General features: G+C 35.3%; 2 protein-coding genes and 1 pseudogene across 3 annotated transcripts; 2 read left to right on the top strand and 1 right to left on the bottom strand.

Moving 5' to 3' along the window:
* The first annotated feature begins 15,425 nt into the window (after nucleotides 1-15,425).
* Nucleotides 15,426-18,678, top strand: LOC141670594 (serine carboxypeptidase-like 40). Of its 2 annotated transcripts, none has more exons than XM_074476528.1 (8): nucleotides 15,426-15,976; nucleotides 16,438-16,545; nucleotides 16,718-16,992; nucleotides 17,094-17,351; nucleotides 17,791-17,906; nucleotides 18,031-18,123; nucleotides 18,244-18,349; nucleotides 18,472-18,678. In XM_074476528.1, the coding sequence occupies exons 1-8, from the start codon at nucleotides 15,604-15,606 to the stop codon at nucleotides 18,625-18,627; spliced, it is 1,485 nt and encodes a 494-aa protein (XP_074332629.1). In that variant the 5' UTR covers nucleotides 15,426-15,603; the 3' UTR covers nucleotides 18,628-18,678. The 2 variants fall into 2 exon arrangements, with proteins under 2 accessions (XP_074332629.1, XP_074332630.1); XM_074476529.1 differs by lacking the exon at nucleotides 15,426-15,976 and adding an exon at nucleotides 16,234-16,276.
* Nucleotides 18,679-21,291: 2,613 nt separating this feature from the next.
* On the top strand, nucleotides 21,292-58,952 carry LOC141674419 (serine carboxypeptidase-like 40; annotated as a pseudogene).
* A 4,001-nt stretch (nucleotides 58,953-62,953) lies between these two features.
* LOC141674420 (uncharacterized) lies at nucleotides 62,954-63,526 on the bottom strand. Its single transcript, XM_074481128.1, has one exon. It carries the CDS (start codon nucleotides 63,524-63,526, stop codon nucleotides 62,954-62,956), a length of 573 nt encoding a protein of 190 aa, XP_074337229.1.
* Between the last annotated feature and the right edge of the window lie 8,563 nt (nucleotides 63,527-72,089).

The raw sequence follows: 72,089 nt of genomic DNA on the forward strand, positions 1-72,089 counted from the left end.
GAAGAGATGATGAAGCTGTGTGCTCTTATGGTGAAAGGAATCACGAAGATTGCATACAGAATTTTCAGGAAGGGAAAGAAGTTTTCCAGAAAAGGTGCAAGTTCTGATAAGAAGAATTTCAGAAAATCTGAGGGCAAAGGAGGAAAGTCTGATAGAGGAGATTATACAAATGTCAAATGCTACAACTGTGGTGAGAAAGGCCACATATCTCCTGATTGCAAGAAAGTGAAGAGTGACAAAGGCAAGGCTCTTGTCACAACGAACAAAAGCTGGACAGACACCTCAGATTCTGAAAGTGAGGAGAATTATGCCTTGATGGCAAATGCCGATATGGCAAGTGCTGAAAGCAGTTCTGAAGCTACTGAGTTAAAGGTACCTCAAACTACTTATGTTTTTCATACTGATGATATTAATGAGTTGAGAAGATATCTTAAAACCATGTTCATTAGCTATAGAGATCAAACTTTAACATGTGAAAGATTAACTTCTGAAAATCTTGCTTGCAAAAAGAAGAATGATTATTTAGAAAAAGAGTTAGTCATGTTCCATCAAACTCAGAAAGATAGAGATGATGCTTTCTATGTTAGGGATGAAGTGCTTAAAATGAATGAATCTCTAAAAGCTGAGTTAGAAAAGGAAAGAGAGATTATCAGGACTTGGACTAACTCTGGCAGAACAACTCAGAATTTGTTAAGTAGTGAAAACTGGAAAGAGGGCTTAGGTTATGGAGAGGATAAGAATGATAAAGGAACTGTAGATATTAAGCCTATAGTTGTTAAACAAAAGCCAAATTTAAAACCTGTTAAGTTTGTAGCTGTAAAATCTGATACTGAGAAATCAGAGGTTAAAAAGGAATTAACTTCTAACAAACTAAAACAGGAAAAGACAACTAAAGTAAATGTAGGCTTAATGACAAAGAAGCAACTTAAGCATAAGCTGAAAGATGTTAAGAATGCAAACAAGGTAAAATCACCTAGGAAAAATAGGAATGGAAAGGAAGGTGTGAATAAAAGCAATGATTATAAACATGTTCCTGATGCTCCTAGAAAAACATTTCATAACTGTGGAAGTTCTAACCATCTGGCTTCTTTCTGCAGGAAGAATAAGAACATAAACTCCTTACCTTCAAAGTCAGGAGTTAAGAGTCAATCTATTAGATATAAGCCACAAAATCCTTGTTTTCATTGTGGTAGTTTATGGCATTCCATTTATACTTGTAAGGAATATCATAGTATGTACTATGATTATTATCAATTAAAACCTTCTTTAAAGAAAGTTAGCATTGTTCCTTCTAGTGTAAGTTCTGATTCAAAGTCTGATAGTGTAAATTCTGATAAGAAAAATGTTAACATAAACTCTGATGCTAAATCTGCTGTAAATGTTAACAAACTTAATAAGGCCAAATGATCCAAGCAAGTCTGGGTCCTTAAAACTAATCATTAGTGGTCTTTATGATTGCAGGGCAACAGGAAAAACATCCTAGTTCTGGACAGTGGATGTTCAGGACATATGACTGGAAATAAAGCCCTGCTATTAGACTTTGTGGAGAAGGCTGGCCCAAGTGTTTCTTATGGAGATGGCAACATTGGAAAAACATTGGGATATGGAAATATCAATCTTGGTAATGTCATCATTAAAGAAGTAGCTCTGGTCTCAGGACTTAAACACAATCTGCTGAGTGTTAGTCAAATCTGTGACAGAGATTATCATGTGGATTTCTTTGAAGAACACTGTGAAGTTATTAGTAAATCAACAGGCAAAGTTGTTCTGAAAGGATACAGGCATGGTAACATCTATGAAGCCAAGCTTTCAACAAGTACTGATGGTTCTGCAATATGTCTGATGAGTAGAGCATAAATTGAAGAAAGCTGGAATTGGCACAAGAAACTCTCTCATTTAAATTTCAACAATATAAATGAACTAGTCAAGAAAGATCTTGTGAGAGGACTGCCAAAGTCAGTATTTGCTCCTGATGGCCTTTGTGATTCTTGGTAGAAGGCTAAACAAAGGATATCCTCATTCAAGAGCAAGACTGAATCATCAATTCTTAAGCCTTATCACCTACTGCATGTTGATCTATTTGGTCCAGTAAATGGCATGTCTATTGTAAATAAGAAATATGCTATGGTCATAGTGGATGAGTTCACCAGATACACATGGGTGTATTTCTTGCACACAAAAAGTGAAACTGCATCTATCTTGATTGATCATGTCAGGCAACTGGATAAATTGGTCAAAGATTCTGTGAAGATAATAGGAAGTGATAATGGTTCTGAGTTCAAAAATTTGATAATGGAAGAGTTCTGTAAAAACCATGGAATCAAGCAGGAATTTTCTGCTCCTGGAACTCCACAGCAAAATGGAGTTGTTGAAAGAAAGAATAGAACTCTCATTGAAGTTGCACGTACAATGCTTGATGAAGCAAAGCTTCCAACCTATTTCTGGGCTGAAGCTGTGCAGACTGCTTGTTTTACTCAGAACGCAACACTCATTAACAAGCAAGGAAAGACACCATATGAGATGGTGAAGAAAAAGAAGCCTAATCTGAAGTATTTTCACGTATTTGGATGCAAGTTTTGTTCTTAAGACTCATCCTGAACAGCTATCCAAATTTGATCTAAATGCTGATGAAAGAATCTTTGTTGGATATCCACTTTCCACAAAAGCCTTCAGAATCTATAATTTGAGCACAAGAGTGGTCATGGAATCTATCAATGTCTCTTTTGATGATAAGAAGATTACTGGACTTGAAGATTTCAATGATCATGATCAGCTGAGATTTGAAAATGAAGACTTAAATTCTGATACTGAAAATCCTGACAGTCTAAATCCTGATACTGCAATCTCTGATGGATTAAACTCTGATGTTATTGAAACTATGGTGACTACGCCAAAGGAAGATGCACCTATGCAGGGGGAGCATACTCAAGATACAACCACATCTCAAGAAGCATCAGAACATACATCTGGCTCTTCAAGTTCTGATTCGTCAAGCTCTGATAAGCCAAGTTCTGATAATTCTGAAAACTTAAATTCTAAAGAATCCAACTCAGAGAGCATAGTTTCAGGGGGAGCATCAGAAAATGTTGATGAAGATAGCATGGATCATGGGGAAGCATCCAGTTCTAGAGAAAACCTTCCATCTGCAAGGAAGTGGACTAAATCACATACTCCTGACTTAATACTGGAAATCCTGATGCAGGTGTCAGAACTAGAACAGCTACTTCAAGTGAATGTCTTTACAATTCTTTTCTTTCTCAGACTGAACCAAAGAAAGTGGAAGAAGCTCTTCAAGATGCTGATTGGGTGCAAGCAATGCAGGAAGAGTTAAATGAATTTGAAAGAAACAAAGTCTGGACCCTAGTGCCAAGACCAAAGAACAGATCTGTTGTTGGTACAAAGTGGGTATTCAGAAACAAAACTGATAGTGATGGCATAATTACAAGAAATAAGGCAAGGTTGGTTGCAAAAGGATATTCTCAACAGGAGGGAATTGATTATGATGAGACATTTGCAACAGTTGCTAGATTGGAAGCCATAAGGATATTTTTGGCTTATGTTGCTCACAAAAAGTTTACTGTCTTTCAAATGGATGTGAAAAGTGCTTTTCTCAATGGATAATTGGAGGAGGAAGTATATATTGAACAACCTCCAGGCTTTGTAGATTCCAAACTTCCATATTATGTCTACAGGCTTGATAAAGCACTTTATGGACTTAAGCAAGCTCCTAGAGCATGGTATGAGACTTTAGCTCAGTTTCTTCTGGAAAGTGGATTTAACAGAGGAACTATAGACAAAACACTGTTCTTCCTCAATCATGGAAAGGACTTACTTCTGGTCCAGATTTATGTTGATGATATCATTTTTGGGTCTACAAATGACAGACTTTGCAAGAAGTTTGCCAAACTGATGCAGTCAAGGTATCAGATGAGTATGATGGGGGAACTTAGCTATTTTCTGGGCCTTCAAGTCAAGCAGAATGAAGAAGGCACTTTTATTTGTCAAACTAAGTACACCAGAAACTTGCTGAAGAAATTTGGAATGCAAGATTCTTTAAGTGCATCCACTCCCATGGGCACTGCAACAAAACTGGACAAGGATACTGGTAAATCAGTAGATATTACTGATTACAGAGGTATGATTGGCTCTCTACTCTATCTAACTGCTAGTAGACCTGATATCATGTATGTTACCTGTCTTTGTGTAAGATTTCAAGCAGATCCAAGAGAACCTCACTTAACAGCTGTCAAAAGAATTTTCAAGTATTTTAAGGGAACAGCTGATCTGGGATTGTGGTATCCCAGAGAATCAGATTTTAAACTAATAGGTTAATCAGATGCAGATTTTGCAGGTTACAAAATCGACAGGAAAAGCACAAGTGGAAGCTGCCAATTTCTTGGAGGCAGATTGGTTTCTTGGTTTAGCAAGAAACAAAAGTCAATTTCGACATCTACTGCAGAAGCAGAATACATTGCTGCAGCAAGCTGTTGTGCACAGATTCTTTGGATGAAGAATCAGTTACTAGATTATGGGTTAACATATTTTAAAATCCCTATTTACTGTGATAATCAAAGTGATATCGCTATGACAGGTAATCCAGTTTAACACTCAATGACAAAGCACATCAGCATTAGGTACCATTTCATAAGGGAACATGTGGATGAAGGTACAGTGGAATTACACTTTGTTCCAACAGATCAACAACTAGCAGATATCTTTACAAAACCACTATGTGAAGCTACTTTTACAAGATTGGTAAATGAACTTGGAATGGTTTCAGGTTCTTTCTCTAAATCTGCTTAGCTTTTGTTCTGATGCATCAGACTTTATGATCAGTATTTACAGAAATTACTCTTTTGTGTATTATGTGCTTAATTGAACATTGCATAAGTACTGACTGTTGTTTGATGTAAATTTCTAAACTCTGATAGTGAACTAACTATTTTTGTGACTATTCAATCCTATGAGGATAACTGTGCTAGATGCTGACCTAATAGTCTTTAACATACTAGAGATCCCATATTAGAAGTATTTATTTATGTGGAAATCTATTGACACAAGCAAATTCTGATATTGAGCTTAGTCACGTTTACTTTGTCTATCTTATTACTAAGTAAAAAACTAGAATAATGCTTCTCATCTGTTAAGTTCTGATGTTAGTAAATCTGATGAATGTACTAAGTGCTGATAAACCTCACTCATCAAAAGAAATAGTAAAAGAAAAGAGACTAAAAATCAGGTACTCCTTTGCGATCTAGAGTTAAAATGTGGAAGGGACGACCCAAGTGCATTGCTGGTATTAAGTAATATGTATCAGAAAAGTAAATAATTATTTTTCTTGGTGACTTTTCACACTCTATGATTACTGGAGAAATACTCTGATAATAGCATAAATTCTGATAAGCAGTCGTGACTCACTTGCACTGAGAAGCCACTGTAAAACGGAATTTCAAAAGATGCATAAAATAAGCACAAAACAGTTGAGGTGGACTCGTACATGACCTCATTCAACAGTAAACTTCAGAATAATGACATATTTTTTGTAAAGTTCTTAGTTATGCCTTATTTCTAAGATGTACTGAAGTGAATCAGACTTTACTCCTTGTATGATATTTTGCTTAATGCACATACTTACACTCCTTATGAATGATGAAAATTACTGTGGCGTTCAATGTTGTTTTGGATGAACAGTTTATGTGTCAGATTGCATAAATTTCGAGGACAAGTTCTGATGGAAGTTCTGATAAATAAGTTTTGAAGAACCGAAATCAGAATTTGTGTGAAGAATCACAAAGATAGGCATTCATTTTTCGAGTTAAGAAATCATGTTCTGATGACTGTTAAGTTCTGATATAAGTCTAAGTGCTGATATTAAATTCTGATCCTCTATTTGACTTATTTGTGGTTAAAATCTGAAACAGTCCTATTTTAAATCAGAATATGTACGAGTGAGATATTAACAGTCAATACAATTAGGGTTAGTGGAACACGTACATGCACAGTAATTTTTACTTGTTTATTGTGCGCATTAAACCCTGTTTTACACTTCCAATGACTGTTTTTCTTCTTCCCGGTCTAGGGAGACGAGGTAGAATTATTTCTACCTGTCAGCATTAAATTTCCTTGCGTCTCCTGGCATTCTCTTGCCTATATAAACCAACACCTCAAATCAGCCTACACATCATTTCTTTTCTCACATACTCACTCTCCTTTCCTTAATACAAACACAAACATGGTCAACTACAATATGTTTTTGAACTATGAGACCTTCAACATGGAGCTGAGCTGTGAGGACTAGCAGCAGGAATGGCACGTAACTGTCATTCCTGATGAGATTTGGGACTTGGTTCACCAGGAGGTTCTCACACACCTCCTGTTCTTTTATATGGACTACCATCGCCATCTGGAGCGATTGGAAGAGGAAAGGTTGGAAGCTCTCCGCCAACAAGAGCGAATCATACGACTCGCTATTCTTCTTGTAGAGAGTCGGAAGAAGAAATAATTTGTTTTCTTCTTCCTGTTTTTCTTCATCGTTAGCTTTGTCCGGCTTCTTAGCCAAGGACAAAAACTGTTGATGTTAGGTTTAGAAGCTTAGGACAGTCTTTTAATGCTCTGATGTAATTTCAATTTCATGGATGTATTCTCTTAATATATTAATGGAATTTCTTATTTTTGCAAGATTTTATCTCTGAGATGTTGTAAATTCTGCTGCATTTTTAAATCCTGATAAATCCATATTCTGATGACCATTTTAATTATTGATTTAAATTAAGTTCTGATTTTAAAATATCAGTACTTGTTTACTTGATTTATTTTTTTTTGGTCATTCTCACACTTGAAATTTTTTACAGAATATTGGTTTTGCAGTGAAAATGATTAAATAAGTAGGAACAGTTTAAATTTTGAATTAAAACTGACTTACCTCAATTAATGGGATTACTTGGTAAGTGGAACGGTTTTTCCTTGAAAAACTGCATGTGATAAGTAATGATTACTGTTTTCCCGTGCCCATTAACTATTCATTATTGCTGCATGTCTGACAGGTGTCAACGGTTATTTTTTTTCCAAGTATAAGTAAGAGAAAGAGAAGATTATACAATCTTTTATTTACTTTTACACTTTATCTCTCTTTCTTTGCTTTTACTCTCTCTCATCTCCTGACATTGGTTTTTCATACAAACATTTTATCAAACACCTTACAGGAAATTTTAATTTTCAATTTTTCTCATGGCACCTAAGGATTTGATCATCGATGGAGCCAAGTTCGTTCCCAAAAACTATGTTGCAATTCTAAATCATGATGAAGCTCCGCCTGAGTTGCATTTTGTGCAAGATCTTCTTGCACATAGTGAAATTGGGTATGCATTGACCCAGCCTTTAGTCTTTTCAAGCCAATAAGTTCTGACGTTTTGGCGGACTGGGCATTTTGATAATGGTGGTGCAACTGGTACTCCCAGCATTGTTTTTGAAGTCAATGATGATGAGCATGTGGTAACTCCTGGAACAGTTCGAAAGGCTTTACATTTACCAGAAGGCTGCATTTTCTCAACACCGGAGGAACCAGCTCTACAGCAGCTCATGGCCAATTTGGGGTATGAGCAGAGTTTGGCTAAGCTTGGATAGTTGAAACGAGCACATATCAGAAAGGAATGGAGCTTTTTCTTCGACTGCATCACTAAAGCCTTCGGGAATAAGTGTTCCAACTTTGATGTTATTCCAATAATGAGTCAGCACATCGGGTATGCTATTATTAACCAAACTCATTTTGATTTTGCAAGTGTTGTGCTAGGTTTTATAGGGGATAGGATGACAGAGGATAGGAATGTTATCTACTTTGCTAGATTCTGTCAGCTTATATATAATTTCTGTTGTGCTGATGAACCCCAACCTACCACTGACTTATTTCCACCCTTTAAACTTGCAAAACGGGCTTTTAATGACTTGGTAAATGCTGACCTTAAGAAAACGGTGGTTAGACCTTTACAGATTCCTCAGTCTGTAAAACAGATCCTGGTAAATGCTGATCCTCAAACCTATAGATCTGTTTATCCTGATGTTCAACCTACCACCACCTCCCATATACCACACCAACCATCAGAACATACCATACATACATCTATACCTCAACCCTCTCTCAGAACATATCTCAAAACTTATCTCACACCTTCACAAACAGCTCAACCTTCATCCTCAGCACCTACTGTGAAGCCTTCATCTTCCAAGCACAAGAGGACAAAGACTGTTCCTCAGACACCATAGAAGAGAAGGAGGATTGTTCTGAGAGATGAGTCTGATAGTGAGGAACAGGTTTCTGCATCAGAACCGGTTGTAAAAGAAGCTGAGAAGGTTCCTTCTCAGAAGGATTGTGGAATTGGGGGATCTAAGCTTCTCAAAAGGCTTAGAAGAATGACTTCTGCTGAATCTCCCAAGGAATCCCCACCTTCAAAGAGATACAAGAAACAGAGAGCTAAAAGGCCAGCTTCAGATGATGAGGAAGCAGTAGCTAAGGAAGGAGATCAGGAATCTCTGATCTTAAAAGAACCAGAATTTGCTAAAGCTACTGCATCTCCCTCGCCATTGTCCCCAACTCAGGAAGCTGCTACAGACAAGGCAAACACACCATCTGTGTCTCCTGTACATGAAACTGTATCTCCTGTAGACCCAGGCACAAGTGCTGAAATTGATATTCATAACCTTGTTGTGCCTGAGGTTCTCTACTTAGAAGCTCCAACAACAATTAATCCATCAACAACACATGTTACTGATGCTACTCAAACTCCAGAATTGTCTACAACACCTTCTCTGCATCTAGATGTTGATGATCAGAATATAGGTGAGCATCAGGATATGGCTGTTGATCAGAACTTGGAAACAGATCAACACTTAGAGGATGATGTTGAAGCCTCGATTGCTTCTCATACTGTTGTTTTATCAGAAGATGCTGATTTTGTAGGTTCTGATGCTTCACATGCGGATACTACTGGTGATGCTGCTCCTAATGCAGATGCTGATAAAGCTGGTCCTTCAGGACATGCACCTCAACAAACTGTTCATAAATCTGAACTAGTTAAGAAGTTTGTTACAAGAGCAGCACCAGTACCTTAGAGTGAAACTCCTAGAGGACAGGAGTGGACTAAGGAATGGAACTCAGTTACCTTTGTTCCATCTGACAAGATTCTTGCTGAGCACTTGGCAAAAGCTGATGAAATATTAATTAATGATGAATTCAAGACACAGCTTCGAGTCACTGCATTGAGTACTAGACATCTGCAAGGTCTACATTCAACAACTCATGCAGAGTTACATAAAATTCAGGAAGAATTGCTCAAGTAAGAAACAGTTAAGAAAATTGAAAAGAAAAAATTCTTCCAACCTACCTTTGACAGAGTTGCTTACATTGAGAAGTCCCAAGAGAAGCAACAGTCTCAGATTGATGATATTTTGAAAAATCAAGCTTCTCAGCAATCTCAACTTGATGAAATCCAAGCCTCAATGGAATTGCTTGTCTCTCTTCTATTACCTGCTGATGCCAAAAAGGGGGAGAAAGTAATTAAGTCCAAATGCAAAACTGATCAGACACTGAAGGGGAAGGATGAAGAAAAAGATGACCAGGGAAACTCTAGAATGGGTGGAGGTCATGGTCAAGGTAGAAGTTTCTCATCAAGAAGAGCTGAAATTACAAGTCACAGGACAAGTTCTGATACTGGAAAAAGAATTACTTCTGCTACTGGTAAAAGGATAAGTTCTGATGAACTTTTGGATCTTGATGAAGAATTATCAAGACAGTTATTTCTTAAGGAGAATCCAGGAATGGACTTTGAGAGTCTGATGGAAGAAAAAGCTAGACTTAAGTCAGAAAAAGTCAAATCTAAATCTGAAGCTTCTGTGGGTAAAAAGAAACTTCCAAAGGTCAAAGGAATTGTGATAAAAGAAAGAACAAATCCTGAAGCAACCAAGGTTAAATCACAATTGCAGATAGATCCAAGGTCCAAGGGCAAAGAGAAAGTTGGTGAACCTATCAAGGTTTATGTGCCTCCTGTGGATGAAGAAATTACTGTTGAAGATGCTGATCTTGCTCTGACTTCAAGAAAATTTTCTAAGACAACCTCTGACATTGCTCAAGTTGTTCAGAGTCAAGATATGGTTAGTTCTGATATCTCAAAGAAGCAAGTAACCTCTGACATAGCTCAAGTTAACTTGATATCAGAAGATAAATCAAAGGAAACCTCTGACATTGCTCATGTTAAACCTTCAAAGATACTCCTACCAGGATTCACCAAATCCAGACAGACTCAACCTTTGAAGACTGCTGTAAGTGATTTTGAAGCAAGAGTGGTTACTGGAAAGGAAGCAAGAGATAAAACTGGATTGGGTAGTGCTGATGAAAGAAGAATACAGAACACAACCAATGATCCAACTTCCTTAAGTGAACCAGGTATTGGAGCAACTCCTGAAAGATTGAATCAACTAGAATCTGTACAGATGGTTTACCATACCTACTTGAAACAACACATCTTGTTGTACTTCATGACAGATGGTAGGGTTTATCATATAAGGGAAAATGCCATTCCACTGAAGTATTTTGAAGAACTGGAACATGTATTATTCTTACTTCAAGTGAATGACAAAATAAAAGAAAGTGCTGCAAACTATTTGAAGAGTCAAATTCAGAGACAGAAAAGGTTTTATTCTGTTAAGTCTGACAGCACATATCTTCCAAAGTACAGAGATCACAAGGGTGATATTGTTGAGATGAAGCCTAACTCTATTAAGATCATAACTACCTTTCTGGGTTACAAGGCTGTGGAATTCAATCTTGAGTCTGACAAGGCATATTTGATCAGATTGGATCAGGACATAAGGAAATCTAAAATTAATGATCTCAGGGCTGCAATTTTTCAAACTGGTGAAGATTCTGCAGAACTTAAAGATGCTAAAAGGAGGATGATTGATGAACTCAGATATGCTGAGAGATGTTTGTTAAAGAATTATCTCAGAACAACTCCTGACATCAGAGAGATCAGAAAATGAAGCCAAGTCAAGATCTACAATTGCTCAAATCCTGATATGAATACATACTGAAGTTGTTATCAGAAGTTAAAGTTGGTAAAGCTTTAAGGACTGTAAGTTGTAGTTATCTAGTCAAATTGTCATGCATTTGTACTTAATGTTTTTGACATCATCAAATATCTGTTAACTTGTGTATTATGCTAATTTACAAGTTGGGGGAGATTGTTATATATATTTGATAATGTCATGTATAATATGATTTATGTTTAGTTTTCAGATCTTACTTAAACAGGACAAATCAGTACTTAACTGAAATCAGCACTTATACTGAAGTCAGAACTTAAGTCATCAGTACTTAAGGTTCAGGAGATATTTATCAGAAGATAATATCAGGACTTAAAGGAAACGTTCAGATAAGGAAGGCAGCTGATTGAAAGGAAAAGAAGATCAAGACAAATGTAAGAAGAGATATGCATGAAGAAGAAATTCTATGAAGAATAGAATACTTGGAAGAAAAGATATCTGATTGATATATTTTAGGAAGCAGAATTATATTCCATATCAATTAGCGATTATCTTGTAACTGTGTAGTATATAAACACAGACATAGGGTTTACACTATAAGTGTTATTATTATTGAGAAGATTATTCATTGTAACCCTAGCAGCTCTCGTGATATTTGTTCATCACTGAGAGAGGACAATTCCATACTGTAATAGAGTTTATTGTTTTGAATAAAGTTTGTTTTCTATTACTTGAGTTATTAAAGTTCGATTTGATTGTGTTATACACTGTATTCACCCCCCTCTACAGTGTGTGTGACCTAACACTCCAGGACAAGTGATCCCAAGAGTATAAGTACAAAGTACAAATAACCCAAATCTCCCGGCGAGGACAACCCGACTAATGGAGAGACCGGGCTCCCAGAGCACACACTAAGTATTTATGACTGTTTCTCGATGAGGATAACTCGCAAAACTATAGAACAATGCCTTCAACATGTTTTCCGGGATGACGGGTTCTCTAGGAAGAATTGGAGTCCTCCGGAGGCCCCCATTGTGCCTAGGTAGCGCCCTAGGCATGGGGAGGTCCTCTGGGGATCCTCTTCTTCTTTTGTATGATTCTTATGCTTTGTTTACTTCCTAATTTAGTTATGGGAGCAACCTACTTGCTTTTTTTTCCTTGTCATCTCACTTGCATCGCGGAGCGGCCATATAGCACGGGACGCTCCCTAGGAGGGTCCGGGGACATTTTCACGGAGCCCGGATGATACTCCATTCCTTGATCGTTTCACTCTTTCTCCTTGACTTAAAATTATCTTTTATAGACTCATTTTAATACTTGTTCTTCATCATCGTCTTCCACTATAGTGACCGTCATGGGATCGTCGTCGTAGCAGTCGCCGCACACTTCTTTCACTATGATTGTTGTAATCTCCCGTTGTGATGGTCGTCATAAACCTTCATATAATACTTCACTAATCGTCATTATAACTTCTCGTCGTAAATAGCTTTCGTAAGCGATTTCCATATATGGTGAGATCTATAGGGGGCGCCTTAGGCTCAGAAGACTTGTTCTCCGGAACTCGTCCATCTTCATCCTCGACGGTGATCTGACCCATTTCCTTAAAAATTCGATAAAATACCCATGACGATTTTTTGGTATAACATAAAGCACTGGTATTTATTGGTATTTATGTGCCCGTGATAGATTTCTTAACAATTATTTATTAATATTTTAATTTATCTTTTTTAGAAGATCAGAACTTTTTTTGGAAAGGTGTTAACAACTAATCAAATTAATCATTTATAACTCATTTTGCTTATAATGATATAGTATATAGAGATTTGCTCATAAAATTTTAATTAATATACATGTAAATTATTATTTATTTATATAGATATAATAATCTGAGTTCAATGTCGGGGAATGGGACAGAGATACCCTAATCCCTGAACCCGCTCGAATGCACGATTTTTTTTTATAATTTTTATATTTCATGTCGCACATTCGAAAAATCCCCGAATCCCCGGTCAGTTTGATACAAGACGGATAAAATGACCCCCCCCAGCCGGAAGAGTGTAGGAGAAATCAGAACCCCGTCGCTATATGTCGTTATTGACAACAATTTATCGGCAAGTTGCAGCCACAAATTGTTGGTAACGTCCTTGTACTTTATGCCATGCAGTTGTTTCCTGATCAATTGATTTCCAAACGATAATTCGAAGTTTGCACGCCAAAATTTTATTTTTCTTTTGTTAATTTTTTTTTTCTCTTAAAAGCCGAAGGCATTGTCATTATATTATTTTTTTTATTAATAATTGTCAACTTTTAGTTTTTCATATAAATATTGTGTTTGAAATCAAATAAAACTGAAATGAGTAATGTTAGAGATATTGTTATAAAATGACATGAAATAAGTACTATATTGTGATACTATAGAATAATTTAATTGATATTATCAATGTGAATATATGAAATTTATTTATATTTAATCAATAAAAATTAAATATGTGTCATTTTGTAATTATTTTGAACCCCTAATATGTTCGGATTGAAATAAACTACATTCTAGATTGAAATGTTAGATTTTAAATTTTTTTTAATAGTAGGGAACCCGCAAATCAAAGTATACCGCATTTAAGCGAACAAGCTCTCGGGAGTCATAATCATAAATTCTCCTCCCGTGAAATTTGATAAATATAGAGATGGACTAAATTGTTAGTTAAGGAAAATGTATTATTGGAGTAAATAATTGTTTACATTATATTTAAAATGTATATTTATGGTGTGTTTGAGACATTTTTAACTAAGAAGTGCTCATCCCCATTGGAGATGTCTTTTGGACTATTTGTTATACCGACGTATTTGATTATTTCTTTTTAAAAAATAAGTTTCAAAAAGTTTACATAGTAGTGAATATAAGTAATTACTTTAGAAAAATAAGATAAATCGAGCATCCCATTTTTAAATTATTAATTTAACGAAAATATTGCAAATTAAAATGAATCCAAGAGTTACATTTTGCTATTTAAAAAATCGATTAGTAATATCAATTGAATAACTGACCAGTTACGAAATGTATTATATTTAACTTAAGAATATAATATAGACTATAGAGATTAACTTTTTAAAAAAATAAGAGTACTAAACTCCTTGGCCAAAAATATAAGTAACATATCATAAATATTAATTATAAAGATTTTGTAAAAAACATGCACTTCAATGATACATTTTTATTATCTAAAAATATAGCTAATCTTTTGACCTTAACCATATTTGTTAAACCTTTACAAGACCTATAGCGAAATGCCTCAAAATAAAATATTTTATTTATAACACTTGGAATAATGATAACATACCATTTTCAACTTCATTGAAAGAAAATTTCTTACATATTAAATTTTAGATAATTAATATTTCTTATTATTTAGCTAATCATTTTAGCAAACAAGCATCGGAGATACTCTATCACATTTTTCAACAAAAAAATGCCGAGAATACCCCATTTTCCAATTTCAACTGCCCAAAATACCCAGATGTGCGCGGACTGTCCAAAATACAGACGGATTACGCATTATAGAAGTGTGTATACAACCTTCAATTTTTTTGTAAAGAATACGCATGTGTGATATGTGTATTCAGTTTTTGAAAAATAAGGAATATGCATGTCGTACATGCGTATTCACTAAAAACAAAAAACTGAATACGCACGTCAGACATGCATATCCTTTATAAATTTTTAAAAAATGAAATTCGCATGTTAGACATGTGTATTCAACAGATAATTTGGGCACTCCGCTCGTCAAATGATATTTTGAGCACTAAGCCCCTAAATGGTGTGTATTTTGATTTTTCACCCTTTTTCAACTTCATGATTATTTTCATAAAAAAAGCAAACAAAAATGTAAAGAGTAAACAATTTAAATTCAATTCATCTTGATCCCCAGTTTTTTTCTTTATTATCCTGATCCGGACAAATCAAATATTTGTATTTACGGTAACCGTTTTTTTAATGGTCACATTATTTCTAAATTGATAGTAGACATTATTGTGTTTGATCTTGATTCGATCAATCAATTATATATAAGCTAATGGATCAAATTAACTATATTATATATCTTCCGTTAAACAAATGGCTTCCAATCAGTTAATTGTATATAAGCTAATGGATCAAATCAACTGTCGTGTAAATCAACTAATGATTCAAAATCATTCATTTTTATTCCTGAAATACTCAAAAATCAAAATGTATCTTTTTACCTCCGGAAGAAAATATGATATAAGTCAGCCTGTCCAAAAATAAAAGATAGATTTTAATATTTCTGAGACAAAAAGGTATAATTTTCAAATGAATATATTAGCCTAAACCTAAGGATTAAAAAAGGTTATTAAACCTATACAAATGACAAGTGCTTGTATCCAAAATTGGCAGAGAAATCTGCTACTAGGACTCTCTGCTTAGCCATAATAAACAAGAACTCCTCTCCATGCAGTACTATAAGTCTAATACAAGTCATCACTTATGCACACAACTCTAAATAAAGATTTGTGTTCCCTCAAAATCTCTTTATTTTTACAAAAGCCAAAACGATGGCAAAACACATCTTACCAGTCCTATTGCTTCTCATATTGTCTCTTTCATTAGTTCATGCCCATAGGAAAAAACAAACTGGTGCTCTTAACAATCTAGTCAGAACTAAGCTTAAGAATAGAGAATTCTCGCTTATTGACACGAGCAACTTTGAGCCATACTTGCATGTTCAAGATGTTAAGGGTGTTTCAATTGATGATTCCGAGGAGAAAGACAAGATTGTGAAGTTGCCAGGACAGCCACCTGTTAAGTTTGATCAGTATGGTGGTTATATTACTGTTAATCAGTCTGCGGGTAGAGCTCTCTATTATTATTTTACTGAAGCTGAACAAGATAAGGAGTCTCTGCCTCTTCTTCTCTGGCTCAATGGAGGTAAGATTATTGATCCTTTGATTCACTGTTATTGTTTTCCTTGCATTTTAGTGTGTATTTTGCTACTAAAATATAGACTATATAACTTGTGGACTCACATAATAATCATGGTAGCAGAATCTTGTGGCTATCAGGCACCTTACTCTCTGTTTTGATTAAGACAAATATTCTTATTTATCAATAAAATATTTATGAAAATATATTTGGCGTTCACCAAAAATGTCATAATTTGAAAAGATTGATTTAAATATACCACATGTCCCAACTTTCATATGTGCATCTATGAGCAAAAACAGATAGGTGTGCGAAGAGAGTTCTGAAATACATATCAGAACTCCTTTCCTTTTCTTTTTTTTTTGGTACACATATCCCACAAACAAACATGTGGTATGGTATTTTGGTTTCTTCTGGATTATGATCTTTTGATTCTGAAATTTTCCTTATTTTTATGTATTTTGCAGGTCCTGGCTGTTCTTCACTGGCCTATGGAGCAATGCAGGAGCTCGGACCCTTCAGAGTGTACAGCGATGGCAAAACCCTATACAAGAATCTCTTTGCCTGGAATCATGGTGCCTAAACAGATACCACAACTCTTCTTTTGATTACAAAATGTCCTATTTAGTTATATGTATTTAACAATATACTTTATTAATTTTGCTTGATCAATTATTGGCATTACATGATGAGTAATTTCTTTAATCTTCCTAACAACTGTCAATAATTGGTTTCGAATGATTGTAGCTGCAAATGTTCTGTTCTTGGAATCACCAGCTGGAGTAGGATTTTCATACTCAAACACAACATTGGACTATTCAAACAGTGGAGATAAGATTACGGCTAAAGATAACTATGCTTTCTTGCTGAATTGGCTAGAAAGATTTCCAGAATACAAAAACAGAGACTTTTACATATCGGGGGAAAGCTATGCAGGCCATTATGTACCTGAACTTGCTCATACTATTCTCTATCACAACAAAAATACCAACAACACTCATATTAATCTCAAGGGCATCATTGTGAGTTTCTCTTTTAACTTCTGTATATTTTTTAGACATATGCTTGGTATTATATTAATGTATACTTATATAGCCTTTTAAAATACAATTCTACATTGCAGATTGGAAATGCAGTGATCAATGATGAGACTGATGACAAGGGAGTGTATGATTATTTGGAAAGTCATGCTCTCATTTCGCATAAAACTTTGATGCAAATCCATAGGTACTGCAACTTCTCCCCCAATGCTACTTCAGATCCCAAGTGTAATACTGCACAGAGTGCATCTGATCAGGAGGTTTCAGATATTGATGTCTACAGTATTTATTCTCCTGTTTGCACCAACTCCACACTTACCAGAAGGCCAAAGAAAATTAAGGTAACTTTTTCTCTTTTTGATTTCGGTTCCTTGGCTTCATAAGGTAAGGTCACGAGTCAACAACTAGTTTGATAACAAAAAGATATACAAATGGAAGGGGATTTGCTTCGAAATACATCTAAGAATGCTACTAAAGAAACAAGAAATGGTTCTTCTAATATATGACCAGGGACATATATGTGTCCAAGGTTGTACTTCGTGCAATTTCAATGAAATTAAATTTATTAATCTGTTTAGTTCGAATACAATTTAACAGCTTTCCTACTTTTGTTATTGTGTTTTACATAATAGTAATGCATAACTTAAGTATGAGCTTTTTTCCAAGTATAAAATGCATCCAAACACAATACAACTCTTACCATATATGTCATGGCACATTGGGACTACCCAAAAAAAACACTCAGCTAGACTTCCATAAAATATATGTATTTTTCTGCAGTATGAGATCGATCCATGCAGTGACGATTATACATATGCTTATTTAAATCGACCTGAAGTTCAAGAGGCTCTCCATGCCAATGTCACAAAACTTGATCATGACTGGGAACCATGCAGGTAAACTTTGTTTCAGTTTTTCTGCTCACGTTCAATACGTACAATGAGCTAGTCTGGCAAAAATACACTTACATGATTAAAGATTTACGATTTACTATGAGGTCTGTTTACCACAAAATGACAGTGATATCATCACACGTTGGTTGGACAACCCAACTACAATTATTCCCCTGCTCAAAGAGTTTATGGCTAATGGTCTTCGAGTATGGATTTTCAGGTAACAAGATGACATAACACAAGCACATCCATAATGTTACCACTAATCCCTTAGTTAAGACAATAATATTTGTGTTTCTTGTACATGATACTCCGCATCTACATCTGTTTGTTATTACAGCGGAGACACAGATAGTGTAGTACCTGTTACTTCCACCAAGTACTCGCTCAAACATATGAAGCTCCATGTAAAAACTCCTTGGCATCCCTGGCTAATCAATACGCAGGTAATTTCTCCGGCTTCAGTTATTTCATTTAGGACTATTTCAGATGCCAAGTTTAAGCCTTGTAAAATTTCGTATACATTAATTTTGTATTTATAAAGGAAACTTGGTTTAAATTGTAATAGGTGGGAGGGTTCACAGAAGTTTATGAAGGGAACTTGACATTTGCAACAGTGAGAGGAGCAGGGCATGAAGTTCCAAGCTATCAGCCTAGGAGAGCCCTTGCACTAATAAGCCACTTCCTTAATGGAACTCCTTTACCCTACAAATCACCGAAATAATCTACCTGACTATTTATTTAGTATTCTTTTACTACAATATTTAGCAGAACTCTCCATAATCTTTACAGAAATAGTGACAGAAAGTACATTAGAGGCCTTTAAAGTTAAACACAATACATGTTTTCAAATAGTTAATTCGTTTCTTTATAAAAACTTGTAAAAAGTTCTACCTTGCCATTTGGTTCTCGATTATTGGTTATACTCAATTGTTATTTTGTTATACTCACTGTATCAAAATCTTCCTAATATAGATGCCATTCCTAATATAATATGTTAACTTTACTGGATTAGTAAGATCGGCTGAATGACTATTCCTGTCCTCCTCCCGGGAATAAGAGGTTGAACTACGTTGTTTCCATTGATTATTGAAAATCCAAAGAGAACGAACTCATACTATTAAAAACCGATGTTTATGTAAAAAAAAAACTGATATCTTCGCGATCGATATTAAGGATATTTTTTATAGACATCGATTTTTACCCGATGTCTAAAACAGTTTTACACAATGCTTTGAAAATATTTTTGATGTCTTATTCCCTATTACATAAGCTATTAAGAGGAATTGAAATCGATTCTAGATAAAAAAAATCGATGTCTCTTTGTATATTAAAAATATCGGTTTTAAAATATTGTGATGTCAATTGTTACTGATTTAGTAACATGTTTTAACAACAAATATTTGATTTTTTACTGATGATTTTAGTGCAATTAAACAATGTATTAACCACAAAATTGAACAAATTTAATTCTCAATGCTCAACATATACATATATATAATAACCTAATTGAATTCAAGATCAACAAATAAAATCTCAATATGTACCACTAAATCTCAAATACGTCTATCATTCTGTCATTAAAATAAATTACATTATTCACGGTTTGTAGCCTCCCACTTGCATCTGCTCTGATAGGCACAAAAGAACCGGTTAGTAGTAATGAACTAATCAAGCGCCTGGTCATCATTTGCCACCCAGGAAGCTTGTGACCTCTTACCTCTCTTAAGAGCTGCTCTACTACAAGGTAATCTATAGTATAAATTTTATGTCAAACGAATGCAAATTATTGAACTATCCCATATATATTGCAGGTGCTATTGAGAAGCTACAATGTAAAAGTACAAGTACGAAATAATCTAAAAGAAAAAATGATAATAACATATTATCCAATCAAGCTCTGTACCTCATTCATACCATCAAGCTCCATTAGAAGGTCAGGTAAAACAGGAAGTGATGCCTCATTTTCCCTATTACAAACAAAGAAATTTGATAATGATTAGATGAGACCAGGTCTCTGAGTCACTTAGCAGGTGGCAAACTGCAACAACTCTGCATTTCATATCAACCCCCTGGGCAGAATATTCGATAAACCAGAAAGCATGTTTACTTGCAAACCACAAATAAACCTCTGTATCTGTGGTCTCACATGGAGATACCACTTGCTATTGCAACAACGGAAAAAACAACATAAACATTCCAACTAATTTCTTCCAAATATTCCAACTGCACAAACACAAGAAAGTTATCAGTAAAAATTACAGGCATAAAATAATTTTTGCAATTCTAATCCTACACTAAACTATATGCCATGATTTCCTAATCCTCAACGACAGAAATGAACACAAAATAGAAAAACTAGAACTCCCGCCTAAATATGTATGCTTATTTAGGTTCTGGTAGAGAGACAGGAGAGTGACGTGAGAGGCGGGAGTAAGGTGTGGAAAGAGGAAAAATGAAGAATAGATTTTGGAAGGGGGAAAAGTAATCTCGGGAAATATTTTTGATGTTAAAGGGGAAATATTTGGGAATTAAAGGGGGAAAAGTAATTGCGTATGTTTTTTTAATTTTTTGAAATTCATCATCGGCAACAGTTGTAATTTCAAACCGATGTCTAAAAAAATTTAACTGATGTCTAATTCACGTTTTTCATTTTTTTTAAATAATTATCGACAACGGTTATTTTATGGACTGATATCTTATATACGCAGTAACATCGTTTTAAAAATAACGATATCTAAAAGAACTTTAACATCGGTCGTCTGAGCAACCGATGTCTATTGACACAATTCTAGTAGTGTCATTATAAAAACTCATGTTATTACACGCTTAATCCATATGATAAAGAGGTTATGATTGTGTTTGCACTTGATCAAAGCATAGTGTTTCAATGAGCTACATGATCAAATCTCTGCTATTACATGTTCACATATAAAAGAAATGGCAACTGCTTGTATAAGTAAAGCAATTTAATCAGAGCTACAAATTGATAAGAATAAACTGTTACATATAGGACGAGTGGACTTAAGAGCAATGCAAAAGACTGCCATAGTCAGTAACAAGTCCTCAGCATACATAATTAAATCCCGTGTACATATGTGTGTAACTTTAACTACGCACCTCTAGCTTAAGCATTACATTACTATATATTCTTGTACCCTTCTCCCCCTCAATATATAATCCAAGAAATGGCGAAAACCTAGTTATCAGTCTTACTGCTTCTGTTCTTATCTCTTCATCTTTTAACAGTTCATGGCCACAGGAAAAACCAAATTCAAGCACTTAAAAATTTGCTTAGAAGCAGGAAACCTTCACACTTGGACAGAAGCAACTTTAAGCCACATTTGTATGTTGAAGATGTTAAATCTGTTTCTAGTGTTGATCAGACATGACTGGGTATTTTCCCGGACAGCCACCAGTTGAGTTTGTTCAGTATGGTGGTTATGTGACTGTCAATGAATCTGCAGGTCGAGCTCTTTATTATTATTTTGTTGAAGCTGAAAAGGATAAAGAGTCTCTGCCTCTTCTTCTTTGGCTCAACGGAGGTACAAGCACTGCCAATTCTTTGACTGACTCTAATTTTTCTCCTTGCATTCATCTCTTCAAAGAAGATTTATGATGCATTTACTATCATATGGAAGATAATTTTCCACGAGGTTTGATCAGTTACTTCACACACCTCCCACAAAGGAGCATGTGGTATTTTCAGTCATTCTTACAAATTGTTGTATTTTGATTCAATGAATATAAGGCATTTATTCATATTTTGTAGGCCCTGTTGTTCTTCACTGGGCGCTGGAGCAATGCAGGAGGTTGGTGTTGGTGTTGGGAAAAAGAATAGTACAATGACTAAATTAACTCAATAACTCAATGAGTCAGTTATATAACGAATAACAAGAACAAGGCAAATCACCAATAACGAAAACAAGCCACGAAGGTTGAAAACATAAAATAATCAGAAACTGATAAATAATACAAGACAAGAAATAAAGCTTATCATAATGACGCTTTCACAGCTGAGTCACCAATCCCTCAAGAGGAAGAGGCTGTTCTTGAAGAGTTTATTATCCCCACTTACTATGTTTAGAGTCCACAATAACCCTCCCAGAATAAAAACAGCAACAGAACACCAGGCTCACAGCAGCGCGATGCTCAACGGCGATCAGACCTCAGTCGCCCGGAAAACCTATGTATGTATGTATATTTTTCAGAGAGAGAGAGAGAAGGGAGATGAGGTGGCGGTTAGGGTTTTCCAGATGTCTATATCTCTCTTCATCAAAAACGTTTTTCTTCTTTTTAATCCCAAAAACAACGTAACTGATCAGTTTTAATTAACATAAATATTTTACTTAAAACATATTTCAATATGAATATTATTTAGAATTGTAACAGTTACACAGGCCCAATTTACCAAGCTCAAGCCCATAAATTCTAGGCCCACTAACAAATTTTAACACATAATATTTATATTAAAATATTATATTAAGTCACTATTTATTTAATTAAAACAATAATAAAATCCCTCGCTCAGGTCACCTCGCGTACGTGAGACACCGAGACATTCGCCCAAATTGCCCTTCGACCCGACTCCACCCGAGTCGTGTCATGTCATGGCGAGACGAGGCGAGGCGAGGCGGCGGCGCGCGTGTGTGTGCGCGAGGCCCACACAACACCCATGCATACCCACATGCCTTAGTAGTTGTGCACTACCCTTGCATGTTATACAATATAAAGCCACCAACTCTCTTTTACCATATCAATGTGGTACTTAAGTTTTTTACAACTTAATCAACCACAAACCCATTTCAAACTAGCCATTACAACTCCATTTATTTATGGATTCCACTAAGAAAATGTCTTAGATCCAAACATGAAAGTTTGAGTCCTCTTAGAAAGGAACAAACTTCCAACTATAAGTCATTGTTAAAAAAAACAGCAAGAATTCATGGCCATGAATTTATATTCATGCCCATGAATCTCTGCATCACCGTACCCCTCGAGTACCCCCGGAAATCTCCGATAATGCAAGCCAAGAGAAATTGTTCCCTTGAGATATCTAAGAACTCTATCCAGTGCCTCCCAATGAGTCTTGACAGCTTGTATATCTAGCTAACTTAGACACAGAATAAGAAATATCTGGTCTAGTCACATTAGCAAGATATTGCAAACTCCCAATAATCTGAGAATACCTTAACTGAGACATAGGAACACCTGAACTATTCTTGATAAGGCCAACTTTAGGATCGAATGGAGTACTAGCGATTCTACAATTTGAATAACCATACTTCTCAAGTATAGATTTTTCTATATAATGAGAATGTGACAAGGTTATTCCATCAGTTGACCGAGTCAACTTGATCCCAAGAATCACACTAGCTTCACCCATATCCTTCATCTCAAAGTGCCTTTTCAAGAAACTCTTTGTCTTGTTAATAATCTCAATATTGGTTCCAAACAAAAAAATATCATCCATATATAAGCACACAATCATACATTCATTTCCTCTAACCTTATAGTAGACGCACTTGTCACTTTCATTAACTAAAAACTCAAAGCTTAAAACAGTTTCATCAAACTTCTTATGTCAGTCTATAGGAGCTTGTTTTAGGCCATAAATGGATTTGACTAACTTACATACTTTCCTCTCGTTACCAAAAGCAACAAATCCCTCGGGCTGATCCATATAAATCTCTTCTTCAAGGTCACATAAAAAAAGCTGTCTTTACATCCATCTGATGGATGATAAGACCATGTACGGAAGCCAATGCAATAAGCAATCTAATTGTTGTCATTCTAGCAACAGGAGAGTATGTATCAAAATAGTCAATTCCTTCTCTTTGCCTAAAGCCCTTAGCAACTAGCCTAGCCTTGTACTTATCTATTGAACCATCAGGGTTTAACTTCTGCTTGAAAATCCACTTACATCCTATAGTAGAACACCCAGGAGGGAGATCGACTAACTCCCATGTTCCGTTAGAAACAATGGAGTCCATCTCACTCTTCACAGCGCCTTTCCAATGCCTTGACTCCGAAGAATCCATGGCCTGACGGAAAGTTAAAGGTTCGTCCTCGACATTGTAAGTGATATAATCACTTCCAAAGTCCTTGACTACCCTTGCACGTTTACTCCTTCTAGGTTTCTCTACTTCGTTAGGAGTAGAGCTACTACCAGGATCCGCCCCCACATTCGTCATCCTTTCTACATGATCGGGAATGAAACTCGATGTGCGAGTGGGATCATCATCATAAGTACCTTGTGGTATACCAGTCTTCATAGGGAACACATCCTCAAAGAATGTTGCATCAAGAAACTCAACTATCGGATTCGCCACAATACCATTTATGTCAGATTTTAAGACTAAAAATCTCATAGCAATTGTGGTTTCAAGATAGCCCAGAAAGACACAATCAACAGTTTTCGGTCCTAATTTCTTTCTTTTGTGTTCAGGGACAAGCACCTTGGCAAAGCACCCCCACACACGAAGATAACTCAAACTAGTATTACGTTTTCTCTATAATTCATAAGGAGTCTTATCCATGTGTTTCAGAGGGACTCTGTTCAGAATATGGCAAGCCGTATTCAGAGCCTCTCCCCACATGTACTTAGGCAACCCCGAATTAATCAGCATACTGTTAATCATATCTTTAAAAGTTTTGTTTTTTCGCTCTGCCACCCCATTAGACTCAGGTGTGTATGGAGGAGTCACCTCATGAACTATACCATTGCTTGCGCAAAATTCATTAAACGAGGTACTCGTATACTCACCACCTCTATTCGACCTCAACCTTTTAAATACTTTGTCAGTTTGTGTTTCAGCTTCATTTTTAAACATAATGAATTTATCTAGTGCTTAATCTTTATGTTTAAGCAAATAAACAAAACAATATCTACTACAATCATCTATACAGGTAATGAAATATCTACAATGATCCTTAGTCAACACACCACCAAATTCACATATGTCTGTGTGTACTAAATCTAACAAGTCAGAATCCCTAACAACATTATAAAATGGTTTCCTTGTTAACTTAGCAGTCACACATACTTGACATTTAGTTTTCTTATCAATGACATGCTTTGGAATCAACTCTAAATTCATCATATTCTTTAGAGCACCAAAATTTAAATGACCAAGTCGTAAGTGCCACAAATCAGATGATTCTACACGATATACAGAAGGTGCAACACTATCATTAACAAAACCACCCAAAAAGGGCTCAACATTTATTAAAAATAAACTATCATACAAGTAACTCTTGCCAAAGAATGTACCAGTATGAGTAATAACTACTTTATTACACTTCAAAGAAAGTTCAAAGCCGTTTTTAACTAAACAACTTCCACTTATAATATTTCTACGAATAGAGGGAACATGATGCACTCTAGTGAGAGATAGAATCCGGCCAGAAGCAAACTTCAGGTCCACGTTTCCTATTCCAAGCACTTGTGCAGCACTAGCATTCCCCATCGTCACTGTCACTCCATGACTTTGTTGATAAGATACAAACAAGCTAATATCAGGACAAATATGTACATTAGCTCCAGTATCAATCAACCACTCATATGACAGATAAGTGAAAAGTAGTACAGGGTTGTAAATAACATATCGGTCATCGGTTCCAGAGGCATCAACCTCACCAATGACCATGTTAGCTACTGGCCCACTCGTGGTTCCAAGTCCAAGCACATAATTTGCTTGAGCTACCACTCCAGCTTTCTTAACTTTCTTACTTGGACAGTCCTTACTCCAATGACCAACCTGTCCACAAGACCAACATGGTTTGTTCGCCTTTGGTTTCTTAGCCTTGTTCTTGTCAGATTTAGTGTTATCCTTCTTACTGACAGATTTCCTTTTCTGCCCTCACTACGTTCACCTTCGAATTACTCCCATGTTCAACAGGCATCACATGTCCTTGTTTGGACTTGTGCTGTTCCTGCACAGAGATGTCCAGCATAAGGTTTATCCATGTGATCTCTCCTTTCTGTCTTTTCAGGGAGAGAGCAAACTCTTCCCAAGACTTAGGGAGTTTTTCAATCACAGCCATCACCTTAAACTTCTCAGGTAAGTCCATTCCAGACTCACCCAAAGCATGCACCAACATCTCAAACTCATATACTTGCTCCGTCATGGACCTAGTATCCACCAGCTTGAATTCAAGAAACCTCGCCACAGAATACTTCTCAAGACCTTAAGAATCCATATTATGGGTTTGGTCCAGCTTCTCCCATAACTGCTTAGCACTATAAGCATCTAATGAATAAACATCAAATAGAGTGTTCGCTAAAGCATCCAGAATGGCTGCCCTAGCCACCCCATCTTTCTCAGCCCATAGCGCATAAACTGTCATAGTTTCAGCCTTTTCTTGATCCACAACAGGAGGATCATACTGCACCACCGCCATAGACCCTTAACAGTTAACCAGAGCTTCATCTATTTCAGCCAGCGAGAAAAAGAAGCCCCCCACTGAATTTATCAGGAATGCCCGATAAATCAATAGGCTGAAGAAATATGTACATGGTCCAATCTATGGTGGACGCAGTAACTCTAGAACCAGAACCACCATCAAAAGAATCTTCTCAACATTAAAAGGAGTCTCACTTTCATTAACCATCTTGTTAAATCGCAATATAACTGGCAAACTCTTCAAGATAGTTGGGAAAAAGAATAGTACAACGACTAAATTAACACAATGAGGCAGTTATATAACGAATAACAAGAACAAGGCAAATCACCAATAACGAAAATAAGCCACAAAGGTTGAAAACATAAAATAATCAGAAATTGCTAAATAATACAAGACAAGAAAGAAAGCTTATTGTAATGACGCTTTCACAGCTGAGTCACCAATCCCTCAAGAGGAAGAGGTTGTTCTTGAAGAGTTTATTGCCCCCACTTAATGTGTTTAGAGTCCGCAATAACCCTTCTAGGATAAAAACAGCAACAGAATACCGGGCTCACAGCAGCGCGATGCTCAACGGAGATCAGACCTCAGTCGCCCGGAAAACCTACGTATGTATGTATATTTTTCAGAGAGAGAGAGAGAGAAGGGAGATGTGGAGGCTGCTAGGGTTTTCCAAATGTCTATATCTCTTTTCATCAAAAACATTTTTCTTCTTTTTAATCCCAAAAAAAAATGTAACTAACCAGTTTTAATTAACATAAATATTTTACTTAAAACATATTTCAATATGAATATTATTTATAATTGTAACAGTTAGACAGGCCCAATTTACCAAGCCCATAAATTCTAGGCCCACTAACAAATTCTAACACATAATATTTATATTAAAATATTATATTAAGTCACTATTTATTTAATTAAAATAATAGTAAAATCCCTCGCCCAGGTCGCCTCGCGTACGCGAGAAATTCGCCCAAATCACCCTTCGACCCGACTCCACCCGAGTCGTGTCATGTCATGGCGAGGCGGCGGCGGCGCGCGTGTGTGTGTGCGAGGCCCACACAACACCCATGTATACCCACATGTCTTAGTAGTTGTGCACTACACTTGCATGTTATACAATATAAAGCCACCAACTCTCTTTTACCATATCAATGTGGTACTTAAGTTTTTTACAACTTAATCAACCACAAACACATTTCAAGCTAGCCATTACAACTCCATTTATTTATGGATTCCACTAAGAAAATATCTTAGATCCAAACATGAAAGTTTGAGTCCTCTTAGAAAGGAACAAACTTCTAACTAAAAGTCTGTTAAAAAAACCAGCAAGAATTCATAGCCATGAATTTATATTCATGCCCATGAATCTCTGTTGTAACTCCAGTTGGTTTCATTTTCTAACAGTTGGACCATTCAGACTTCAGAGTGTATAGTGATGGCAAAAGCCTATACAAAAATGTTTTTACATGGAATCATGGTCCACACTTAACTCTGTTTTGAGTTATATAATCTCCTATACAGTACTATTTATAGAACATTTTATACTTTATGATATTTATCTTAGTAGTGTTTTATTTTCTTTGTGTTTTGCATCAATATTTGCATTCTTTCTAACCATTTGTCAATACATGGTTCTGAGTGTAGCTGTAAATGTTCTGTTCTTGGATTCACCAGTTGGTACATGATTTTCATATTCTAATACAATGTCGGACTATTTAAATCTTGGAGACAATATTACAGCTATAGACAATATGCTTTCTTGTTTAGTTGGCTCGAAAGATTTCCTGAGTACAAGGATAGAGACTTTTACATCTCGGGAGAAAGCTATGCGGGGCATTTTGTACCAGGACTTGCTCAAACTATTCTCCGTTACAAAAATTATACCAACAACACTTAGTATTAATCTCAAGGGCATCACTGTAAGTTTTTCTTATGACTTCGTTCTCCTTTCACATGTGTGCATGTACACTGATACAAGTCTATAAACTTATGCGCGTATTTCAATTAACTTTGCAGATTGGAAATGCATTTATCAATGAGGAAACAGATAAAGTGGGAGTGTACGATTACATAGATACTGTGACTTCTCCCCAAATGCTACTTTGAAACTTGAGTGTTACGCTGCAATGAATGTATACGAGGAGGTGTCTAATATTGATCAGTTCAATATTTATGCTCCTGTTTGCACCAATCATAGTCTTACTGCAAGGCCTAATAAAATTTTGGTAACATATTCAGTTGATCTCCTGCTTTTTCTCCTGTTTAATTTGGTTCTTATGCTTCATGAACTTTCGAATTTAAAACTTTAAGGCTAGCTTAATATCAAAAAAGATAGATTAAACGATAATTTTGTTCAAAGTGTATGCAAAAATGTTACTTGAAAATGCGTTTCAAGTGAAAACTTTCTGGCGTCCCTAGCTAGTTGATAATCAGGTTGTTTCCTTTCTTTAATTATTGGGTTTTCTCCTATTTAAACTATTGCAGATTCCAAATTTGACACGGACAGAGTAATTTAATTTCGGTTTTTCTGCACTAATCACAAATTTCTATAAATTTAACTTGTTTTAATTAGTAAATACTTCTTAATAATGATGGACCCCCTGCATTTACAACAAATACACCAATCAAAACACTCCAAAATTTATAAGTTTTAGTGTTTAGTATGTGCCCATGGGCACACCTAAACAAACCCAATTAATTTTGCAACATAAGTTTATAAAGGGAACTTGACATTTGCAACGGTAAAACCATTTTTAATGGTGTTGGCTATAATCGGACCTATAGGACAATATGTAAAATTTATTGAATCTGTAATATATTACAGCATCTTCAATGCAAAAACCCCCTTAACTAAAAATATAGGTGGCATACCATAATTATCAATTATAAAATTTTTGTAAAAAAGGATACACTCCAATGATAAATTCTTGTTAGCTAAAACTATAGTCAACCTCCTAACGTTGTCCAAATAATCTCTACAAACTTGTACCCAAATGCCACATTACAAGTTACCATATCAAAATAAAATATTCCATTTATAACAATTTGAAATAATGATAACATACTATTTTTAAAATATAACTAATCATTATAGCCAACTCCATTAAACAAAAATTTCTTACAAATTCAGTAAATTTTAGATAATCAGTAATTCACACTATTTAGCCATTAGCCAACAAGCATTGAAGATGCTCTTATACTTCAATGGTATTGGCTATATTGGTTAATTATATTTTAAAAATAGTATATTATTAAAATTTTATGTTGTTATAAATAAAATATGTTACTTGAATATGGTAATAAATGCTTATAATATTTTTTACAGATTTCTTACAGGTCTGTAGTGGTTTAACAATGGTTTAACAAATATAGCCAAAATCAAGACGTTGGCCATCTATACTATACTAGCTCTATAGCCCGTGCAATGCACGGGCATGTTCTATAGTGCGTGAATTGATGTTATTTTGATTTTAATTATCGACGATATATTCATGTTGCTTCATGATGGATCGATTAACTAAATATCTTTTTTTATGGAATTGAGATCGATGTTGTATTTAACGTGTTTTTTCTCAAAATGAATTGAATATGCGGCAATGAAATCGAAAAATGGACTAAATCGGTTGAACTACCGATTTACTGTTTATCAAAGATCAAGAATTTATCGAATTGCTAAATCGAAATAATATCGAACATATTTTTTATATTCTTTTTAAAATATATAAGTAAAATAATTATATTTGAGATGTGTAAAATTGCATTTGTACATCCATACTAAGTTATAACTGAAGGAATTTACGGATGAACGGAAGCGTGAAATAACATTTATTCCGTAAAAACCATATACCGCACATATAGAAAAACGTATAAAAGGGAAAAACTGAGGAATCGTAACCATACCTTGTGAATCGAAGCTTTATAAAAATGGAGTGCTAGCAGTTGCTCCTCAGTGTGTGAAGCACTCGACCGGTATCCACCAAGAACGATCCTCTTCGATGAACCTTTTTATAAAACTAAGCTTTTATAAAAATGGAGTTTTTGGGAGAGAGAGAGAGAAGAAGAAGATGGAGGCTAGGGTTTTCACAAAACCAAAATTGTGTGTTATATTTTATGAGTCATCCATCTCATTCTATTTATAGGACTCTCCTATGGTTTTATAATATATCTTTATATATATTAACTCCCACATTTTATCTTCATAAAATGCTTTAATAATAATTAAAACTATTTTAATCATTATTTCTTTTTCTTAACTATTTAGAAAAAAAAATTATCTCTCTCATTTTTCATCAAAGAAAATATTCTTTTATGGTGTGACCCTGTAGGTTCAATATTATGCCGGTAGTAGAAATAAATAATAATAAACTATTATTAATTATTTATATGAATATTAAAATTCACTAAATATAATTAACTGATTAATTATATTTATTCTACATCGTGAGTGATGCTTCTCAACATATCGCGACTATCCGGATAATATGAATTCACTGCTTAGAATACCAAGAACCTGTTAGTGAATAGTTACCATACAATCAATTCCTTCTACCCTCCAATGTCCTGATTAAATACAAGGCATGGATCTTGTGTCAAGCCTATCTAATTTAATCATTTGCTTTCCCATTCACTATGCTCAGTTCTATGTAAATTAGAAACTCCTTTCTAATTTCATTCACTCTGGCCAGAGATTCCTGAACTAGCATAAGTGGATCAGCTTTGAACATTCTCTTCCTTCACTGGAAGGGGTAGATCCTTTATTGATCATACACTATCTTCGTGTACAAATTCCTATACCCAGTAGAGCCCTAATAATTGTCCCTAGAGACTAAGAACTAAACCAAAGCATAGTTCAGTGTACACAAGATGACTATGATGACCTCAAGTCTAAGGATACTTGTACAACTATCACTATGTGAACAACTGTTGACACGTGAGTGAACTCCATCAGTTGTTCAGCTGTGCGAGTCATGTTCAGTGAACTTATTCTATAATAAGCACCTACATACTAGCTATAGTGTCACCACACAAATATCTATGAGAACAGACATCCTTCAAAATGAAGCAAGCATAGTATGTACCGATCTTTGCGGATTATTAATTACCAGTTAGTAATCCTATGACCAGGAACTATTTAAGTTTAGAGTTATCATCTTTTAGGTCTCACTATTATGATCTCATCATAATCTATAAAAAGTTTTACTCTAAATTATGGTATATCTTATTTAAACACTTAAATAGATAGAGCCCGTAACAAAACAAGTCTTTTATTAATTATCAATGAAATCAAAACAGATTACATAAAAGTTATTTCTAAATCCTCATACGTGATTGGACTTAGGACATATCTCTTTCAATAACATTATTTTATGTGCATTATTTATTAAAATAATAAGAGTCTTAATCATCTTTACGCATCTCTCTTCTTCTTCCCTTATTTTTTCAGTTTCTATTCGGCGGTCGCCTGATTTCTTCATTTAAAATCGTCATTCTTCACCAACTCGTTGCTGAGTATATTTCTTCTTCCTTTTTTTCTCTTCATAACCTCAAATTGTGTGTATGATTCGTCAAATTTTGACCGGAAAATTGTCGATTTTGATCGAAAATGGCAAAAATGTTGTATGCTCCGATTTTGCTCTATTATATTGTTTGGTTGCATTCTAACAATTTATCGGCGAAATTGTCGGTTAGTATAACACTACAGTAATCTTATAACTCTTTTACTTATACCTCCGAAAAAACTTTAAATCGGTAAACGTAAGAAAAATGATTCACCTTACTATTGTAAAATATTAATGTAACCGTAATGAACTTGATATTTTAATATTTTATTATATATATTCAAAATCTTCAAACAAGTCTTAGTTTATATTTGATTTGACCATATAATAAGAATCTAAACTTTATTATAAACCCCCTTATTACCCACTCTTTTATTCGTATACAAAGAGAATATCTATTATATTTATTATGTTTAATACTTGTTATTCCTAGTGGACTAACAATGAGATTTACAGAAGGGGGGTTGAATGTAAATCTCAAAACTTTTTCTAGTTTTGAGCAGTTTCAAAGGCTATGTGTTTAAGACAAACAAGTGTATGAATTGCTTTAAGCTAATACAGACATATATATATTCAAACACTAATGTAAAGAACACAACAGACCTTAAAAACTTTTCTGGTGGATTGTTGTTCCACCAGAGATGGTATTTCAGAAAATCTGTGATTCAAGAAGTTGATCACAGCTGCGTCCTAGTACAAACTAGATAATTTTTCTCTTAAGATTTTTCTAAACAGCTCTGGAAAAATTCTTATCTAATTACTAGCTGCTACTTGGTTTATATATTACCAAGTATACAAGTGAAGACAAAGATAAAAAGTACAATAATAAAATAAGTTCTCCACTTGTTTCTTCTCCATTTTACTCCAGTGTATTGTTGACTATTGCCTCTTTATACTAGAGTAGAACGGCTGCTTTTTCTGATGTTCCTGAAAAAGGCTACCACATCTCAGTTGTCTCTGTCAACCCATGTGCCTCTGTTTGTAGGTACAACTACCACTTGTCAACTGCTATTTAACAGAACATCCATTGAAGCCTTCATCCGTTGATGGCTTTATCCGTTGATGTGTTAGCAGTTGAAGCTCTATCTGTTGATGCACTCATCCGTTGAAGGATGTTATCCGTTGAAGCTTTAGAGACATCTGTTGAAGCTTTGTTTCTCATCCGTTGAAGGTCTTTAAGTTATCCGTTGACACCATTTCATTTATACAAAATTACAAGGCATGAAATATTTACAATTGGCCTTCCTATCTGCATATCCTCTAGTAGTCAACATGACTTATAATTTCCCTCAACATTTAAGACTTATATCTCAAATTCAGAGACTGAAATGTGCTACAACACTAGACTTATTTCTAAGTAAAGCTACACCATCAACGGATAGCCAAAATGGTCTTATCCGTTGAGGCTACAAACACTAGATTTCTACTTAAGTGTTTTGTTAAACATATCATCAAACTAATGCACATATATTCCTAACAATCTCCCCCTATTTATGTCTATAAGAATTGTAGACATAAATTCAAGGTTAACTTGATGATAACAAAACACTTAACAAATATATGAACTGAAACTAAGTAGAAATTTAAAAGTGCTGCAAAAGTGTATGTACTAGAAGGTAATTGAAGATTTACAGTATTTCCAAGGGTGCTCCTCTAGCCTGAGCAAATCATCTTTTTCTTCTTTGTTCCCTGGTTTTCTTTTCTAGCCCTTTGTCATTTTCCTCAATTTGGAGTTGGAGTTGTCTGAAGAATTCAGCTTCATCTTCATCACTGATATCCAACTTAGATTGCATTTCTTTGAGAGTTTCATTGCTGGCAATCTTGAGTTGGTCTTCAAGTCTGAAAAATCTTCTGACTCCTTTATCATCTCTGAATTCCATCAACCAATGAGGTGATTTGTGAATTGTAGTTCCCCTTTCTTGAATGAGTAAAGTTCTGGGCAAAGCATTGGGCTCCCTCCAAGTTTTCCTTATGTTGGCAATCTTGTTGAGAATTTCAGTCTTGGCAGTCCTGGTAAAGCCAGAATCCTTTTGTATGGCTGAAAAGACTCTGATCAAGGTAGAGTAGCCTTCATTCAGAATCCTGTAGAGAGGCCATGTTCTTTCCCCAGCTCCTTTGTATCTGAACACCAATCTCTCTGGTAGCTGTCTGTAGGCAGCAATTCCCCTTACATCCTCCAGCTCATCCAGATAGAGTTCAATGTCTGAAATTTCTTTTATGTCACAGATGTGAACATAATCATCTTTAGAAATGGGTGGCTTAGGGTTAGGTTTATGTTTTTGAGTGAATTTCTTAGAGTTTAGGGGAGGTGTAGATTTGGATTTTCTTTTCTGTTTCTTTGGTAGTGGAAGAGTGGTTAAAAAGGTAAGCAAATTGATGGTGTCCCAATCAATAGGTTCCTCTTTTGGGATGATTGGTTCACCATGGATGTTTATAGTGGGATCAGCATCAAAGGGTTCAGGTATGGAAGGTAGAGATTTAGTTTCTTCAGTGTTGCCTTCACTCCTTCTATGTGCCTTGGCCTTTCTTCTGTTTCCCTTCTGCCATTCCTCTTTTTCCTCCATACTTTCACCAAATATACTCCCAAAAACCTCATCTAAGTTTGCAATCTTGTCTTCACCCCTAACTTCAATTCCTTTCTCATTTTCAACTAGACTTGACTTTAGCTTTTGTTCAAGCTTTGCTTGTGCTCTTTTGTCAGCCTTGAGTTTTTCAGCTTCTTTCTTTAACCTTTTGGTTTCTTCCCTCTTGGCTATTGAGAATTTGGGATGTCCTTGCATCGCACATATGCTCTTTCCCTCTCTAAAGATAATAGCCATGTTTCTCCTTACTGCCTCATCCATGGTCTCCTTGTGTTTTATGATGCTAGCACCCAAAACTTTGTCTTCATCAGGCTTTGGAAGAGGAAAGTCCACTTCTTCCATTTGAGCAAAGTCTAGAGGGTTCTTTGTGGAGTCCTTGCTGGATCTAGTGTTGGGCTTGAGAACCATAGGTTTTAGATTCTTGAAAGAAGTCTCTCTAACCTTATTTCTCCTTTCTGGCTTGTGCTCCATATTGATTGGTTCAACCTTTGTGCTATGTTTCACAGATATTAATTTATCTTGTGTAGAGCCAAACAACTGTTGCATCCTTTCATCAATTCTCCTCCTTTGCTCTTTCACTTGAATTTCAGCTGCTGCTAGCTGGATTAAATCAATTCCATCAGGCTTTCCTTTGATTTGAATGATTGGAGAAGTAGTGATGGCAGGAACTAGCACTTTAAATATTTGGATTTTTGTAGATGGCTCTCCTTCCCCTTCCCTTTTACTCTCCCCCTTTTTGTTATCATCAAGGAGAGGGGTCAAGCCCTGTGCTTTTGCCAGCTGCATAAGTAGATTTGTTTGAGATTGTTGGTTGTGAAGAATGGTGGCCACAGAATCTTCAATAACTTGAACTCTGTCTTCCAATTTGGCCAGCCTCTTTTCAGTATGTGATTCCATTTTCAATCTCAACAAAATGTCCTGCATTGTACCATAGGGCATGACTGAATCCAATTTTTCAGAATTGTAGGATTTCAAGTCAGCAATATCCTTTCTGAGTTCATCCACACTCAGATTCTGTCTTACTTGCTGCAACTTCATGAGATGCAGTGAGTCCAAGTGAGCTGTAAGGATAGCCTTTGTACCAGCATGAGAAGTTTTCTGAATGGCTTGTTTGATAGTACTGATTTGTTTGACTAAGGAGACATTGAATTGCCCTGTTGTAGACTCCTTTATTAAGGCCCATTCAGGTAGATTTGGAATAGAACTAGGGCCTTCATCTCCCCCTAAGTTCATGCTTCCATCAGAAGAAACAAAGTCATCATCATCAGAATTTACTCCAAATTCTTCAAATGACTCACCAGCTGTTGAAGGCATCTTGTTAATAGCAGCTTTTTCCCTTTGAAGAGATGCTGTTGTATGTACTAGATGTAGTGTCTTTTCTGCCTCCACATTGCCCTGTGCAGCCAATAATTGATAGGCTGAAACAGGATGAGTAAAAGTGTCAGCATCCAAGGAAATGTTATCAATAACAGCTTTGTAATGTTGCTGAAATTGTCTTTCCTTTTCAGCATCATTCACAATCATTGACTCACTAGCAATGGTTGGATCCATCCTTATACCTGCTGTACCTGCCTTTCTCTCATTTTCTCTATGTTCTTGCATCAGGGGCTCCCCCTGGCTCACACAACTCACTCCCTCACCTTCACCTACTAAGGTGGTACTCCTCTCACTTACTTTTGCCATGCTGGAAAAAATAGCATGCATGTTTGAGCTCTCAATCTCTCCTTTTGCCTGGGAGCAACCCAGCCTCTCACTCAAATTGTCACTCCCTTCCCTCAGTCCTAGAAGTGATTGTACAGTAATCAAGTCTTCTACACTTGGAATTATTTCAGTTGTATGTGTAGAGACTATCAACGGATGAGGAATAGCCGTTGAAGGTGAAACTGATGGTATCAACGGATAACTGCTGTTAAGCTTATCCGTTGAAGAACAACCACTTGTCAACGGATGAGTGATATCCGTTGAAGAAGGAAAAGAAGTAGAAATTGAAAGTGATATAACTGTTGAATCTGTGTAGATTGATATGAGTTTTGGTGACACAGATCCTTCAATTACATCTGAAAGAATTTGCGGGTGATCTAACAAATCATCTAAAAGATGATGATCACCTGTATTTGAGTGGGGCTCCTCCCTGAGTTGTAAAGAGGGAGAATCAGGAATTGATGGAAATAACATATCCACATCTAGAGATGGTGATGAAGTGTGTGGTGATTGATGTGTGTTAATTGTGAGAGAATGGGGTTGTGACTCCACATTTGTTGGAGCCACATCAAACTGAGTTTGAGAAGGTATAGATACAGATGGATGTATCTGTGCAGTGTGTGCACCCTGTGTAGAAGATTGGGTTCTTGCTCTCTTTCTTCTAATAAAGGCTTTTGTTGGTGAGTGTTTGGCTTTAGTGTCCCTCCCTCATTTGTTCTGTGTTCCTGGTTGGGAACTATTTTCAATAGTTACATCCTTTTGGGAGGATGCAGCTAGGGATATGCTTGTAACCCTTTCAACCACCACAGCTTTTTGAGAAACTGTGGCTTGGCTAGCTTGGGAAGCACTTATCTCTCCTTCCTTATCCTGGGGGTTTCTTTGATGTTCACCCCTCCCCTCACCACTCACACCCTGTTCACTCCCCTCAGGGTTAATGGTAGATGTTACAACTGTTGTCTTTTGAGAAACAATAGAGGTAGTTTTCTTTGCCTTTGATTTTGAAAGTTTAGTTTTGGTGACCTTGGTAGGAATCTGTTGGGGCATTGTCACAGATTCCATGGCCACACTAGAAGATAAAGAAATAGAGGGGTTGGAAGAAGTAGGAGTTGTAGAAGCAATTACCTCACTTACCTGAGGTGCATTCATGATTGGTAAATATACCAATAGCACACTGCTGTTGAGATCCATTCTCAATAAATCTGCAAGAACTCTTTTCTCTTGTGCCCAGCACTTGAGTTTATTATTCTCATTGGTTATGACCAAACCTTCAGCAACATGGTTAGCCAATAACATAAAGAATCTAGCATAATAGATGTTATTAGATCTATTAGCTTTGTTACCTAATCTAGTACCCAATTCTAGCATAACATAGTTGCTAAAATTAAAATACCTATCAGAAACAAGCATATAGAGCATATTAACAAGAGATGAAGTTATGGCATCAAAATTGCTAATTTTCCCAGAGAAAACCTTGATAAAGGCATCCCCAAGAAAACTCCATTCTTTCCTAAGGCCTTTTCTTTTAATACTCCCTAAACTAGCAGAGTTAAGAGAATAACCTATGGAATCTAACATGCTGGATACATCATTATCAGTGTGTGGTGTCATGGCATTGTTCTCAGGTAATTTAAAACATGCTAGTAAATCATCACAGTTAACACAGTGATTTTTACCTTTGAGTGTGAAGGAGATAGTCATATCTATTGAGTTGAACTCAGCAGTTGTCCAAATCTCCTCAACTACTTCACAGTAAATCGTTGGGGCTTCCAGCATTGCATAGCTAAGTTTACAGTTTTTGATGAAGTCCATCATTTTGTGATAATCGGAGTGGGCTTCATTCTTTTCTACCAAAGCTATGAAATGTTCTTCTCATAGATGAATCCAGATTGAGACATAATCTTTACTACTGGTGCCATTGTTGTGAGTAGAAATTGCAGAGAATAACTTAAAGGTTTTGCAGAGAGAAAATGGTAAAAGCTTTGAAATTTCAAGAAAGCGTAAAGTAAAAATGAAAAATCAGAAGGGCTTATATACTTTCTCAAATTAAAAAGCATAAATAAAAGATTAAACAATAAATATATGTAAGTGAATTTCAGCCGTTTAAGAATAAACTGTAAGTATTCTAAAAACTACCTTTAAAACAAATACATACAGCTGTATGTATGAGTATCAACGGTTAAGACAATAGAATCAACGGCTGTGAAACACCTGAATCGACTGATGTGATATTTCAACGGATAAAGTAAACTGTCATCCGTTGAAGAGCACTTTAGTTTTATCCGTTGACGGATAAAAATTTCCAGAAATGTATATATCTTTCAACGGATAATGAACATCCGTTGACAGAACAATTTTGACTTTCAACGGATAGGGAATATCCGTTGATGGAATAATCTGTGTTAAAAATCAAATTTGTTCTAGCAGCTAATACATTTCAGGCTTCAAATCAAATTGCAATAAGGACATGAATTTTAAGAGTAATTAAGCATACCTAGCTCACTTACCAATCTTGTGAATGTTGATTCATCAAGTGGCTTGGTAAATATGTCTGCAATTTGTTGTTCACTTGGAACAAAATGAAGTTCCACTGTACCTTTCATCACATGTTCCCTAATGAAGTGGTACTTGATATCAATGTGCTTGGTTCTTGAGTGCTGCACTGGATTTTCAGTAATGGCAATGGCACTTGTGTTGTCACAAAATATTGGAATTTTGTCAACAGTCATACCATAGTCAAATAACTGGTTCCTCATCCATAGTATTTGTGCACAGCAACTACCAGCTGCAATGTACTCAGCTTCAGCTGTTGATGTGGAAACAGAATTCTGCTTCTTGCTGAACCATGATACAAGCTTGTTCCCTAGAAATTGACAGGTGCCTGTTGTGCTTTTCCTGTCTATTTTGTAACCTGCATAATCTGCATCTGAGTAGCCAATTAGATCAAAACCAGACTCTCTAGGGTACCAAATTCCTAGATTTGGAGTCCCCTTGAGATATCTGAAAATTCTTTTAATAGCCACTAAGTGAGATTCTTTAGGGTCAGCTTGAAATCTAGCACAGAGACATGTAGAAAACATTATATCAGGTCTACTAGCAGTTAAATATAAAAGTGAGCCAATCATACCTCTATAACTTGTAATATCCACAGACTTTTCAGCCTTGTTTAATTCAAGCTTAGTGGCAGTGGCCATGGGAGTTTTTGCAGGTGAACAATCCATTAAGTCAAACTTCTTTAAAAGATCATAAATATATTTAGTTTGACTAATGAAAATTCCACCACTAACTTGTTTAACTTGTAACCCAAGAAAGTAAGTTAGCTCTCCCATCATGCTCATTTCATATTTACTTTGCATTAATTTAGCAAACTTTTTACAAAGCTTATCATCTGTAGATCCAAATATAATATCATCTACATAAATTTGTACAAGTATCTTAGAGCCATTAACATTTCTAAAGAAGAGAGTTTTGTCAACAGTACCTCTTGTGAAATGATTATCTAGAAGGAACTTTGACAAAGTCTCATACCAGGCTCTAGGTGCTTGCTTTAGTCCATAGAGTGCTTTCAACAGATAATACACATGGTCTGGAAAATTTTGATCTTCAAAACCTGGAGGTTGGCTTACATAAACTTCTTCCTCCAATTCCCCATTTAGAAATGCACTATTGACATCCATTTGATAGACTTTGAAATTGGCATTAGCTGCATAGGCTAGAAAGATTCTGATGGCTTCAAGTCTTGCAACTGGAGCAAATGTTTCATCAAAATCTATTCCCTCTTGTTGAGAATAGCCTTTAGCAACCAATCTGGCTTTATTCCTTATGACAATGCCATTTTCATCCATCTTGTTTCTGAATACCCATTTTGTGTCAATGGAACTCTTGTTCTTTGGCTTGGGTACCAGCTTCCAAACTTTGTTTCTCTCAAATTGGTTTAGCTCTTCCTGCATAGCTAATATCCAATCTGGATCCATTAAGGCTTCTTCCACTTTCTTAGATTCCTCCTGAGATAAAAAACTACTATACAGACATTCATTTTGAGTAGCTCTTCTTGTTTGCACTTTAGATGATGCATCACCAATGATCAGTTCAAAGGGATGATTCTTGGTCCATTTCCTTTGAGGTGGAAGATGTGCTCTAGATGAGGTGGCCTCAGTATTGTCGTGATGTGAGACAGAGTGTTGATCAGTTGAAACTCCCCTTGAGTTGTTGGTCCTTTGCAGGGAACTTGGAGTTCTATCAACTGATGATGTAAATCGATTATCCGTTGATGAACTATGATCAACGGATGCTTCATTATGTACTTCAACGGATGATGCACTATGTCTTTCAACGGATACTGCATTGCTTCTTTCAACGGATGCAGAATTCTGACTTTCAACGGATGCAGTATTTTGTGCATTATCCAAGGGCATATCTTGAATCCCTTTTGAAGTGTCATCTCCATCAATCTCCTCTTCACTATCATCACAATATATCTCAATGTTGTCAAATTTGAGTCTTTCATGGTGTCCCTCATCTGTTAGTCCATCAATCTTTTTATCATCAAACACAACATGCACAGATTCCATAACAATGTTGGTTCTTAGATTGTAGACCCTATAAGATTTTCCAGCTGAGTAATCAACAAATATCCCTTCATCAGCCTTTGCATCAAACTTCCCTTTATGGTCATTTTGATTTCTCAGTATAAAACATTTACATCCAAAGACATGAAGAAAGTTTAGAGTTGGTTTTCTTCTCTTGAACAACTGATAAGGAGTCATGCCTTTAGCTTGATTGATCAAAGAAATATTCTGAGTGTAGCAGGCACAATTAACAGCTTCAGCCCATAAATATGTTGGTAACTTTGATTCTTCAAGCATTGTTCTGGCAGCCTCAATTAAAGACCTGTTCTTTCTTTCAACTACCCCATTTTGCTGAGGTGTTCTTGGAGCTGAGAACTCATGCATGATTCCATTTTCTTCACAGAACAGCCTCACTGTCAAATTCTTGAACTCAGTTCCATTGTCACTCCTGATATTCCTAACCTTCAAGTCAGGATGATTATTGACTTGCCTGATGTGATTGATAATGATTTCACTTGCTTCATCCTTTGATCCAAGAAAATAGACCCATGAAAACTTTGAGAAATCATCTACAATCACCAAGCAATATCTTTTTCTTGCAATTGACAATACATTGACTGGTCCAAACAAATCCATATGTAGCAGCTGTAATGGTTCATCAATTGTTGTTTCAAGCTTCTTTTTGAATGATGCTTTCCTTTGTTTGCCTTTCTGACAAGCATCACACAAACCATCCCTTGAGAATTCAACAAGAGGAATTCCTCTGACTAAGTCCTTTTTCACTAGATCATTCATTGTCTTGAAATTCAAATGGGATAGCTTCTTGTGCCATAGCCAACTTTCAACTGAACTTGCTTTGCTGAAGAGACAAGTAATAGATTCTGCATCTGTAGAGTTGAAGTCAGCTAAGTACACATTTCCTTTTCTAACTCCAGTTAGAACCACTTTGTTGTCTTTCTTACTGGTGACAACACAGGCTTCTGAATTGAAGGAAATTGTATTCCCTCTATCACATAGTTGACTGATGCTTAGTAAGTTGTGCTTGAGACCATCAACTAATGCAACTTCATCAATTATGACATTCCTTGTTGAAATCAAGCCATATCCCATAGTAAACCCTTTGCTGTCATCTCCAAAGGTTATGCTAGGGCCAGCTCTCTCCTTAAACTCTGTGAGCAGGGAGAAATCTCCTGTCATGTGTCTTGAATAGCCACTGTCCAAGTACCATAGAATTCTTCTTTTTCCCTGCACACCATAAAATCAATCAAGTTGATTTTGGTACCCAAGTTTCCTTGGGTCCATTCTTGTTAGCCTTTCTCCTAGACTTCATTCCTCCTGCATCTTTAGACTTAGGTAACTTTGAGTCAACCTTGATCTTAGATGTAGTTGGTTGAGGTGTAGGGTTAGTCACAAAATCATTTAGCATATTTGGAATTTGATAAGGCATGGATTGTTCAAGCATGTTATTCCATATTGGCATATTGTATGGCATTTGAGGCATACTAAATGCAGCAAGATAAGGATTGTTAAAATATGGCATGTTTGCAAAATGTGCATAAGGATTTTGTTGAGACATAACAGGCATAGCATGCAGAGGTGATGCAGACATATTAGGCATGGAAGAGGGTACAGGAATGGGAGTTTTCTTAATAGATTTGCAATTAGCAGATAGATGATTAACACTACTACAATGCACACAGCTTTTTCTAGGAGCATACTTATCAGGTGTGTAATTGTTATGTTTGTTAACCCCTACCTTCCCATTTCTATTAGATTTCCTTTTAGTTTCCTTTTTATCCTCAACCACTTTGAGCCTATTCTTTAACTGTTCTAAGGTCATGTGCCCTATATTCACCTTACTGACATCTTTGGATGTGCTTGCTTCTCCTTTGACAAAGTTCTTGGAAGTTGAACCAAACTTTTTGTTGAGTTTCTTTAGATTTTCACTTTTAGAAACATCTGCCTGTTTTAATTGAGGAACCTTCAACGGATGCTCCTTTTCTTCCTACAACGGATAACTTTCATCATCCGTTGATTCCACATCCGTTGACAGCCCATCAATTAATTCCATTTTCTTTTTATTTTTATCCCAGGCAGTCTCACAGAATGATTCAATTCCTTGGACCTTGGCAATTTGAGCACTAACATCCCTAGATGTCTTCCAGGCTTTAATCACCTCTTGCTCTCTCTCTAATTGATTAGAAAGTATTTCTACTTTCTTAACAGATTCAGCTAGTTCATTTTCAACAGATATACAATGTAGCTTAGTTTTTTCTAGGTCAATCAACTTATCTTCTAACACAGCATTTCTATCACTTAAAAACAAATTGTTCTCTTTAATCCTACTATTTTCTTTAGCAAGAGATTTAAGAGACACACGCAAATGATACAGTTCAGTAGACATGTCATTAAAAGTATCATTGCACTCTTCTTTAGTAAGCTGCGTTAAATCAGTAGTGATTACCTGGTTGCTTGATGAACTAACTTCATTTTCCTCAGAATCAGCCATGAGAGCCAAGTTGACATATTCCACATCTTCATCCTCTTCTTCTCCATCAACTGCCCAGTCTTTTTCTTGAGTAATGAAAGCCCTCTCCTTTTGCTTGAGCAGATCAAAATATTTCTTTTTGTAATCTACTTGGTCAAATTTCTTCTTTTCAGAAGTTGGCTTTCTGCACTCACTTGCAAAGTGTCCACTTATACCACAATTGAAACACTTGAACTTGGATTTGTCCACCATGTTCTTATGAGGTTTAGTGGCTCTAGTGTTTTTTCTAAATTTCATCTTTGCAAATCTTCTGGACAGAAATGCAAGATGCTCATCAATACCATCAGAGTCATCTTGGTTGGAGTTGTCTTCATTCTCAGCAACTTGCTCCTTACCCTTGCTTGATTCTGATTTGCTTGTGCCATCTTTGGAGTTTAATGTAGATCTCACAGTTTCTTGTCTGCATTCTTTCTCATTTTCAGCTACCAAGGCAACTGAACCTCCTTTCTTTCTTCCCTTCTCCAATACCTCATCCTGTTCCAGCTCTAGTTCATAAGTCTTCAAGATTCCATATAATCTTTCAAGAGTGAAGTCCTTATAATCTTGAGAGTTTCTCAAGGAGACAGTCATGGGTTTCCATTCCTTTGGCAAGGATCTTAAAAATTTAAGATTTGAATCCTTCACCTGGTACACTCTACCATACAGCTTCAGTCCATTCAACAGCTTTTGGAATCTATTGAATGTGTCATTTAAAGATTCATTTTCTTCAAAATGAAAATACTCATACTGTTGAATGAGAAGCTGCATTTTGTTTTCTTTTACTTGTTCTGTACCTTCACACAGTAGCTGAACTATGTCCCAAACCTCTTTGGCAGTTGTGCAATTTATCACATTATCGAACATATCCTTGTCAAGACCATTAAACAAAATGTTCATAGCCTTCTTATCCTTGTGGACTTCTTCTGTGTCTTCCATTGTCCATTCTGCTCTAGGTTTTGGAATGGATTGACCAACAGCAATTGTGGCTGTAGCAACTGTGGCTACTTTGTGGGGAATGTGAGGACCATTCTCAATGCAGTTTACATAACCTTCATCTTGGGAGAGTAGATGAAGGTGCATTTTCACCTTCCAATGGTGATAACTGTCTTTGTCAAGAACTGGGATTTTTACTCCAATATCCTTCTTACTCATCTTTGTTAGTTTCCAAGATCTTTAAACTCTTTGTGTGTCAAGAGCTTGCTCTGATACCAATTGTTATTCCTAGTGGACTAACAATGAGATTTACAGAAGGGGGGTTGAATGTAAATCTCAAAACTTTTTCTAGTTTTGAGCAGTTTCAAAGGCTATGTGTTTAAGACAAATAAGTGTATGAATTGCTTTAAGCTAATACAGACAGATATATATTCAAACACTAATGTAAAGAACACAACAGACCTTAAAAACTTTTCTGGTGGATTGTTGTTCCACCAGAGATGGTATTTCAGAAAATCTGTGATTCAAGAAGTTGATCACAGCTGCGTCCTAGTACAAACTAGATAATTTTTCTCTCAAGATTTTTCTAAACAGCTCTGGAAAAATTCTTATCTAATTACTAGCTGCTACTTGGTTTATATATTACCAAGTTTACAAGTGAAGACAAAGATAAAAAGTACAATAATAAAATAAGTTCTCCACTTGTTTCTTCTCCATTTTACTCCAGTATATTGTTGACTATTGCCTCTTTATACTAGAGTAGAACGGCTGCTTTTTCTGATGTTCCTGAAATAGGCTACCACATCTCAGTTGTCTCTGTCAACCCATGTGCCTCTGTTTGTAGGTACAACTACCACTTGTCAACTGCTATTTAACAGAACATCCGTGGAAGCCTTCATCCGTTGATGGCTTTATCCGTTGATGTGTTAGCAGTTGAAGCTCTATCCGTTGATGCACTCATCCGTTGAAGGATGTTATCCGTTGAAGCTTTAGAGACATCCGTTGAAGCTTTGTTTCTCATCCGTTGAGGGTCTTTAAGTTATCCGTTGACACCATTTCATTTATACAAAATTACAAGGCATGAAATATTTACAATTGGCCTTCCTATCTGCATATCCTCTAGTAGTCAACATGACTTATAATTTCCCTCAACATTTAAGAATTATATCTCAAATTCAGAGACTGAAATGTGCTACAACACTAGACTTATTTCTAAGTAAAGCTACACCATCAACGGATAGCCAAAATGGTCTTATCCGTTGAGGCTACAAACACTAGATTTCTACTTAAGTGTTTTGTTAAACATATCATCAAACTAATGCACATATATTCCTAACAATACTTGATACACTAACATTGTCATTTTCAGATTAGCCAACATATTAAATTTATTTGCTGAAAATAAATTTATTTTATATAAATTTTTTCAAAAAAAATAAGAATTTAGTATATATACAGGCAAATATTATTAAATTTTAGATATCTAATTATAGGTTGTTAATATTCAATGATAAATGGTAACATATATAAAATTATTAATACTAATGAGTTAGGTGTAATCAATATATGTTATTCAATATGGAATTTTTTATATTTATTAGTAAGGAGTAATAATGACTTAAGTGTAATTAATACATGGTATTAAATTTGACAATTATTTGTATTTATTATTAAGGGGTAAATTAGTAATTTGGAATAAATTATCTCACCTGTAATATCCGAGATATGTCGTGTAATTATTTTTGCTAATAAATAATTATTACATGTGTTCAGTATTTATTCCGTGAATTATTCGTTAAGTGTTAAATTTGTTTGGATGTTTAAAAATATTATTAATTGAGTAATTTTAATTTTTATATGTCCAAAATAAAATATAGATAATTGTCATATCTTCCTAATTATTTTTATGTTGATTTATAAATTTATAGGAATCATATAAATTGCGTAAAATCTTTTTCCGGGTATTTAAAATCTATTTTATAAAAAGAGGAACCAACCGACGTCATCCGTGGTGAAACTCTTCCGAGAACTCCTTCCTAACCTAATTGTAATATTCTGAGCATATTCCATGTTTCGACTTTTTCGATCCGGCATACGGTTTGTCCTGCGCGGGTCCCGGCGCAACATTTTCGATATAATATTCGTTTCGGTTAATCAATAAAACTCGTATTTTCGATAAAAGGGAGCTTTTTATTAAACTATCCCAATTATCACCTCGTAGTACGTGTAACCAGGCGCTGAGACCAAGACCGCAGTAAAATTGTACTGATTTGGATAATTATCCCGAAAAAACCGATACCGTTTGGATCAGTTTTACAAATAAACGTACCGTTTTATATCCGGAATGATCCAACGGGATACTAATTTTCCGTAATTATAAATAGCCTTTTACCGTATTTTATTTCGTATCAAAAATTATTTGCAGTCAGTAATTATATAAATTTCCAGAGAAAATTCATATATTCATAAATCTTTCTGAGAATCAAACCAACAATCGGAAGTGTTACCGGAGTCCGTTTGAAAAGCTCGAGTACTCAATCCAAAGGTCTTGAGGTGTTCTATCAGATTTTGTGTTCCAAATCACTGCAGAAATCAAGGTTTATTTTCTGAAAAATTATTTATTTTCGAATTAATTTCATTAAAAATATGAATTTTTGTTCGGGTGATTGTTTGTATGATTTGATACTTGCATGCTGTAGAGCTTGTTTTCCTGATGATTTTCATATGTCATACGACTGATTTGGAGTTCAATAACATGTTCAAAATTGAGTTTAATTCTCGAATTTTAAAATTAGGGTTTATAACCCGTATGAATGTTCTTAATTGAATTTGGGGGTTTCTTATTTCGGGATAGATAGATGTTGTGGTATAGTGGGTTGTATTCTCTGTGAAATTTGCAATCTATTCGTACCAGTTTCACAAATCGACGAGGTCTGTAGAGAAGGGAGTTGTCATTTGAAGTTTACGTCGAACTCGCCGGAAACCAGCGAACTTCTCGGCCAAATTCCAGCCAACTCAGGGATTGTTAGGTCGATTTGATGGCATAGTTGTGTTCCTGATGAATTGTAGATGTGATCTGGAGGTGGTGATGGCCTGAGCATCCCTGGATCCTCTTCTCCGGCAAGACAGGGCATTTTCCGGCGACCCCCCTGTAAAATTACAGTTTAGTACCTGAATTATTGGGGAAGAAACAGTTAGGTCCCTGAACTTTCCAGAATTTGCAAAAATAGGATTCCTATTTTAAAATTATTCAAAAATCATATTTCCTATTATTTTTATTATAAAAATTCGATTTTAATTTCTGAAAATTCCAAAAATTATTATTTTAATTCCGAAAATTATTTTTAATTCAAAAATAAATCTAAATTAATTAGTTAATTAATTTCAGTTAATTTTTAATTGATTAATTGGTCAATTAATTCAAAAATTAATTGATTAATTGATTTAATTAATTATTAATTGATTTTAATTACTTATTTAATTAGATTTAATTATTTAAAAATGATTTAAAAATTCCGAAAAATAGTTTCGAGTTTTAAAATATTATTTTAAATTGTTTCCAAGGCTCGATAATTATTATAAAATTATTTCGAAGTCAGAATTGAAAAACCGAACTCTGTTTATTATTCCGAGAATGATCCAACGACCTGTTTTAATTCCGAAAAATGTTTTAAAAATCATTTTAAATATCCAAAAGCCTGTTTATGACCCGAGACTTCTTTATAAATGATATATCATTGATTATGTGATGTGTTATGTGTTATATGTGACTTGTTGGTTAACTGTCGGTCTATATATTCGATGTTTACTTGTTAATTGCGTAACTTTCAATCCGTTAATCGGATTCGGGTGAAACGAAGGGTAGATAGAAGTATATGTCGAATAAAATCGTATAAGTTGAATATCGATAGATGCTTATGATATGTGAGCATAAGAGGCAAGGTGTAGGAAAGGGAAACAGGTAGTCAAGGAGTAAGACAGTGGTGATTGAAAGCGATTGCAGTGTAGTAAGCTAGTACCAGGGAAGTGTTCTGAACTTTCTCGAGATATCGTAGTGATTGATAGTCCTGTTTTATATTGCAAGTGCCTTGAAGCACTGAACCCTAAATCCTGATTCCAGTTATTGATCTTGAGCCGTAAACCTTATTCTTTCTAAACCATTGATTGTTGTGCACCCAGATACGATACTGCTTCACAAATACATACAAACTAAATATCAAACACTGAACCAGATTGCTTACACACTCAAACCATTTTATCCTATACTTTGGAAGGCCAAATCCTTGAAACATTATTTCCCTTGCTATCCAATTCTTTCATTACCTAGCATCCATTCTTTGAAACTGCCATATTGATCCCTATGCAGATTGAAACCATTTTCATTATTAAATGTCCAATGTTGTTAATGATGCTGTTTATTGATGCTGTTTATTGTTTATTACTGCTTATTCTGTTATTATGTTAGAATTGGATTGTTTTTATAAAATTGTGGACCAGATTCGTGGTCAGACCATATAATGGTCAAGTTAGGCCAATGTGTGCCTTGGATCCAGTAGTTAGAGCAGTGTTGTGTGCTTTGCTCGGGGTTAGTGCGTGACTGATCAGCAGCCTAACCTTGGTTTTTAAAATGAAAATATAATATCCAATTCTAAATTATAATCCATTGTTCACTTGATCTCATAACCATATTTACCTGATAATCATTATTCTCAGTTTTGTCATTGTGACTTGCTGAGCTAGTTAGCTCATTTGTGCGATGTTGTTTATGTTCTTTTCCAGTTAAGAAGGAATCGGTTGGTACCGAGGATCCCCAGTCCAGCGCGAGAGTTAGGGGTTCAGGTTGATCGAGTTGAGCTAGTAGGCTTCTTTTGGAATAATTTAAGTTTGTAAAAGTTTGTAATAATGTTTAATACTCAGTTCTGAGTTTGGATAGTTGGGATTTGAACGGTTTGTAATATAAGTATGTGTTTGGCTTGTGTGCATACTTTAACCTGTTACGGTCCGTGGTAGTTGGTAAGTAGGGTCACTGCATATTATTATTATCTTTATCATTGTTATAAGCAGGTTATTAATAAGGTGTGTGTGTGGACCCCAAAATTCTGACTCGGGTTTGGAGGGCGTCACATCACCCAACCCCCTATTTGCTCTAATATATATAATAGATTATTATAAGCAAAACATAGTTTCACTTGGTCGGTTGGTTAATGTCTTCCTAAAAAAAATCTTAAACTTTCCTTTTTTAATAAAAAAAACTGCACTCAAACACCAACTACCGTAGACTTTCGATCCAAACACTAACTCCTGTAGTATATAATTCCTGTAATTTAAAAAGAAAAACTACACAAAATAAAAAGAGCAGATAAAACAAAGGCATCCCCGTTACAACACGGAAGCTCAAGACTCATGTACTCTTACATACATGATTTACCAGCTAACTTCTAGGATGAGCACAAATAATATAAGAAGAAGTAAATTTAAAAATAAATTTTGTACATTAAAATCTTAATTACAAAATAAAAGGTTTAAATATAAATATTAAAATATGAGTAATGTTCAACAATTTTTTAATATTTCGGTTTCAATAATACTACTAGTTTAAAATTTATGCAATGCACGAATTTTATTTAATTTTATATCTTTTTTAAATTTAATTTATATTTAATAATGTAGCATTAATTTGAATTATATTGATAGTGGGTTTCAGTTGAAAAATGTAATATATCTATACTATATTATACTATTATAAGCGAATTATAGGTTGGTTTGGAGTTTGATTAACAGATTTCTAAAAATATGGTAACACCTTCCAAAACAAAGTTTCCGCTGGATAACACCTTCCTAAAAATATTTGTTAACATCTTACAAAACAAAATTTGAAAAAAATATAATTTTATAAAATAAATTGACCCATATATCTAATATAAAGGCAAACTCTATGAATTATTATCCGATTTAATTTCTAATTCCACTCAACTTCTTTCTTACTTCTTTTATAGAAAAACAAACACTTCCAAAATTAATTTTAGTGATTCAAATAATAATATAACAAAATAAATAATAAATCAAGAATAAAATAATATTGAAAAATAATACCAAATCATCCATGTATATTTATACCATACTATACTATTATAATCGAAAAATTATGATAACACCTTCCAAACTAAAATTTAAACAAATATAGTTTTATTAAAAAAATTAAATCATGTATCTAATATAACTACAAATTTTATGAAATATTATTCAACTTAATTTCTAATCGCACTCAATTTCTTTCTTATTTATTTTGAATGGAACTAAACACTTCCAAAATTAATTTTAATAATTCAAATAATAATATAACAAATAAATAAATAAATCAAGAAAAAATTAAAAAAATAATATTAAAAAAAAACAAATCACCCGCATACTCACCACTGCTACTCCTAACGCTCTACACGTGCAGCAAAGCAACCTCTATAGGTTGTAGATTGTAGTAAGATAACTTTTTAAAATTTTAACTATTTAAATTTTAAATCATTCAATAATATAATACATAAAAAATAATACCTAAATATTATATTAAAAAAAAACATGGTTTCGTTTTTGGTTAACACTGATAGTCCATATAACTCCTGGGAGGACTACTCCCAGGCTTTCAACTCCGTACAGCTCCTGGGAGGCCTACTCCTAAACTCCTAGCTCCTAGCTCCATACAACTCCTGGGATGCCTACTCTTATGCTCATAACTCCACTCAGCTCCTGGGAGGACTAGTCCTGACCTCCCAACTCAGTCTAGTCCTAACACTACAGTCCTAACTAGTCCAGTCCCGCGACCCCAACCTTGAGTAATCCCAGCACGTGAGACGCTGACCCGAGCACATGATGGAAGTAACTGTCACGCGTCAATCATGGGAATAATCAAGGCACGTGTCAGAGGATCCTCAAAACATTCCTCGGCCAGTCCCGCACTGACACATGTAAAGCATCCACTCCCGCCAGGTGTCCTCCGCTCTCAGAATCAATGGCTACGATTCAAAGGTACCAACCCTAAAACCCTATCCTTGGGCTATAAATAGCCCAAGAATGTGAGGTTTTGGGGTTAATCATTCTTTCACACTCATATACACACACAGCCACCGTACATTCATATTCATCCTCATCTTCCCAAAAAGCTAGTTCTTACTCTCACGCCGGAGGCGCCGCGGGACTCCAACCCCCCTTCCGGTGTTGTTTTGTAGGAACCCAACCACAGCTATACCTCTACAGCAGCGAAAGATCCAGGACGGCGTCGAAGGAGCAGCCCCGCCACCAGGAGTTATCATTTGGCGCTAGAAGGAGGGGTCTCCATCCTTGGGTCTTGGTGCCCCTGGATTCACCTTCATCAACAACTCTTCAAAGAGTCCATTTATTCAAACTTGTAAGAACTCAAGCAACCAACCCTTTCCGTAAGCATGAATGTTGTTTATGTCGGCCACGTTTGTATGCGCTCGTTACTTTAGGCCACGTTTGTGTGAGCCCGTTTTGTTGATTAAGCCACGTTCGTGTGAGCTATCGTTAGTTTTAATCGTTATTGTTCTAGTTTGAATATAACTTTGCGTTGTACTTCATCGTTGAATAGTCCCATAAAATCGTTTGAACTGCTCCCAGGAAGCTATTTGTTAGTATTTGTTGTTATTTTGGGTAGTTTCTGCAAATTTCATAAAGCAACCTTAGACCGATATTCCCTGTGCCATATTGTTGTTGTTTGTTGTTGGTATTGCTGAGAAATGCCAAGACCAGGAAAGAATACCTCTAGGAGGCTATCTGCTAGTGCTCAGGTCCAGGAGCCGGACCATTCCCAGGCTCTTGACCCAGGAGCCGAGAGAGAAACATTCCAGGAGCAACCACTACACACTCCCGTAATGGAGAGAATTGTAAACACAAGGGATGCCAGGACCCTCATAGAGCTCAATCAGTACAAGTACACAAATGTCCCGGTAGCCGAAGGGCACATGGCTAACCTCACAAGTGATGAACTAGCAGAAGCAATCAGACTATACAGACAGGAGCAGACCCGCCTCCAAGAAGAGGCAGAACTAGAGGAGGAGCCAGAGGAATCCGGGGACTCCCAGCAATCAAAGAGGTCTGTGTTCGACCGCATTGGAGCCAAGGGGAAGAAAAGCAAAAAAGATCAAGGCAAAAAAGAAGCAGAAGCTGCTAAACAGAGAAAGTTGGAAGAAGTCCGGGAGCAAATCAGGAAAGAAGAAGAAGCAAAGCTCGAGCTAAAGATCCAAAAGAGAATACAATTAGAAGAAGAGAAGCTGTTGACCAAGTCTAGGAGCAAAAGAACCCGGAGAGACCCTACTCCGGAGCTGATTTCTGATGATGAAGAAGAAGAGAAGCAGAAGGACCTAAAAGACATGATCTATGAATTACAGAGGAAGATGGACAGAGAATCAGGAGTGGAGATTGGAGAAACACTAACTCCTTTCAGCCACTCCTTAGAAGCTATCCCCCGGCAGCGGAACTTGAAGCATTACAACTTTGACTCCTTTGATGGTCTGGGAGACCCGGAGGAGCACTTGAACTACTTTGAGCAGATAGCGCAGATATACTACTATAATGACTTGACGAAATCAAGGTTCTTCGCTTCAACCCTTAAGGGAGGGGCCCAGAGATGGTTCAGCAGAATCCCCTCCCGCAGCATCCACCCCTGGAAGGAATTTCGAGCCTCTTTCCTTAGGAGATTTCGGGCGAACAAAACGCACGAAATGCACATGTGTCACCTGGAGACGATCCGGCAGCATGACAATGAGTCCCTCTCTGCATACATGCGCCGGTTCCAGGAAGCAATCAATAAAGTTTCAAATCTGGATGAAAGGGAAGCTTTAAGCATCTTTAGAAGAAACCTGGACCCAGAGCACAACGAAAGGTATATTGTGGAGCTGATCAATAAAGAGCCGCAAAGTCTGGCAGCAGCTTATTCCATGGCTGCCAGATTCATTAAGGAAACAGATGTGCTCCAGGCAATGAGAATGACCCGGAATGGAGGGTCTAGGAGTAAAAACACTGATGACCGACCGAAAGGGGGTTACCATCAGGACAAGAAATTCAAGCAAAGCAACCAAAGCCAAGAAAGACAAGCAAACCCGGTTTTCCAAAGACTTGGTCCTAAGCAGGAGTCAAACAGCGACCCAGGACCCATGAAGCAATCTCGGGAGCCGAAGCAGGAGCCGGACTGGACTCCTCTCAACATGACCCGGGAGGAAATCTTGAAAGAAGTCAAAGACAAGCCTTTCTATTATCCTCCGAAGCCAATGCAAACTCCTCCGGAGAGCAGGCCCTACAATAGGCAGTGTGATTATCACGAGACCCATGGCCACAAGACCGAGAATTGCTTATCACTCAAGTACTTCATTGAGGACCAAGTGAAAAAGGGAAATATGAACAAGTACTTAGTTCGGGACAACAGCAGAGGGGAAGCGCAGAAGAAAGGAAAGAATGTAGTCAATGTGGTCCTAGGCGGAACATACTCCCCACCCCGGAACCCGGACTTCGACGAAGAAGTACTTTCAATCCAATCACTCCCAGACCTGGTGATATCCTTCAGCAGCAAGGACTATGAAGGAGTCAACCCTCATCACAATACAGCTTTGGTTATCACTCTAGACATTTTCGATAATGAAGTAAGAAGAATGCTCATAGACAATGGCTCTTCAGTAAATATCCTCTTCAAGCACACAGTGGATAGAATGCAGTTAGGGAGCGTCCGCTTAAATGAATGTCGAGAAGACCCACTCTATGGCTTCGGCCACAACTTAGTCCCGATCAAAGGAACTTTGTATCTGCCAGTCATCTTTGGATCTGCTCCTAACCAAGTGACTCATGTCATCAAGTTTTATGTGATCAACGCTCCTTCCTCATACAACGGAATTATTGGCAGATCAGCTCTAACCATGATGCAAGCAATAACTTCAATCTCCCATCTCAAGATTAAGTTCCCAACCCCGACGGGAGTCGGGGAGATTAAAGGAGATTACGGAGTTGCTGAAACATGCTACAACCAGGGGTTAGTTATGGCAGAAACCCATCAAGATAACAAGAGGAAGGCTACGGTATGTTAAAACCATGCAATATAAAATTTTAACAAATATAATTTAATCAAAAAAATTAATTTCATGTATCTCATATAACAACAAACTTTATTAATAACTACAAACTCAGTTAATTATTATTCAACTTAACTTCTTATTGTACTCAACTTCAATCTTACTCTTTTTGTAGGAATTGTCGAAAATAATTTTAGCAATTCAAATTATAATATAACAAAATAATTAATAAATGAAGAGAATATTAAAAAAACAAATTATTCACAAACACCACTGCTATTCAAGAATCCCACTTTACTATATTATTATAAGGGAACTATGGTTTGATTGGTTAACACCTTCCAAAAAAATATGTTAACATATTCCAAAACAAAATTTAAAAATATATAATTTAATTAAAAAAATTAAATCATGTATTTAATATTACTACAAACTCAATGAATTAGTATTCAACTCAATTTCTAATGACACTCTAACTTCTTTTTACCTCTTTTGTAAAGAAACAAACAGTTCCAAAATTAATTTTAGAAATTCAAATTATAATATAACAAAATAGTTAATAAATCAACAAAAAATTAAAAAATAATATTAACAAAAATAATACAAAATATGGGGGGTGAAAAACCAAAATACCCACCATTTGGGGAAAAATGTCCAAAATGCCAATTAACGGTATTGTACGCCCAAAATACCTGCTGAATACGCATGTGAGGAATGCGTATTTATTATTTCATTTTTTTAATAAAGACTACGCATGTGGCACATGCGGATTCACTTTTTGTATTTTTAGTGAATACGCATGTTGAACATTCGTGTTCTTCTTAAATCAAAAAGTGAATACGCATGTACTTTTTATTAAAATTTGAAAGGTCGACTACGCATCCCTGAAATGCGTATTTCGTGGGTATTTTGGGCGGTTCGCGCGCATTTGGGCATTTTGGGCAGTTGAATGTGAAAAGTGGTGTATTTTGGACATTCTTTCAATTATGAGTATACACCATTACTATTTAAAACTCATACTTTCCTATACGTTGTGCACCTAAAAAATATGTTAACACATTCCTAAACAAATTTTTAAAAAATATAATCTAATTAAAAAAATTAAATCATGAATTTCATATAACTATAAACTTAATGAATTATTATACAACTTTATTTTTAATCGCACTCAACTTATATTTTACCTCTTTTGTAAGGAAACAAACACTTCCAAAATTAGTTTTAGAAATTCAAATTATAATATAACAAAATAGTTAATAAATCTAGAAAACATTAAAAAAAATCAATATTAAAAAACAATAATACCAAATCATCCACATACGAGGACTTTTAAAATTTTTAGCTATTTAAATTTTGAATATTAAATAATATAATACATACAAAATAATACGTAAATATTATTCTAATATAAGCGAAACATGATTTCGTTTGGTCGGTTGGTTATTATGTTAAAATCTTGCAAAACAAAATTTAAACAAATATAATTTAGTTAAAAAAATCATGTATCTAATATAATTCAAACTCTATTAATTTTTATTCAATTTAATTTGTAATCGCACTCAACTTCACTCTTACCATTTTTGTAGGAACCAAACATCGTCAAAATTAATTTTTTTTAATTCAGATTATAATATAACAAAATAAATAATAAATTAAAAAAAATATTAAAAAATCAATATTAAAAGAACACCAACTATCCATGACTCCCGCTTTCCTATAGGTTATCCGTGCCAGTGAAGGGACATATATAACTATTTAAATTTTGAATTCTTCAATAATATAATATATATATATAGAATAATACGTAAATATTTTAAATTCATTAATCTTAATAATATATAATTATTTTTTTTAAATTTTTTTTATAAAATAATTAAATTACAAATATTATAATTAGTCCGTGCATAGCACAGTTATAGGTTAGTATTTATAAAAGGGAAATGTACCATTGAAGATAAAAAAATTTTACATAATTTTTATAATTTTTATTTATTTTTTATTTATAATATATATTAATAATTTTTAGTTAAGAGTTTGATATGGTTGAAGATACTGGCGCAAGGCATCAAGTGCCAAGCTATCAGCTAAGGAGTGCTCTGCAACTTATAAATCACTTCTTCAAGGGAACCCTTTACCTTATAAATTACCATAAGAACCTACCCTTAATTTACTTACCTTAACTTAGTTTAACGGTCTTAGTGTCCGTTTGGAAAAGTTTAAAATAAATAACTTATAACTTAAAATAAATAAGTGTTAAATAAGTGATAAGTTGATAAATACTTATAAGTTTATAAGTGTTTGGTTAAACTTACTTATAAGTCAGATTTTTTTTTTACTTAAATGAATTAAAATATATAATTATTAAATACAATTATCTTAATTCATGAATTTTAAATTAAAAAATATTTTAAAATTTTACTTTAAACTCAAAATTTTAAAAAAAAAGTGAAAAAATACAAATAAGTTGAAAAAAAGTATGTCATCGCTAACATTTAACTTATCAGCTTATAAGTTGTAAATTTAACTTATAAATTGGGTCGACAAACACTCGTCGATAAGTTGTTGCGGACTTATAAACCAATAAGTTAGCTTAATAGAATTCCCAAACCCGCCCTTAGTAAAAAATACACTTGATGTAGTACATTACTAAGAGGTTAACAAAGTTTAAATAGTAAATAAAGTTCTATATTGTACTTACTGTAACGGTCTTTGTGGTAAAACACAGTGTATGTGATAGATAGAATAAAATCAAACCCAATCATAACCTCTTAATAATACTGTATATGAACTATAATGTTTATGATTGTGTTTGATCTTGATGCAGTCGATTAAATGAACTGTATTATATACTTCCTTTTATAAAAAATGACAAATGCTCGTATACAAAATTGGTAACAAGAACTCTCCATGCAGTCATATGCAAACTAATAGTAAATATGTGAACAATGGCAAAAACCAAAACGATGGCAAAACACATCTTACCAGTCCTATTGCTTCTCATATTGTCTCTTTCATTAGTTCATGCCCATAGGAAAAAACAAACTGGTGCTCTTAACAATCTAGTCAGAACTAAGCTTAAGAATAGAGAATTCTCGCTTATTGACACGAGCAACTTTGAGCCATACTTGCATGTTCAAGATGTTAAGGGTGTTTCAATTGATGATTCCGAGGAGAAAGACAAGATTGTGAAGTTGCCAGGACAGCCACCTGTTAAGTTTGATCAGTATGGTGGTTATATTACTGTTAATCAGTCTGCGGGTCGAGCTCTTTATTATTATTTTACTGAAGCTGAACAAAATAAGGAGTCTCTGCCTCTTCTTCTTTGGCTCAATGGAGGTAAGAGTACTGATCCTAAGATTTAAATAAACTTGCTTCAAATCCAATTTGGCATTGTAGGTCGGAAATCCAGTGATCAATGACGAGACAGATAAAAAGGGAATGTTTGATTATTTGGAAAGTCATGCTCTCATTTCGCATAAAAATTTATTGGAAATATACAGATACTGTGACTTCTCTACTCATAATGCTACTTCAAATCCCAAGTGTAGTATTGCAGAGTTTGCATCTCATGACCTGGTTGCATATATTGATGTTTATGGTATTTATTCTCCTGTTTGCAACAGCGATGGACTTCTAACCAGAAAGCCAAAGAAAATATCGGTAACTTTTTCTCTTTTTTGCCTTTTGCATGACAGTAAAGCACAACATGGTACTAAATATATTAAGCTAGACTCCCACAATATTTATGTGTTTTGCTGCAGTACGAAGTCGATCCTTGCATTGGTGATTACACATACGCTTATTTAAATCGACCTGAAGTTCAAGAGGCTCTCCATGCCAATGTCACAAAACTTGATCATACTTGGGAATTTTGCAGGTAGACCTTCTTTCAGTATTTATCCATACATATGAGCTAGTCTGGCAAACACGCATGCATGATTAATGATTTTACTAAAGTGAGGTTTGTTTACAACAAAAATGACAGTGGTATCATCAGTTATATGACCAGCACATCTACGGTTATTCCCCTGCTCTAAGAGTTTATGGCTAATGGTCTTCGTGTTTGGATTTTCAGGTAAAAATAAAGATTATAACATTAACGTATCCATGTTGCTACCACTAATCCCTGAGTTCAGTCAATACATGTTTGTGTTTCTTGTCATGAAACTCAGATTCTACATTTGTTTGGCAATACAGCGGCGACATAGATAGCGTAGTACCAGTTACCTCAACCAAGTACTCGCTAGCAAAAATGAAACTCCAAGTGAAAACGTCGTGGTATCCCTGGATAGTCAATCAGCAGGTTATTTTCTTTCTGAGATTACCAGTTTTGTCGGATTTATTTGAACTTATTTCAAATGCCAGATTTAATACAGATGACAAATTGACAGATATAGGTGTTGAATATTTGGTTTAAATCTGTAATAGGTGGGAGGGTTCACAGAAGTTTATGAAGGGAACTTGACATTTGCAGTGAGAGGAGCAGGGCATGAAGTTCCAAGCTATCAGCCGAGGAGTGCGCTCTTGCACTTATAAGCCACTTCCTTAATGGAACCCCTCTACCCTCACCAAAATAAGTCTCTTTATACCAGGAACCTCTTCTTGCTTGTATGCTCTTGTTCTCTATCACTTCCTCTGATTTTCTCGTTGTGGCTGCTTATAAATTTTATACCTTCAATATATATTCATCGCCATGTTTCAGCTTTAGTAATTTCTCTTAAACCGCCATGAAAGACTTGATCTAATTGTGGTCCTCTAATTTGAATACTTCTTTTTATACAAATCTTAAAGGCGGAGACAGAAATATTATCGAAGGGGAGCCAAGAAAAAAATTACTCACAGAAAACCACAAGCACGAGTGAAGCATCATAACAGTGTCTTTGCCTTGATATATGAACTAAATAAGCACAAGGAACATATTTTGATGTCAAAACAATGATCCTAATGATCTGGAATACATAATGAATCCAGATGTTACGGTGCATCCGGGCCACATAATAAGTATCGGACAAGGAATCCGTCATGGATTAAAGGACTAAGCAATATATAATGTACTCGGGTGTCAGAACTCCAGCAAAAGCCTGACATGACGGCATGAATATTGATAATGAAAATGATTATCTGTCACATTTCACGTGTTCGCCATCGCCATTCAGCACATCACGTACCTGTACCTCATCTACGCCTCAGCAGTCATGCCAAGAAACCGTCCAGATTTTGAGGTAAGGGCAACTCCAAGAGTGACTGGGTTTTTTGGTCAAAATCTCGCCTAAATTTGGAGTTGGACAACTCTCTATTCCGGTCTAAATTTTGGTCCAAATTCATATATTAATATTTTATTCTATCAACTATTAATATATTGCTATTTTAATGATTGATATTAATTCAAATACATATTAATTCAATTGGACGCCAAACGAATAATATCATTTTAATTTCAAACTTAATAAATTTATTAAATTAGAAAAACATTACACTTAAACAAGAAAATGAAGAAAAAAATAATATATAAATAACTAAAAGAAAAATAACAAAGATTAAACTACTTTGAATTAGTATATTGTTCCCACAAATGCATTATTAATTTGAATTTTTAATGTATTATTAATTTGAATTAAAACAATTCATGGTGTTTAATATATTTTTGTTAAATAACTATTATATATATAAGTGAAAATTAAGAAATATAATTAAAAACTACTTATTACATATATATATATATATAATAACATTCAATCAACAAATTAACAAATATATAAAACCAAAAAGTTAATATTTTATTATTAAAAAGATTTAGGCCGGTTTCACCGGCCTAAATTGAAATTGTTGGGTAGATTTGGACCGAAATCGGTCCAAATTTGGGTCGATAGGCCCCTCTTGGAGATGGCCTAACATCCCAGAACCTAATCTTTGGCCTATAAATAGTCCAAGGGGTAGCGGTGCTACGATACCTTCAATTTGGTAACCACACCGATATATACATACACTCTTTTTTGCCTATCCTTCCTTCCTTCCCACACTTATTCTCAAGCCGTGAGACGTGTGGGCATAGTTTTGCAGGAGACATGAAGGAGGACGTATGACGTGCTGAGCGTTATTAAAAATATTATCATTTTTACTTTTAAAAAATTCTTCTCAACGTGTGTCACTAAAATATCATTAAAACAATCATTCCATGTTCCAAACCAAACATACCCAGCATATCCCGCAAAAGCAGGGTCTTCAAAAGAATGGAGAGGTTATTTCCCAAAAGACCCCCGACTTGTGTGTGAACATGTGTAAATATAGAATATAACTATAAAAAGATATAATACGCAATACATAATAGTGACTGTTTGTAGTCACTTTTATCCCACATAAAAACACTTTTGATATCTTCAACCCAATCTTGGTTAAGAACACTCGCAGAACTTCTAATGTGTAAATCAAATAACTCCCTATTCGAAAAAGATCTACCAAAAAATGATTAGTGCCAACAGGGTGTTGGCCCCAAATATCACTTTTTGGGGGAAAATGACCTTCAATGTCACTTTCTAAATAATTGGCCCCAAATGTCACTCAAAAACGGAATTTCGTATCATGTTTTTCTTTTAATGAAAAACGGAGTTGCGTGTTCCGTTTTGATTTTTTTTTTCAAAAAAAATAATTTGAAAACGCAACTTCAATTCATGTTTATGGGGGCAAAACACAATCCCAGGATGAGTTTTTTATATTAACTCATTTTGGACCTGCGTTTTGGTTTTTTCGCATCCTGAGGAAAACTCGGTTAGAAACTGCGTTTTTACGAAAAATTCAGTTTGAAACGTCATTTTTATATCCATAAACAAAAGACGAAACCGTGTTTTTGATGAAACAATTTCGTATCATGTTTTTCTTTTTAATGAAAAACGGAGTTGCGTGTTCCGTTTTGATTTTTTTTTCAAAAAGAAAATTTGAAAACGCAACTTCAATTTATGTTTATGGGGGCAAAACACAATCCCAAGATGAGTTTTTCATATTAACTCATTTTGGACCTGCGTTTTGGTTTTTTTTCGCATCCTGAGACGTTTTTACGAAAAACTCGGTTTGAAACGCCGTTTTTATATCTATAAACAAAAGACGAAACTGCGTTTTTGACCGAAACAAATTCCGAAATAGCGTTTTCATCAAAAACACGGGTTGAAACCACATTTTTACACAAAAACACACAACGAAACTGTGTTTTTCTTTTATTTAAAAAAATTAAAAAAATTGTTATAGAAAAACTCAACACGAAACTGCGTTTTTCGTATATTTTGAAAAACTTCACCCGAAACCCCGTTTTCAAGTGACATTTGGGGCCAACAATTTAAAAAGTGACATTGAGGGCCATTTAACCCCAAATAGTGACATTTGGGGCCTTTTTTCGTGCGAATAATATATGAAACCCAGAATACAATAATAATAGAATTAAGTACCTTGACAGAATGAATAAACTGACACTATATGTTACTAACACTGTATTCTACTAACCCCTCAAAATACAAGATTAATCTATCCCATAAGTTAATCAACCACTCTAATTCGAGGCCTCCATGACCTTCTATCTAATATCATATCCCCCGAAGGTTTAAACAATGCAAATATAGTGAAAGTAGGTTATCCCAAGTTCTTCTCGGTTTTCCTTTCCTTCTCACACCCGCCAACACTAAACCTTCAACTCTCCGCACTAGAGCCGTTATACGCCTCCTCCGAACATGTCCAATCCATCGCGGTCTACCTTCCCTTACTTTTTTTATTATAGATGCAACTCTTAATTGCCTTCTGAAAAAATCCATCGGCAATCTATCTAACAAGGTGCGACCACAAATCCAACGCAACATCCTCATTTCCGCTACCTCTAGGCGTTATTCTTGGGCCTTCGTTACCGCCCAACATTCCGCCCTATACAATAAAGCTGGTCTAATCGCCCTTCGCTAAAATATTCCTTTTAATTTTAAAGGAATTTTTTTATCACACAGTACTCCTGAAGCAACCCTCCACTTTAACCATCCAGATTGGATACGATGAGAAACATCGGCATCTATCTTACCATCTTTATGAATCATAGATCCCAAATACTTGAAATTTTCTTTCGGAACTAATAAATGCTCTCCAATTCGAACATCAATCCCCTCTTCATCCAGTTCGTTACTAAAATTACACCACATGTATTTAGTTTTTGAATGACTAACACGGAAGCCCGAAATCTCCAATGTAACTCTCCATTGTTCTAACTTCTCATTAATCTCCGACTTTTTCTGATTATTAATAACTATGTCATCCACAAAAAGCATACACCACGGTACAACATCCTGGATTCCTCTAGTGAGTACATCTATAATTATTGCGAATAAAAATGGACTTAATGATGATCCTTGATGAAGTCCTATCTTGACCGGAAAATATTGAGTATCACCAACAGGTGTCCTGACACAAGTCAATACTTGAGAATACATTTCTTGAATTGCCATCACATATATCCAGGACACACCTTTACTCTCCAAACTTGTCCAAATTACGTTGCGCGGAACACTATCATAATCTTTTTCCAAATCTATAAACACCATGTGCGGGTCCATCCTACGTTCCCTAAATTTCTCCATTAAATGCCTAAGAAGATGAATCGCCTCCGTTGTCGACCTTCCAGGCATGAAACCAAATTGATTTTCAAACACTGTAACCTTGCTTCTAAGCCTAATTTCAATCACTCACTCCCATAATTTCATAGTATGACTTAAAAGTTTAATACCACAAAAATTACTACAATTCTGTGCATCACCCTTATTCTTGTAAATTGGAATAACCATACTAAGCTTCCACTCATGTGGTACCTTACCATTTCGAAAAATAAGATTGAAGAGTTGAGTCAACCACCGCTCACCCTCCTTACCTGAACACCACCATACTTCTATAGGGTTTTCGTCTAGACCAGTGGCTTTACCTTTACCCATATTGCATAATGACAACTCAATTTCTTCACCATTTATTGGTTGTATACTAGAATCGCAATGCGATTGACGAACTGATTCCCACTCAATCTCCTCTCCACTTATACGAGACTCATTAAATAACTGTCTGAAAAAGTGATACCATCTACATTTAATATCATCATCCTTAACTAGCACACGTGCATTTTCATCCTTAATAAATCTGACAAATCCCAAATCTCGTTGTCTCATTTCTCGAGCCTTTGCTAGTTTATAAATTTCATTTTCTCCCTCATTTGTAGGTAGACCTATAATACATTTCTTCATAAGACTTATCATTCGCCTCCACCACATCCCTTTTTGCTAGACGTTTTGCTTCCTTATAGAGAATTTTCTTTGTGTTAAATTCCTCTTGTTCATTGCAGCATATAAGCTCCTTAAAGCATGTTTGTTTAACTTATACTCGAACTTGCACATCCTCATTCCACCACCAAGACTCTTTTTCATCATGAATTTTCCCCGAGGTGATTCCTAACATATATTTAGCCACACCCCTAATTAAAGAAGCCAAATGATTCCATATTTGGTTTACATCATCCCCAACAAAACTTCTTTGTTTCAAACCAATTCTTTCCTTGAAAATCCGTACTATTTCACCCTTTAGATTTTTCCATAAATTACGCGGCGTCGTCTCCTGAATACCTACTGTTATCTTTTTCCTCATAAAAATATCCATTACCAACAAACGATGTTGTGTAGCACACATCTCCTCCGGAATCACTTTATAATCTTTGTAATTTTTGTTGCATCTTCTCGTTAGAAAATAATCTATTTGCGTGCTACAACCTCCACTCTTCAAAGTAATTAAATGAGCATCCCTCTTTTTGAAACAAGAATTAACTATCACTAATTCATGAGCTAATACAAATTCTAAAAGAGTACACCCACCTTCATTCCTTATACCATTTCCAAAACCCCCATGACCCCATGAGTACCAACATATCCATCGGAATGCTCTCCAATATGGCCATTAAAATCACCCCCGATATATAAAATTTGATCCCTAGGTATTGTACTAACTAAATCATCTAAACAATTCCTGAAGAGTTTTTTCTCCTCATCTCCCTAACCAGCATGCGGAGCGTAGGCACCAACAATATTAACAACCACAACTAGTTTAATCATCATCACCCTATCATTAAATCGAATCACCTCCACTACATTATTCCTCAGTTGTGTACTTAACATAATACCAACACCATTCCTATTGGTTACAACACCTGAATACCATAGTTTAAATCCATTGGCTTCCTTTGTCTTATTACCCTTCCACTTAGTCTCTTACATACAAATTACATCAACATGTCTTTTCTTTAATCCATCGACAAGTTCCAAAAATTTCCCATTAAGAGTACCTACATTCAAAGAACCTACCCTAAAGATAGAATCAACGACCTCTCTATTCCTCCATCTACTCTCCAAAACACCGCTACTAGAAGTTGTCATCAATGAAATTACACCACTTACAAGAAAAAACACTAAATAAACACAATAAATGACACATAAAATTAAGAACAATGAATAAATTATAAGATACAATACCGAAAGTGACTGTCGCAAGTCACTAGTTTTTCTTTAGAGATCCACCCAGACAAGATGTATATGATGTATATATCTTCTTAAAAAGTACCCAACAACAATGAAATACCCACAACACCAATTCTTGTATCTCAAATAACACGTAAAATTGAAGAATTTGTGAATGAATCACAGACTGAGAATTTGATGGTGGAACTCGACAGTGCTTCTAAGAGTTTTGATATAGATATAGTGCGGGTACTGTAATTTAATTTCTGTGATGACTTCCCCAGTAGACCACAATAACATGACATAAAATGATAGTGCTAACTGCTCCAATAACTGCTCAGATCACGACTTTAAAGTTCAAACCGTAGAAAACCCAAGAAGAAGTTTCACAAAAAAAAACACAAGAAAAAGCGTATATGTTGAGTTGGAATCAAGGCGGGACAAAGATGTAGTACCGATCATCTAGATGTTCTTGTTTAATACTCCCTCTGTCCCATTGAATTCTATACGTTACTTTTCGGCACACTTTTCAATGCTCATTTAAAAAAATAACTCCACAATATTTTTAAAAAAAAAAATTTCTGAATAAAAGTTTCATGTTTAAACTTTTATTAAAAAAAATTGAAAAAAATATTATCAAACTATATTTTATAGAAGTCTTGAAATACGTGTAAATAGTAAATGTATAGAATCGAACGGGATGAAGGGAGTAGTAAGCAGTTGGTCAAAGAAATGAAAGGGATTCCATTCCCTGTTCGATTAAGCAACTTGTTCTTGAAAGAACTGTTTCAATTCAGGCTGTCGCAACTGGTTGAAATTAGACTAACTCGAGAAGCTTATAAACCGAGTGGATTAATCAATATTTTATCATCTCAACCATTTTTCTACCAAGTTGTGCAAGGTCTAAAATTATGTCATCAGTACTTGAATCTTTAAAATAAGTACAGAGTGTTCATTTGAGTTCTATGAGTTGGATCGGAGAAAATTCAAATGGATACAACTTAACAAAGGTTGTTATTTTTCACTACCAAAAGCATGAAAGATTTATCTTAGATAGTAAACTTTTAGTTCCCTTAACAAGATATATGGCATTCACATTCACAATGTCTTTGATTTTTCTTTGTATACAGATAACTAAACATTTTGGACCGTTTTTAGAATTCTTTTTGGACAAATACTAGATACTCAAAATTAGATTTTAAAATGATTCTAAAATGTCACATGGCATTTTGTGACTGGTCATCTTACAATTAATAAAATATATCCCATGCATTCACATAAATCTCACTCATTAAAATAGTACAAAATGACATATCACCCATACCACATCATTTAAAAACTAATCGAATTTGTTTTTCCCGTTCCTGGTGGTATCAAGACTTTTTTATAATTAATTTTAGGTTCTTAGCACTGCTCCTTCTGATAATGTAGCATTTCTCTTTATTCAGTTCTCTTTTGATACAATATAGTAAGTTCTAAATTTTGTAGTACTTTCCAACTTTTATCAAACTGCTTGATAAGGTATAAGCAACCTTGCTAGGATCCAACCTGGACCTAAAGGGTATCAGACTCAACCGATGGACCAAGGCCCCCCTCTCCCAGGATAATCAAGTGGAGAGACCAGGCCCGGGGCTAACCCATGACCCGGATCATCTCCCAACCCGGATCCAACCCGGGACCTGGATCACCTGCTCACCAGGATCCAGCCCATGACCTGGGTCACCTGCTCACCAGGGTCCAGCCCATGACCTGTGTAAGTCATATATCATAGCCTATTTGTATATTCGAGGATTCAACTCAACTCAAATAAGAATGTAATAAGTAAATAGTGGATCTACCGTCAGAGAGATCTCGCAAAGTAACATCTGTCAGAGGATTCAGAAACAAGGTTCATCTACAGACTTGAGGAGTTAATTCACTGGAAGAAGTTCAAGAAATTGATCAAGCCTCAGTGATATAAATCAAGATCGTGGATTTAATCAAGTGACAGAGATCTCGTCAGAGTATCATTAATTACAAGGATTTAATCTGAAGAAAATCAAAGTGTCAAAGTCAAGACATGAAGAAACGTCACGGAAGTTAGTCACTCATGAACCAGACAGTACATCGAGTGTCAACATTGAAGTGGTGGAATTGATTCATATATTTCAGTGATTTTCAGAAGATATACAAAAGAATAGATGCTGCTCAAGATTAGTATTAATTCTCTATTAATTAATTAAGTCATATAATTTAATTAAGAAAATAAATTATATCTGCAAAAGATTAATTTATTTGATTAATTAAATTAATTGATTAATTAATTCTGAATTAATATTAAGAATTTTCAGAATTTAAATTAGTTTAAAAATCTGTTTTAATTCAACAAGACAACTGATTAGTATGACAATCAGTATGACAATCACTAGTCATACCGAAAGTCATGCTAATTCAAAAAGATTGTCTTACCAGAATTTTTATAGGATTTAAATCTATTTATTTTCAGCAAAAACAATCTGTTTGAACTACTATGACAATCGGTATGACAATTGATTATCATACCAAAAGTCTTGCTAGTTCATTCTGATTGTCTTGCTAGTTCTAATTATTTTCAATCAACAATACAGAACCCGAGAACAAAAGAAAAAGAAGCAGAATAATATTTCATCTTCTCTGCAAAACTTCAAGATCAATTTCTAGATTGTAAAGTTAAATCCAATCAACTAGAAATCTTTATCTTGTTCTTGTGTAACAATCTAGCGGATCAAAATCCCTAGAACTTAATCTCAAATTGCGTTTAGCATTTGATTCTAATTATTACAAAAATAGAAAAAGTTCATGTCGAATTTATTCAAAATTTGTGATAATTAATTTGAGATTAATTCCTTGTAATCGATACAGTTGTTGTAACACCTTTCAAGTTTAATAATATTCTTATTTAACTTGAATTTTGTTTCACATTTTTTATTCCGCATATATTCGATTATTCGGTGCTGTTTGTATTCAACCCCCCCTTCTACAAACACATTGGGACCTAACAATTGGTATCAGAGCCTTCTGATTAACGAACAAATCAAGATCCTAGACTTTTGTGATTTTTCAACTCCTTGAATTTTTATTCATTCAAAAATTCATAATGACTTCACAAAAAGTTGGAACCGTTAAAATTCCACAATTTGATAAAGAAAATTATATTATGTGGAAGAAGAAGATGCTCTTGTTTTTACAAGTGGCAAATCCCAAATATTCAAACTTGTTAAAGAAGGGGATAAAAACTCCGATGGTTATTAAACCGGAGGTGATAGTAGATGATGTTGTGATCACCAAAGCCAGAACCTATCCTAAAGATCCTGAAGATTTTACTCCTGATGAAAAGGAAGAAGCCTCCTCGGATGCCAGCCTTCAATTAATTTTAATTGATTCCCTTTATCCCATGATGAACAGACATGTGATGAACCGTAAAAATTCCAAACACATGTGGGAAACTATTGAGGTGATCAATGAAGGACAGAGGAAGTTAGGGAGAACAAGTTGGAGATCCTAACCTCTGAATATGAACATTTTAAATCAAATCCAGGAGAAGGAATTACTGAAGTGTTTGAGAGGTACAATGCGTTGATCAACAACCTGAACATCAATGGAAAATTTTATTCAATCAGGGAGGTCAACAAAAAGTTCCTTTTAACACTGCCAACTCATCTTGAACATAGAATCACTGCCATTAGAGAAGCTAGAGATCTGAGTGAGATTTCTTTGGACAGGCTCTATGGAGTGTTAAAAACCTATGAGTTGGAGCAGATTCAACAGAAGGAAGTCTACGGGAAGGATAGAATGGTCAGCACATCTACTGCACTTGTAGCTGAAGGTCAACAACAACAGCAATCTCAACAATTGGAGAGAATGATACAGTGTTCCAAGGCTGAGGAAAATATGTTAGTAGCAGAATATGATCCTCCTACTACAAATCAATCAAGTGATGATTTTTATTCCTTGGAAGAGCTGGAGCAATTGGAAGACGAGTCAATGGCCCAAATTGTCAAGAGATTCTCCCATGTCAGATTCAAGAGGAATCCCAAGCTTAAGTACAAGTCCAACTACAACAAATTCCAGAAAGGTGGATCTTCATCCTCTAACACCAACAGTGGTGGATATAAAACATGGATGGTTGATCGGAGCACCATCAGATGCTATAACTGCAATGAGTTGGGACACTTTGCCACAGAATGTAGGAAGCCAAAGCAAGTAAGAAAGAACTCTGAAAGGGCTTATCTGGCAAAGGGAAGAAGCTGGGATGATACTGACAGTGAAGATGAAGAAGAAGAAAATCTTGCTCTTATGGCTATTAATGGAAAAGCTTTATCGTCAAGAATAGAGGTAAAACTTTCTGATGCTGAAATGGTTTATCATCTAAGAGGCAACTTAAATAATGCACGTCGTGATAATGAACTGTTAAGTTTACAGATCAAAGACCTTGAGAAAGAGGTCAATGAATTAAGACTTGTGCATATTAATCAAGACAAATTAAAAGAACAAGTATCTTTTCTAGAGAATAGAGTTGACTGTTACAGAAAACTCGAAACTATTCTCAAAGACAAGATCACCGGTCTTGAGACTAAGGTTAGAGCCTACTTCAATTCTTGTTCGAAGGCTAAAGAGTTCTACAGTAAGAAAGTTGTTAATCAAACATCTGTAATAGGTTATGATTACAATGCTGCTATTGGAGAATTAGGCATAAACTCCCCTCCTCATGTCTGTGCTAAAGGGAGGGAAGTACCACATGTGCTTAAGGGTGTTGATGAACCCCTCTATAAACCATCAATTGCTGAACCATTTGATGCGACCTCTTCTGTTATTCAGGAAGAAATACGTGCTGAAGATCATGCTAATGAGAAGGTTGTTTCCAAGTCAAGTGTGTCGAAAGTTCCAGTCAAAGTTGTGAAAGCAACTGAGACTAACTCAGACACACATGAGTTGGATAACAAAAATGCCATTTCTGCCATGCATAAATTGCCTGCTATTAATCACTCTCATAAAGCATGTGGTGTTTCTAATTGTATGTCTTGTGCCTTTAATATGATATATGCTTATTTTAATGGTAAGCATATTTCTAATGATAAGACTACTCCTCGTCAGCATGTGAATAACAAGAAGCATGATAGGTCTAAGACGCTAGTCCTTCTAAGGCTAGAAAGGAGACATTTGTGCCTAAGCTTAAACAGAAATTTGTTAAGGCTGTTTACAAGGTCAAATGTTCAGTCATTGAGAAAGTTGAGACAATTAAAATTAAAAATGTTGTTTTGCCTGACAAAGGACAGTTCTACAAGAATGCCGGGCCCAACCAAGTTTGGGTTCCGAAGAAGGGTTAATCCATTTGTGTTGCAGGGCATTAAAACAGGTGAAACCGGGAGTGTGGATTCTTGACAGTGGATCATCAAGACATACGACCGGAGATAGAGCCCTGCTATCAAATATGGATTGAGAAAGCTGGCCCCCTGGTTACCTTTGGAGATAACAGCAAAGGTTTATCCGAGGGATATGGCTGTTTGCAAGCTGGTAATGTTATCATTGAACTTGTAACTAGTTTCTATATTTTTGCTATATTTATATAAGTTTTTATTTGTATTTTCTGTAATTGTAAATATTGTATGATATATGAAATTGGATGTTGATATCTTGTTGATAGATATTTGGTATTTAATTCATTGATATTTGTTTTTATTATTATTATTTGTATTGTATTATTTTTTTTATTTTATTTTATTTTTATTTTATTTTAAATTTTATGCAACATAACAATTAGTATCTAAAGTACTTGACAAGTATCGGTCAATGATATGTTGTTAACATTATGTTGCAGATATTTGTAAGCTTTTGACATGAATGAGAATTACTTAGATTTTATCCTAAGTGATCAATGTTTTATCAAAAACTCATTCATATTGAAAAATAAAATCAAACTTCTTTCTACATTAGTGATTTCTTATTTCATGTAAAATCTTTTGAAATCACTATTGTAAATCATTTTCTCTCTATTACCATATGTTCTGTGTTACAGGTTCAGTCTCCAATGACTTTCTTTCATTGACAGTCATGAGGTTGAAAACCCACAACGTCTATCCCAGACTGTAAAGACAAACACAAAAACAGAACCAACCAACACTCTCTTACCACTAAAAAGAAGTATGAGTGAGCGTGAGGGAGATAGTGCCTTAGTGCACCACATAAGGAAGGTTCTGAAGTCAACCCAGTAGCTTTGTCTCCTACATAGATGAGTAGTATTTAAACCGAGACAACTGCTAGCCCCCATATATCTTCTCAAAAAGATGTAATGGCTGAAAAGGCACAAAAACAATTACTAGATTCATTCTCTCAACAGGGTGTATCTATTGAAATTTGCCTGTCGGCCAAGGTATCCGATGTAGTGTCACCACTTCAAATATAAACAATTCTTGATGCACAAGGAAATGTTACACACACAAAGGATGAGTTGACGGAAACAGGAGTTTCGATCATTTTAAGGTCAGATTCGATTGTTCAAGGTTCGTTAATGGACCAATTGCCTTTACAAGTGTTAGGAGAGGATACTGATCCAAAAGCCATATGTCAGTGGTCAGTGTCTACCTCCCCAGGCTTAAATCCCCTGGATGCATCTGCGGATAGTGGATCTGACATAGGCGTAGATCGGCAACTTGTTGACAATGATTCATATATTACCTGATGAGTCACAAGGAAATGTCTTCACAGACATTAGAAGGGAACTTTGATCTTTATGCTAAATTCGTTGGATCATTGTTTACCTTCCCAGAATTCAAATCTGGAACCCTAAAAGGGAAACTAGCAACTTGTAGATTATGACTCAGATTCATCTGACGAGTTTAACAAGGATGGGGATTTGCGAACTCCCATTGCACCACCTATGACCTCCTTAAGGATGGCTAAGGTGATTTTCTTTGCAGGTACAGCTGGATTATGGAGCTATGAGAGAAGAGTGATACACTTGTAAGAATGAGTGTAAACACGAGTGGAGAGAAGAGTGAAACACATGTGAGGTACACTAAACAGAATCACACACTCACAGTGAGGAAGAAAGAGAAACTTCTTGTTATTTCTTTTCCAACCAAGTGAAATATGAGAACTCCTTCAGAGGATGGCATACATTCCTTCTTTAAGGGGGAGATAAAAGCTTAAGTAATAGTTTGGAGGATTCCTCAACTAAGGGGGAGAAATAGCAGGGAGGAAGAAAAAGATCATATGTACACTACACCACACCATTGTTGTTTGTAACTACGGATCCTATTGTACGGGAGAGGTGGTAAACACAAGGTGATTTTCTAGTAAGGGAAGAAGCTGT

Source organism: Apium graveolens, chromosome 7 (genome assembly GCF_009905375.1).
Source record: "Apium graveolens cultivar Ventura chromosome 7, ASM990537v1, whole genome shotgun sequence".
NCBI classification, from domain to species: domain Eukaryota; kingdom Viridiplantae; phylum Streptophyta; class Magnoliopsida; order Apiales; family Apiaceae; genus Apium; species Apium graveolens.

Excerpts from the sequence above, each read along its gene's own strand:
- LOC141670594 (XM_074476528.1), top strand. The coding sequence starts at position 15,604 with ATGGCAAAACACATCTTACCAGTCCTATTGCTTCTCATATTGTCTCTT. Across the intron at positions 16,993-17,093 it reads TTAATCTCAAGGGCATCATT|ATTGGAAATGCAGTGATCAA; the intron begins GTGAGTTTCTCT and ends TCTACATTGCAG. Across the intron at positions 17,352-17,790 it reads GAAGGCCAAAGAAAATTAAG|TATGAGATCGATCCATGCAG; the intron begins GTAACTTTTTCT and ends ATTTTTCTGCAG.
- LOC141674420 (XM_074481128.1), bottom strand. The coding sequence starts at position 63,526 with ATGTGGTGGAGGCGAATGATAAGTCTTATGAAGAAATGTATTATAGGT.